General features: G+C 37.9%; 1 protein-coding gene and 2 long non-coding RNA genes across 3 annotated transcripts; 2 read left to right on the plus strand and 1 right to left on the minus strand.

Moving 5' to 3' along the window:
- The first annotated feature begins 37178 nt into the window (after nucleotides 1–37178).
- LOC141628618 (uncharacterized) lies at nucleotides 37179–37973 on the plus strand. Its single transcript, XR_012537160.1, has 3 exons — nucleotides 37179–37333; nucleotides 37507–37632; nucleotides 37878–37973. It is a non-coding gene; the product is annotated as an uncharacterized LOC141628618 (long non-coding RNA).
- A 6488-nt stretch (nucleotides 37974–44461) lies between these two features.
- On the minus strand, nucleotides 44462–46162 carry LOC141635660 (F-box/FBD/LRR-repeat protein At3g26920-like). The gene is made up of 2 exons (XM_074446718.1): nucleotides 45206–46162; nucleotides 44462–45094 (listed from the first exon to the last, which is right to left on the minus strand). Exons 1-2 carry the CDS (start codon nucleotides 46160–46162, stop codon nucleotides 44648–44650), a joined length of 1404 nt encoding a protein of 467 aa, XP_074302819.1. The 3' UTR covers nucleotides 44462–44647.
- A 22936-nt stretch (nucleotides 46163–69098) lies between these two features.
- On the plus strand, nucleotides 69099–71313 carry LOC141628620 (uncharacterized). The gene is made up of 3 exons (XR_012537161.1): nucleotides 69099–69204; nucleotides 69304–69412; nucleotides 71131–71313. It is a non-coding gene; the product is annotated as an uncharacterized LOC141628620 (long non-coding RNA).
- Nucleotides 71314–72089: the final 776 nt, after the last annotated feature.

Raw genomic sequence — 72089 nt, forward strand, 5'->3', positions numbered from 1 at the left:
ACTAAAAGACACAAACTTTAACATATGAAACTCAAAGATTCAATCTTTAACACAAGAAAATAAAAGACTCAATCTTTGGGTGCAACAACAATGGTGGACAAAGAGAAAATGAACAAGAGAGAGAAAACAACAATCAAACAACAAAGATTGAAATTCTAACATAAACAACTAAACAAAACTTAAGAGAAAAGCAAGTGTAAACAAATGAAATTAGGAAGAGAAATTATACCCACTCAATAGCAAAGAAAGGAACTTGGATTGAAATAAGAAAGGAGAAATCTTCAATCTTCTTAGAACCCAATTTCTAGCACTAATAATAATATAATTATTGAAGAACTTGCTCTAATTAGGGAGAGATTAGTAAACTAGTTATCAAAATTCAAACTTTGAGAATGGAAGATGTTGAATGTAGGTCTAAGGTTGTTCTATTTATACAAAGGCCTCAAAAAGAACAAATGCAAGAGTGAAAAGACTGATGAAAGCCCAATTCACGGGTCCATCTGGTGTATTGAACGCCGGCCGCTCCAAGTTACGCCGGATGGGGGGCACTTACACCCGGACTGTGAGATATGCCCATGAAAGCCATATTTTTACACCCTACGACCTTGAGTTACACCTTGACTGAAGTCTTTACACCTAGGCTCATTCTAATACACCCACCATAGTGAAAAAGATGCATCCTACGCCCTTGAGTTGCACCTTGACTGAAGTGGATACACCCAAGTGGCTTCATAGAGGCTTCAAGGCTTCAACTCTTCGCTTGCAATTGGCTCCACCCTTTACTCGATATCCCGTGTCGCCTAGAAATGCGTGAAATACCTAGCAAATACCTAGCAAATGCAAACATGATAGAATAAAGAGAATTTTGCATATAATTAGATCAATATTAGGATAACGAGAAGGGTTTTAGGTACAAAAATGAGGTAGATAACGGATTTATCAGCTATATATTAAAGTTTTCGAGTTTTGTTTTAAAGAAGTCGAGCTATACCCTAAAATTTCTGAGCTATTCACTTAAACAAAAAAAAATTAACTTTAAGAAAGCTCAAAAAAATTACACATAAGCTCGATAAGATATAACTTGGTTGTATGATGTTATTATACCACTGGAGGTATAATGTTATTTGTGGTGAATGTGACATTACCTTTATTAGTAAAGGAACTAGTTTTGTCACCCGTGAAATTCACGGGTTCGGTTTAAGGATCGTTCATGCATTTTCCCCTTTAGTTTTTTTTGATAAATTTTCTATTTTTTATTTGTGGTTTATCTCTATTATTATTTTAGTCGTTCATATTTTAGGTATGTTTTACTGAGCAAGAAAATAAGTCGTTTCTATGAATCGATAACAAAAATAAAGTTGACACATGAGACCCTCCATGATATCTCATACTAATATACTCATATTTTATGAAAGTAAAAGATTAGGCGTTAAAGAGGATGATAAATTTGAATTTACGGCAAATTAATGATAGAATTAAAAGTTAGAAAAGATGGGAAGACACACAAGCATTTGTGTAGGGTTCTAATTATTACAATATTATGATAGGGAAATTGAAAGGATGGGGTGTGATTTATTCAATAGGAAATAACCTATTGTGAAAGTGTAAGAGTTAAGCTCTAACTTTTCATTAATTTGTTGGCGTAAATTTTTTTTTTACTACTTTTTGTAGTATGTTGATATTCAGTTATTTACGATTTTACATTTTTACGTTATTCTTTAGTATTTTTTTTTGTAACCTATTATTTGGTTATTCTCATTCTCATTACTTTTGTAACCAAATGATATAATTTTTGTTCAACGTCAAATTTGATATTTTTGTTAATCAACTTTATTAAAATGATGATACTCCGTATTAATTAAAAAAGTAATAAAAGTAATATTAAATATAGTTTATATACCTTTTTTTTTAGTTTGGAAATAAAGATGATATTTAAGGCTTAAAATATTCTTCATTCATTTTCTCTTAACTATTGCAACGTTTAATCAAATAAAAATAATTTAAATAAGGTCGGTAAATAGATAAAATATCCATTCTCACACTAAAAATTAAAAGTAAAAAAGATATTTTACTCATTAGTATTATGTTGTTTCGGGATAAAATGTAAATAATTATACTAAGAGAATTAATATAAACAGATTATTGCAAATCGATATATACAATTTTTTTTTTTTGCCATACTTATCATCAAAGCAACACTAAGACAACAAAATTAAATTTATCGTATCTCATTTCATCTATACAATATAATTAAAAGGGTAATTAAAATGACACCTCTAAATATGACATGGCAAATTTAATGTGACATGGATTATAAATTTATAATTACATGACATTAATTTTAAGGCTAGATAAACCATTAAAATTTATTACATAATATATTTTCTGAATCCATTAATTTTTAATACCAAGGAACGAGCAATAATCTAACCAAGGTTTTCGAAAAGAAATTAAACAAAAGTTTAAAATCATTTTAATTTTGAAATAGGGTTAAGATCAAATATTAGCATGCAAGAACAATCACTCTAACAAATCCAACAAAATATCATGTAATGTGTACAAGTGACTATTCAATCTTACCACCAACCGTCTAGACAAGTGACAAACCGTTGGACCCTCACTTTCGGGAATGTAAACGCGGAAGAATCACTCACTCTCATGTGTCCAAGTGATGAGGACACGGGTTACGCTCAAACTGAACCTAACTTGCCAAGTAATACATGTCAAGAGGACTTTTAAGGGTTATAACGGGGCTAGAGGTTAAAGAGAAGAAGGTGGATTAACTTAGGAATGTGATGTTAAAGAGTGAGAGCTAGAAAAGAACATGTCAAATCTCGGCCGAAGACAAAAATACAAAAACCTACAACAATTACTCCTCATATGAAATCTAACTCAAACACCATTTTACCTTGACATCTTCTCGTCAGGTGTTCTCATAATTTGTATCGTCTCCATTTATTCCTAAACACAAATTAAACACGCATAAATAATAAATGTAAGACTAATATAAAATATCATAAACATAGCTAATCTCGGGGTTGCCTCCCGCAAGCGCTTGTTTATAGTCATGAGCTGGACTCTACGTTCTCAAGAGCGGAAGCACTCAACGCTCTTAGAAGTCGATCAAAAATTCAAATAGATGACAATAGAAAACATTAGAAAGATATCTAATATGTTATGGCATAAACAATAGAGACATAAGCATGAAACAAATATTTCTTCGAGTCTCTATGTTCAAATGTAGCTTCTTCGTCATCTTCAGCCTTATTACTTGACAACTGACAAGTGAGTAATGAATGGGGACAATGGAAGATCGAGAGTACTCTTAGTCCTCGGAATTAAAGGTGGATGCTCATTTAAGGAAATCATAAGAGGTACATCATTTAGCGGGAAAATATCTCAGTCTTTTTCTACCTCTGTCTTATGAAGGATCACCCTTACTCCTGCATTACCCATAAGGCCATAATCGTGGTCAGAGAATCTCCAAATAACGAATCATTAACATTAATAGCCATACAAGTAGTGTCCTTAGCAACATGATTAGTCTCAATATTAGTGGAAAGGTGAACAATAAGCTCATTCGAGTCAAAACAAGCATCATTGTCATAAAAAAGGTCACCACCCTCTTTCATAGGAGTAATTAACTCACTCAAATCATGTTTATAGGTGGAAGAGTCATCAAGCATACTCACCACATCAAGCAAAGAACCGTCACCATTAGAAACAAGCTCATTTAACCCCACAAAATCATCATCGTCATCGAAGACTATTTTCCTCGCTCTTTTGACTCCCGAGAGTTTTCCACCATTCTCAAATTTTCAGTTATGTCATCTAAATTGTTCTGAATGGTACGATGTGTCGATGTGAGGAACTTAGTTGGGCAATAGAATTTTCAATGTCATCATTTATTTGACTTTGTTGGGCAAAGAACTGGTTTTGGTTATCTAAAATTTGCTCCAACATAATCTCCAAATTAGACTTAGGGGGTGGGGTGTGCGCTTCTAAGGACTGAGATGCCATGAACCTCAAGAAACACAGGTACTTGTACAAATCCATACTTTCTAATCTTCCTCTAGCCATGTAATTGGCCAACTCACGAGTCTCAAAATTCATACCGTCACTAACAATATGGCCTAAATCCCAATTAGAATAGTAATAACCACATGAACCAATATATTCGACATAGGCATCAAACCTAGAAAGATATACTCATGGAATGGTTCATTATCAAACTGAGGGAATTCAGATACAACCATGGATTAAGTAATAAAAAGTAACAAGTAACAAATGCGTAGTCTAACAAATCAAAGACGAAAACTAATATCAATCCGTTACCTCCCCGGCAACGGCGCCAAAAACTTGTTCAGTTAAATATTACCGCAAGCGAACGGGTCAGTTGTAGTGCTTACGGGTCGATCTCAGGGAGGTCAGGGATTAAGTACCAGTCTGTCTTAAATTACGAGTCAGCTATGCGGAACAAATAAAAGGTGGTGATTAACTAAACTAATAAACTATTAAAACAATTATAAAACTAGCAAAAACGAAATCAATAATAATAAAAGGCCTAGAGTTCATATCATCGCTAGACAAGCTTATAATTAAAGACACGATTGCTTAATTGCTATTCAAGTGAAACTACTACACCTCTAGCATATTAACGATCTCTTCCGAGTAACGATAATTCTTCCTAGTATGTCTAATCCCGTTCCCGCATGTAAATCAGACACATAGAAGCAGTAAGACCGTAGATACATCTCAACTATAGAAACTAACATTCCCATGAAAAGCCGTATAATTATGATTAGACTTATGTTCTTAATTGAATCTCCGCTTCCACATGTAAATTCAACTATAACAATAATTAAGCAACACATAAGACGGATTAAGCACTAAATAAAATATCGCCCAATTTCCGTTGATAGCTAAATGTTATTTAATGTAAATCATATCAAATTCGTTACCCAATCATATACTCCCTCCTATCCACCCTTTTTTTCCCCTTTGAAGTGGGCACGGAGATTAAGGGTGGGGAGTATAATATTGGTAAAAATATGAGTGGGTTTGGTAATTGGAGAGAGGTATGAATAATTATGATTAAATATTAATAAAGAAGATGGGTGGGGTTTGGTTATTGGAGAGAGGTAGGGATAATTAGAATTAAATATTAATAAAGTATATAGTGGGGTTTGATGAGTGGAAAGAGGTAAGAGTATAATATTAATAAAAACTTTCTCAAAAAGGAAAGGGGAAGAAAACCTGAATAATCCGTTTTAGGAAATAGGGAAGAAAAGAGTGGATAGGAGGGAGTATCATATTAAAGCAGAAACCATCTGCCACATGTCATCGGCGGATGGCTTCTGCCATGTGTCATCTCCTTATTTTTTTTGCCAAGTTTAATCTAATAAGCTAATATTAGTAACTAATCATATATTATATTAAAGAAGAAATCATCTACCACATGTCATCGGCAGATGACTTCTGCCACGTGTCATCTCCTTATTTCTTTTGCCAAGTTTAATCTAATAAGCTAATATCTATATCTATATCTATCTATCTATATCTATCTATATAAAAGTATAATAGAAGAATCACCATTCATACAATTATACACGTGTCTTTCCATTAGCTCTTCAAATTCCCGCCTAACTACAAGCTAAACCGTACTGCTTAAAAAAATTAGAAAAAAAGAAGGCAAAACCCTAAGGAGTATCATTTAAACAAATATTATTCTACAACTGGTTGTATAAAAGCTATGTACAACCGCGCCAAAGTTATCGAGCTTTCACACAAAGTTGTTGAGTTATTTTACAAGTTATTGAGCTATTTTCCGAAATTATTGAGCTTAATAATTATTCTGTTAAACTCAACAACTTTGTATCATAACTCGATAATTTTGTTAATAGAGCTCGACAACTTTGTAACAAAGCTCCACAACAATGAATAAGTTGTATATACAACCGGTTATATAATACATTAACTGTATCATTTATTCCCAATCTTCCCTGAATCCCTGCCGTCATTTATTCATTTATATCTTCCATTTGATATCATATTATTCATGATGTTTATGCTTTGTTCAACAAGTACGTGCTGAATATTTGAACAATTATCAAGGTAAAGACTCACTTATTAACATCATCTAATTTGTTTGATATTTGATCTCTAAAATTTGTTACTGGCTTTCAAACAATTGCTTTAGGTTGAATTTCATTTTGATATTTTTGGTCACACATTTGTTGGACTAAATTTTCAATTTTACTTCCGTTTCAATCTTCCATGTCGGTGTCTGATTTAATTCTTTTATAGGTGATACACTCATACCATCTAACTATGGATTTGCTGATTGATTTTCTGATGTTTGTGAGAAAATATGGAATTTCTTTTATGAGGTTGGTTATTATTGTTTGACATTAAAGTTGATAAATATGTTTATATTTATTCTCGATTTTGATTAATCTAAAGAAAGAATTCAAGGATTGGGAGTAACATGATTTTGTCGTTATTAGTTGTTCCCGACGATCTTACCAATGGCGTTGTGTAGTTTGTTAGTTATATTGATCTGGATTAGTGACATTGAAAATATATGATAACACAATCACTGTAACTTTCCAGTGTCGTGCTTATGACGGGCACTATCACATCTTGGTAATGAAGACCAAACTTTTGGCATTTTTTAGGTCACTTGCCATGTACTCCGTTTTAAGCTTAAGTCGGATTGTTTCCATCTTAAATGAGGATTTGTGAACTCTATAATATCTTTGATTATTTGTTTGCCAAAATAGCCATTTGGCCGAAACTATTTACCATAATGATCATATACCATTATATTTCCCAAAATAGCCATACAACATTGTAAATGACTATCTAAACTTAATTTTAAAAATTATTTAAGTTTATCATGATATAGGAATAATTTAAGTTAGAAAAAAGGAGGAAACTTTTATAATCTTTTTACAATTTCAAAATATCTATAAAATTTTCATTAAAAGCTATAAAATTAAAAATGTGCTTTCATTGTTGATAGGGCATTGACAATGATAAAGAAAATTGCATGTTCTTTTATTTTTTTAAAACTGCGTGTTCTTTCTTTTGAAAGTATTTGTAAATCTACGTGTTCATTTGAAACTTAAACAAAAATCATAGGTCTTCACTCAAAAGTTAAAAATAGATTCATAGGCCAATAGATTAAATATTTTTCTTAATTTTATGAAAATATTATTGAAATATTACTATTTTTCAATTTTGTTGATTTTTTTTCATAGTTTTTGTATATTTGTACTATTTTGGGGGAATATAATAAAATTGAAAAACCTTATAGTTTAGCTTTTTATGGCAACTTTATTAATTTACATGGTCATTTTGGTAATTAGATTTATAAAATGGTCACTTTGGTAATTAGATTTATGAAATAGTCATTTTGGAAAATAGTTTGAGTTAAATGGCTATTTGGGCAAAAAACCCTTTGAACTCCCGTAAACATATACTGTATTATTGTCATGAAGTTGTTTTCTATAATGGACCATCAGAGGAAGCGGTTGACAGAAATGAGCTTTTGAGGATTGTTTTGACATCTCCATATAATTATTTTGACATGTCAATAATTGTAATTTTGAATATTGGCTATTAAATTAAATTTTTGGGATATATAACAATTCCAAGTATTGAATTTTGAGATGTAAGAGTGGCTATTTGGCAGTAAATATTTTATACGGAGTATATGCTTAGAAATTGAGATGCTTTTCACGTCCACAGATGGTTTGAGTTTCAGTTGGAACTATAGTTTCTAATACTGTATAACTTACTCATATTCGGTAGGGACTAGGTGTTAATCATTAGAATACATATGAATATATTTTCCGAATATATGTTCCTTGGTCGTTACTTCTAGTATCTTTTCTGTAATTATTTAGGATATAGTTTAGGCAATTGTATTATTGTTTTTTCTATTTCTTCTACATGTAAATACTATAAATATTGTACTCATTGAATCAATACAATACATTCAAAACCCTATTCTTCTCTTCTCTAACATGGTATCAGAGCTTGTAAGATCCGACTCTCAAATTGCAATCAATTTTTTTGAACATGGATTATAACTTCATGGATTATAGCATAACACGGTAAAATCTCTGGTGCTTAGTGGTGACTCCTTTGAATTTAGCTTATGTTCCTCCGTAAAATAATGTATTTAACCTACAAAAATTACGAATAATTATTATTCCTCCATCCCATTCATTTATTTACCTTTGAATAAAATAACTCTCAGAAACAATAAAAAAAAGGTAAACAAATGAATGAGATAAAATGAGTATATATTTATGAGTGTTTACCGGTGCCTGTATGTTCTATTTATGTATAAGATGGCTTTAATCTCTTATAATGTTATCTGAAATTGGACTCTTTCTAATAGTGGTTTAGGAAAAGGCTACATATACACAATATGTATGGCAATTCCATACACAACCACTAAAAACACGACACGTGTCAAACTAAACTAGTTAATTTAGGGTTAGGATGGTAATTGTTGCATTAGTGGTTAAGTTGTTAACTACATGTAGTTAACATATTTATGGAATGTTTATTGTTTAATTTATTTCAATTATTCAATTTTATTTACTGAATAAAAAAGTTTGATCCAACGTTTTATGTATTAATTGCAATACTAAGTTTTTTTCAAAGGTTGATCAAACTTGATAAAACTCATCAAAAAATAATCAAGATCATAATTATTGATTAAAAGACGAACCCTAATTATATTTGTCAAAATCAATCATAAAATTACTCAAGATCAAAATCGACAATGATGTATCATAACATTAATGAAGATCATAAGTAGTGCTTAAAAGACGAACCCTAATTATATTTGTCAAGATCAAAATCGACAAATATTGAAGATCAAAATCGACAATGATCAATCAAAATTTTATCAAGATCATAAGTTATGGTTGATTGACGAACCCTAATTATAGTGATTAAAATCAATCATAACATTAATGAAGATGAAGATTTACAATGATTAATCTTAACATTAATCAAGATTATAGTTAAAATTGATGAACCCTAATTTGATTAATCGATTTTTTGAAAGAATTTGGTAAACCCTAATTGAATTATCAAAATTGTTCATTATGAAATTGATGAACCCTAAATTTGGGCGTAAAAGGAGAAACCAAAAAAAAAAAAATTGGTGCTACTGAGGTTCGAACACGGGAGGTTGTAGATGTACTATGATGTTTGCAACGTGAGTCGTAACCAAGTAAGCAAGGGGTATCAGCACGTCCATTAAGCAATTAAATTTCATTATATACTATAGTTAGATTTATTGTAGGAAACATATTTTCGGTTAGCTTTAGTGTATAATTCTTTTGCAATTTTAAAAATATTTCGAAATTATGTATATTTTGATGATGATTTACTTGCCTAAAAAATATTATCTTAAATGATTTTTGGAATCATATCTTTTCCATTTTAACAAATTCCCCATTTTAATATTTATTGTGTTCACACTTTATTTTATTCTTCAAAATCTCAATTTTTTTTTTAGGAAATGATTTTTATTTTATGCAAAAAAAATTGACATTGCACGTAATCTTTTTGGAGGGAAAAAAGGGCGGGAATAAAGGGAGGGAAAATATGGAGGGTAAACTAGGTTAGCATTCTTAGTTTTCATATAAATAGGGAATTAAGTTTTAAACCTAACACACTCAAAACAAAACTGATCAAAGTCACAAATCTCATACAAATTTATTTCGATTTCATTGCTATACAAATTCCCATGGCTAATCAAGCTAATGAGATTGCTAACCTAACAAGAGAGCTTGCCATTGAGCGAAAAATTCACACAACCGATACTATGGAAACACGGTTTTTCATTAGGGCAATGTTGGACTCGGTTGATCCTAAAGTCATAGAAAAATCTATGTCCCGTTCCCCTTACAATCTAAAGAACGTGTGGTACATCTATGAGGAAGAATTCAATGCAAAATATTCAAGGTCACTACCGGATGAACAATTGAAGTGGCGTCAAGTGGGTGATCGTGAATACCTCCCGATGCCTGTTACTGACTTTTCAATTGTTCGGGTTGAAGATGGAGATAACGTTGAAGTTCCTAGAACCCCTACTCCAACGCACCCGAATGGAGGTCTAGGGGACGTTATGCCCTATATGGAAATGTTATGAGGCGCATTAATTTCGGCAATTAGTATTCCAATTATTATTAAATTTAGATTGTTATGTTAGGGTTTCGAATTTCAATTTCAGTATTTCCACGTTTTGCATTTTCATTTTATTTTAGTTGTAATCTTTTTATTTTAATGAAATAATTTTGTTATTAATTTCATGGTTTTATTTCAATTATTGTATTTCATCTGCTGAAATTATAAATCAGGAAAACCGAATTGAGAATGGAAAAACAGACGGAAAAAATAAAATAATAGTATGAAATCAAAAAAAGTTGATGAACCCTAACTGATGAACGCTTTAGTAGACGTGGAATCAAACAATATATTATCAAACGTAAAAGGGAAAAAATAAAAGTGTTGCTACTGAGTCTCGAACTAGGGACCTCATGTAAAAGGGAAAGAAAACGTAAAAGGGAAAAAAAGGGTGTTGCTACTGTGGTTCGAACTAGGGCCATCTTAGTTGTGGTATTATGTTTGGAAAGTGACTCATAACCAAGTAAGCAAGGGGTATCAGCACGTCTATTATGCAATAACAATTCATTATATATTATAGTTAGATTTATTGTAGGAAATATTATAATTTCCTATCTCGTTTCCTTATCAATGGCCTAGATTTCGTCATTTTCCTAAAATATTTCATTTGTTTCCCATAATATAGAGTTTCAAATTTAAATCTTAAATTTTGGCTGATTTGATAATATATTGCCTTTTTTTAATTTAACACTATTTTTTAAAATTTAGGAAATATTGAAAATTGAATATAGGGTTTAGGGTTTGGAATATAGGGTGTAGGGTGTAGGGTTTAGGGTTTGGAATGTAGGGTTTAGGGTTTGGAATATAGGGTTTAGGGTTTGGAATATAGGGTTTTGAATATAGGGTTCATGTGTACTAAGCTAAGTAAATTGATATTTACTTAATTACGAATTAAGTTATTACGATTATAGGTTAAAAATGACATTTCATGTAAATAGTACTTAGCTAAGCTATATAGATCATATGTTATTCATAAATTGACATTTTATGAAATTACGAACTAAGTTATGACGATTATAGGTTATAAATGACATTTCATGTAAATAGTACTTAGCTAAGCTATATAGATCATATGTTATTCATAAATTGACATTTTATGAAATTACGAACTAAGTTATGACGATTATAGGTTAAAAATGACATTTCATGTAAATAGTACTTAGCTAAGCTATATAGATCATATGTTATTCATAAATTGACATTTTATGAAATTACGAACTAAGTTATGACGATTATAGGTTAAAAATGACATTTCATGTAAATAGTACTAAGCTAAGTTATATAGATCATATGTTATAAGTAAATTGATATTTTATGAAATTACGTACTAAGTTATGGCAATCGTAGCTTAATATCGACATTTTATGAAAATTATGTGAATTAGGGTTTCTAAAATGCTATTATACTTTAAAACTTATATTTTACGTAAACACGTACTAAAGTAACACTGGTCATAGCTTAATATCGACATTTTATGAAAATTATGTACTAAGTAGTTCCGATTAAAGCTTAATATCGAGTTTATATGAAAATTGTTTACTAAGTAGTTCCGATTAAAGCTTAATATCGAATTTACATGAAAATTGTGTACTAAGTCGTTCCAATTGTGTACTAAGTAGTTCCGATTATAGCTGTATATTGACATTTTATGAAAATTGCGTAGTAAGTAGTTCCTATTATAACTTAAATTCTTAAAGTATATACTCGTATAATAAAGTATAAAATACGTACTCGTATAAATCCTAAAATCTTAAAATACATACTCGGATAATAAATATGTATAAATTAAACAATAAAATCACTTTAAAAAAAAAAAAAATTATCACTATAAATAGTGATGGTCTGTCGACATTCCCCACCCTCATTTCATTTTCTTCCCCTTCCTCTCCTCAAACCGCCAATTAAATTAAAAAAAAAAAAAACACTCTCCTCTCTAACCCTAAAACAAATATGGTTTTAGTTGAAGATGACGACCTTGATTGGTCAATCTATGCGCCACCTAGAAGGGTGTACCCAGTCCCGAGTGTGATAGCGAAACTCGAAAAACTCGAAAAACCGCCAGAAATTGAAGGGACCGACGAAAATACATCCGCATTTAGGGTTGCTTCATGCAATGACATAATGTCATTCTACATCATACCTAGGTGTGGATCTTGGCAGAAAATCACTATGTCTCGGGTTTGTATGTCATGGGCCTACGGTTGGATGCAATGCAAGAAAATAGTGGAGGTGAAGGAGGAGGAAGCCGGTGGTAAATATTGTCCTTAAGTTTGTTTTTAGTTTTCAGTTCATGCATTTTAGGGTTAAGGATGTTTTATGTATATATTTGTATTTGGTTTGGTTGTATATGGGTTATATTAAGTTTGCATGGCGGGGCAATTTCGATCAGACGATGATGATGATTGTTTTTTGATGATGTTTTGTCTTTTGATGATGAACATGGTGCATGCAACAGGTAGATCGGGTTGGGTATTGTACCGGATTAGTGATGGTTTTGTGATCAGATTAGTGATGGTAAGTAGTGATCGGGTTGGGTATTGTAACATGTTTTCCGTCTCATTTTCAATTGCATGGTAAGTAGTTATTGTAATCGGATACTTATTGTAAATCGCTTGTTTATAATTAATGTAATCGGATAGTTTTCAGTTCATCAGTTGATAGCATCTTCAATTTCCGTCTTACAATCACTTTAATTTCCGTCATCTGATATTTTTAATTTCCGTCATTCACCCCCTTCAATTTCGATTAGGGCTTACACCATTCATCCCCTTTCAATTTCACGGATTGATAAGTATTAATCCGTATCATAATTATTTTAAGTTCTTTATTTTCCGTCTGGTAATCGATTTAATTTCAGTCTAGTAATAGTTTTATTTCCGTAACTCACCCCCTTCAATTCATCGTATCAGTATCGTATTTATTTTAAGTTCTTTAATTTCCGTCTGGTAATCGATTTTATTTCATTCGAAAATTAAGTCAACTTAGTGTATTATATATTTGACATGTGTTATAGGTTGAGTATGTAGATGAACTAAATGATTATGTCTCCATGAAATTTGTGTCAATGCACTCAAATGTTAAGAAATGAACTAGTTAATGAATTCAGTTTGCATGCAAATTTCCGCGACATTAATTCGTCCAACATTTGCATATGGAATTCCTTTGCATATCGTTTCAAATTCATGTCGGATGACGTTTTATTCAGTCGTTTGACGGATTAATAAGTACCATGCAAAAAAATGTCAAATCAGTGAATAATAATTACACTCAATTGCTTGTTCAACTAGATGGAGTACAAAGTTGTAAGTTGTACGTAAGTTGCATACAATCTATTATAGCTTACTGGAAAAGGCGTGTCAGCAGCATTCCCATTCTTCTCTTTAATTTTTTTTGCGCCAAACATACACAACTATGTACTCCATCTAGTTGAAAAAGGACTGCAGTCAATTGTAACTTTGCGCCAAACGTAACAGTATTGATAAAATCAGTATTGATAACAAAAGTAACAAACGAGCCAAACAGTCCAATAACAAACGTAAAAAAAACACACATTTAAAAGACTAATCAGTATCTAAAACATAAAGCTACTGAGTGTTTCGAGGTGTGTTCGAATTAACCCTTCTTCGACGCGGAGTTGGTTGGGAAGGACCTGCATCATCATCGACATTTAAAGGCCTCCTTACCGTCTTTTGCCTTGGCCGCGAACCTCTACCTGCCCCTCTTTTATCAACCGGGTCTCTCAAAGCGCCTTCTGTAGGAGGAGGTGCGTTCCTTATCATGTGGCGTTGGTTGTTCTCCTTAGATTGTAATCTCCTTTAACTCCAGACCTTTGTTACATCAGAGCCTACACCAATAGCGTTCAAATTTGCAATACCCACATATGCCTCTAAACCCTTCACAATCTTCGCTGATTCCGCCTCATATAAGGCGTACGCCTCATCGTCATGTAATGCCATCCTATAAATGTAGTCGTTCTTCAGCGTTATGGCAAGAGCTCGGCTAATTCGTTCATCGGCAGCGGGATTGTAGTACCCTACTTGAAGATGCTCATAACCCCGAACCAAATCCTTCCGCCATTGATTCAGAATGTACTTATCGGGAATAAATTGAACTTTCTTGATCTATAGTACACGAATAATATGCCTGCACAATATTCCTCTAAATTCGAAAAGCTTACAAGTACAAGTAAACTCACCGAAGTCCAATTGAGCCTGAACAACGTATTTTTTCTCTCTACGGTACCCAAATGGTGTTTTCACCTCATCCCTGACATTATAAAAACAGAATCCACCAATGTTAAAATCAGCCTCGGCATTTGTGTGTATAAGACCGTACACCTCAGCTTGCACCTCTCTGAACATGGAATTGGTATAAGCCCTTTGGAAGACCTCCTCAGCTACGACGGTTTGATTATATGAACATGGTTTTTCATGACTAGCATAGTTCAATTGTAGCTCATGCTCAACTTTCATACGTAGGGCATTATCATAACTCTGGAGGAAGTCGGTCAACGTAGTTTCAACGTTGACGTAGTTCTTGAAAAATCTGTTCGTCTGTTCACTTCTTTGCGTACTTGACATACCTGCACAAAAAGTGTCCCTCCAATACAATGGAGCCCATGAATGTCGGTTATCAAAAGCATACATGATCCAATTATTTTCTTTAAGATTATATTTAGTGACCATATGATGCCACGCCTCCTCAAAATCATCGCTATCTGCACTATCATCAATAATTTTCCGAAGGTCAGTATTAATTTCTTGATACCTTGTAAGCTTGCCCAGATTCTTTGTCGCGTTTCTCAAAATGTGCCAAAGACACAAACGGTGTTTACTATTAGAAAATACGTCTTTCACGGCCTTACCGATCCCCTTGCATTGATCAGATAGTATAACTGATGGTGCTCTACCCATACAGTCTAACCATCTCCGAAAAACCCAAGTAAAGCTCTCCGCATCTTCATGTGAAATCAAAGCGGAAGCAAGTAAAATTGAACTACCGTGATGATTTACGCCCACAAACGGAGTAAACGGCATTTTGTACCTGCAATTTAAACAAAAGTATTTCAATTTCATGCAAAAGCAGACCCTAACTCGATTAATACCAATTTTCAGTCCGTAATTAGCCGACCCCCTAACGCATGATTAATATACATTCTAATCAATCTTATATTGGGTCATTGTTGGAAAAGAATAAGTGAGCAGCTGATATACATTCTAATCAATCTTTTCAGTCCGTAATTTTTTTCAGTCATGCTTAAAAATCCTACATCCATTAAGTGCACAACTGATAGAAATCCTACATTCATTAACTAATAATGTTAGGGTTCGATGGTGTTACCTGTTAACACAAAACGTAGCATCGTATGAGAATACAGCACCAAATGACTTGGCCATTGCTCTACACCGTCCATCGGCCCAGAACACGTTCAGTAGTTTGCCCTCAATATCTGGTTCTATGGCATAATAAAAGTCGGGATCAAGTTCTTTAAGCTTAATAAATTTCGCTTCCAAAGGCGCAGCATCGCCGTTTATTCGACTTCGTCTTCGTTCAAGATTAATCAGGTTCCTTACATTACTCTGATTGACGCGTAAATTAGCGTAACCACCCGCTTCACTAACTAAGCTGTTAAAATTTTGCGCAATGGAAATACCCGCGGCATCATTCATTAAAGCTCGCCTTTTGAAATATTCGTCAAGCAGCCTGTAACTAACCATGTGACGCGTCATTTCAGGCTTCAGTTCATGATTGTGCGTCAATGTTGCGACATTGATGACGATGAAATCGTCTTTTAATGATGCATCAATGGCGAATTTACATTTTTCAAAGTTTACTATGTCTTTAAACCCGTTCTTTTTACTCGGCTCCGCCCCCCATGTGCAACACAACCTTATTCTACTCATCATGTAGAAACGAGGTTGGTTCTTCCCCGTTCCATGATGCTTCACACCCCTACCAACGTACTTCTTCAGTAGTTTATCAACCCTAATAAACAGTTGAAAGGCGTTCTTATACGCATATAAAAAACAATATGCGGCAAACTCGTCACCATTCTCGAATGACATTCCTTTAGCTGGTGGATTAACTTCAAAAGAATCAGCATTACCCCCACTGTTTAACATATTACCAACCTTTTGCACGAACCCCCCATCGATAATTGCAGGTTCATCGTCCAAAGCATCGTCATTGACAGCATCGTCATTAACAACATCGTCATTCACAAAATCGTCATTGATAGCTTCGTCATTGACAGCTTCGTCATTGACAGCATCGTCATTGACAGAATGGTCATTCACAGGATCGTCATTGACAAAATCGTCATTGACAAAATGGTCATTCACGGGATCGTCATTGACAAAATGGTCATTCACAGGATCTTCACTACCTGAACTACCACTTTCTTCGTCCCAAGGTTCATTGAGATCAAACACCATTATAATTCAATATAATTTCACTTTTTTTTTTCTAATTGAGTTTATGTTTTAAGATTAAAAGAAAATTTGAAAAAAAAGGAATATAATTAACAAAATTAGGGCATATTTTCGAAAAAAATAAAATCTTAACAATATTTTGGAATAAAATCTTAACAAAAACAAAATCAGAAATCAAGCAAATTTTTTTTTTAAAAAAGGAACGTTTTAATTATGGAATAAAATCTTAACAACTTTCACATTTTTTCGAAAAAAATATCCTTAACAATACTGATTAATATTTCACTATAATAAAATGAAATGTAGTAGAATAGACGTGCTGATACACCTGCTTACTTGGTTACGAGTCTCTTCGCAAAAACTATGTCGCTTCTATGTCAACCCGTGTTCGAACCTTAACAGCAACACATTTTTTTAAAAAACAATTTTGGCCATGAATTATACAATATCTAAGCTAATTCGAATTAGGGTTCTTAATTAATTGATTCTAATGGATTGATCAAGAATAGACAAATAAATTTGAATATAATTTTCATTAATTAATTGATTAAGTTTTGATTAAGATTTGATTGAACTTAATCGTATTGATGATAGATATTATTTTTTGATTCGATTTAATAAAGTTTTCGATTGAATTCATGAAGTTTGTCTATTGATCATGATCTACAATAATTTATGATTCGATTTAATCAAGTTTTTGATCAGAATGTTTGCCATCGAATTTAATCAATTGATAATGAACTTCTAACCATATAAAATTAGGGCTAATCAATTGATGATCAATCATGATCTTCATAAAGTTTGCGATCGAATTTAATCAACATTGATTGATCAACAATTAAAAACAAAAAAATATGGAATAAAAATGAAATAAAATTTCGAAAAATATATTTTCTTTATTGATTAAAATTTATTAAAACATTCCAAAAATAAACTAACTACATATAGTTAACAAGTTAACCATAATTGTTAAATTACTAACCTAACCTTAGTCTAACTAATCTAGGTTAATTATAGTTTGCCACGTGTCAAGCTGTGATTGGCTGTGTATGAAATTTGCCATACACATTGTGTATGTGTAGCATCTTCCAGTGGTTTATGTGGACATATCACAAGAATCTTAAATCTATTATGCTCACTTTATACATAACACTATTTGTTTTTGTACTAACTTTGTAATATTTGGAGTTCAGTTTGATCAATTGTCATTGATTTCTTGATTTATTGTTAAAATGTAGGTGGTTTATTGATTAACGGTATTGAAAAACAGAGGAGGTCCAGTAGGAAGATAATACAACGGTACTGAAAAATAGAGGAGGTCCGGACGAAAGATAATACAACTGAAGTCATCAAGGGTTTACTCAAACTACAACATTATTCAGTGAGGCACCACTAAGAGATCAGATGTAGAACAGGTCAAACTATTCAGGAGGAGTGAGGGGAGGTTTGAACTTAAGGGATTCAGCTAACTGTGAAATAACTGATGTTGTCCTTAATTAATGTGATTTCTTTTTTCTTTTGTTATTACCTCTTCTAAATAGAAGTTGACATGCTCTAACTAAGAAAGAACACTTACCCTCCGCATTCAGCTGCGAAATCATCAGACCACTGTTTTAATGTTCAACATTTAAATGCAATTCGAGAATTTGAGGATTCAACACAACCAGTGGCAGTTGGGTTTTACAAGGTTAGTGTCCGACTATCACTCCTATAATGATTGTGTTAGTGTGGGCAGCATCCGTGGTGTATGCACATCTCCTAACCGATGGGTTGCTCCAGCGAAGGGTATGCAAGATAAATACCGACGCAACTCTTTTTGAAGGAGTGAGTTAGGTTTGGGATAATTGGCAGAGATCGCGAAGGTGTTATTGTAGCTATGACGTGTTGCAGGCTGAAAGCGGATGTATTGAATTGTAGTTTTGTGATGAAATGTAAAAAATTGATCAGAAAATTGATGAACAACAAAGGTAAATAATGTTCTGATTTTATTGATCAAAAGCTTAAGTTACAATGTTGTACAGTATGCTATTTATATACAAATTTGAGTGTGTAAAATATCTTCAATGTAAGGAAATATCTGTAACAAACTCTTGTAACAAACTAATTCCAGTCGGTTATGATAACAAACTCCAAATGCTTAGTCAGTGCTGATGTGGAGCAGACATCCAGAACCTTCTGATGCAGTCCGTTAGCTCAACTGATCCAACTGATGACTGATACAGTATTCTCAACACCCCCCCCCCCCTTCAAGTTGGAGTCAGGTGGAGCATCCACAAGACCCAACTTGGCAATAAGATAATGATAAGTTCCCCAAGAGCTTTAGTAAGGACATCAGCCAACTGCTGAGAGGTAGATACATAGGATGTTTTGAGTAAACCTGATGTAATTTGTTCTCTGATGTAATGACAATCCAATCTGATGTGTTTAGTCCTTTCATGAAACACTGGATTTTCAGAAATTTGTTGAGCTGATTTATTATCACAGTACAAAGTAATAGGCGTGGGAACTTGAATAAGCAACTCCTTGAAGAGTTCATTAATCCAAACGATTTCACTGGCAGTCTGACTCATGCTTCTGTACTCAGATTCAGCTGAGGATTTACTTACAGTTGCTTGTTTTTTAGTTTTCCATGAGATGAGGTATTTGCCCAGGAAAACACAATACCCTGTGAGGGACCTGCCAGTGTAGACACAGGACCCCCAATCAGCATCACAATAACTATGCAAGGTGAGATCATTGCGTGTAGAGTAAAACAATCCAAAATGCAATGTGCCTTTCAGATAACGGATAAGATGCAGAGCTGCATTGAGATGAGGCTGGCGTGATGTACCCAGAAAATGACTCAGTTGTTGAACACTATAGCTGATGTCAGGTCTGGTCAAAGTAAGGTACAACAGTCTGCCTATGAGCCTGCGATAAAACTCTGGCTACTCAAGCAATTGTCCTTCATTCACTGAGAGCTTGAGACCAGTAGGAAGAGGAAATTTAGCAGTCTTAGCATCCATCATTTTAGAATCCTTAAGAATGTCAACTATATACTTTCTCTTATTTAATAAGATGCCTGATTCTGATCTGGCAACCTCAATACCAAGAAAGTACCTTAACTGACCTAAATCTTTGATTGTAAAAGCCTGGTGAAGCAGATCTTTAATGGCCTGAATCTCTATCTGATCACTGCCTGTGATTAATAGGTCGTCCACATAAACAATGATGAGCACAAAGGATGCAATAGACTACCCCTTGGTGAACATGGAATAATCAGATTTGGCTTGAGTATATCCATGTTTTAGGAGAAACTTAGACTGTTCAACATTCCACTGTCGTGAGGCTTGTTTAAGACCATACAAAGATCTTTTTAACAAAAAAACATCATCTGGACGACCTTTAGCATAACCCTCAGGCTTTTTCATGTAAACTTCTTCCTCCAAGAAACCATGGAGAAAAGCGTTGTTGATGTCAAGCTGATGCAATGGCCAAGCTCTGGTAGCAGCAATGGCAATGATACATCTAACGGTAGTGAACTTAGCCACTGGACTAAAAGTGTGCTTATAATCCTTGCCCTCAATTTGGCTATAACCTTTAGCCACCAATCTAGCCTTGTACCGTTCAATAGACCCATCTGGATTAAACTTGATCTTATAAACCCATTTAGCTCCTATAGCCCTCTTACCAGGTGGCAAAGAGGTCAGTTTCCAAGTGTGATTCTGTTCCAAAGCAGTAATCTCCTTGTTCATTGCATCCTGCCAGTGAGAACTATCTTTGGCCTGATGATATTTAGAGGGTTCATAATGTTGAAACACATTATAACAAGCTGTCTGGTAATGCTGAGAGTATCCAGCTAAGTTTAGAGTAGCAGTAAAGGCAGTAGGGGGCTCAGTATTGGTATAAAGAGAAGTGATGGATGGAGGCAAGGCTTTGCACACAAAATCATTCAACCTTGTAGACAATTGTCTTGTTCTGGTTGATTTTCTCATGGTAGCAGTGCCAGGAAGTGAAACACTGTCTGTATTAATACGTGGACTAATATTATTATCATTAGTATCTGTAATAGGATTTGTATGAATATGAGTTGTATTATCATCAGAAATATTGCCATTGGCAGGTGGATCAGCTTCTAAATGAGATAAATTTTGATAATTAGGAAAATGGATTTGTCTTTGATGTAGGGTGTTAGGTTGGAGAAAAGGGAAAATGCTTTCTCTGAAAACAACATCCCTACTGTAAATCACCTTATGACTATCCAAGGTGTACAATCTATAGCCTTTCTTGCCCATAGGATAAGCAAGAAAGATGCATCTAGTAGCTCTATCCTCAAATTTATCCCCATCATGTCTAGTAGCATAGCAAAGACAGCCAATTACCTTTAAATGGGTATAATCAGCAGGTGTACCAAAAATACATTCATGAGGGGTATGCCACTTAAGTACAGAAGTAGGTAAGAGATTGATGATATGAGTAGCTGCTAAGATCATGTCTCCCCAGAACTTCTTGGGTAACCCAGAATGATGCCTAAGAGCCCTGGCCACCTCCAAAAGTTGCCTATGCTTCCTCTAAACCCGCCCATTCTGCTGTGGGTTCCCAGGGATGGAGGTTTGATGTATAATCCCATGATCAGCAAAAAGCTTGGCACATCCTTGTTGAAGGATTTCAGTACCATTATCTGATCTAAGAATCTTTATGGTAGTATTGAACTGTGTCTTGACATAGGCTATGAAGTGGCTCATAGTCTGACAAACTAAATCCTTATGCTTAAGAAGCATAGTCCAAGTAACTCTACTATAGTCATCTACTATGGTAAAAAAAATAAGATGCACCATTCAATGCCAAAACCCTATATGCACCCCATAAATCAACATGAATAAGGTCAAAAGAAGCATGGGTGACATAAGTACTAAGGGGAAAAGGACTATTATGATGTTTGGCCATCAAACATGTATCACAATGAAAATTATTGACATTAAAATGTGTATAGTATTCAAACACTTTACATGTCGCATAGTTGATAAAGCACTATGTCTAAGTCTAGCATGAAGTAGATATACATCATTAGATGCCACATGATTAGACAAAAGAATATTGCTAGACAGTGAAGGAATACACTTATTCTTAGGAGTCTTAGGTATGCTATGAAGATGATAAATGCCAGCAAACTTTAGGCCTGAGCAAAGAGTCTCTTTAGTGATACTGTCCTGAATAAAACATCCATGAGGATGAAAGTTAGCACATAGACTAGGTGTGTTCAATAATTTACCTAGTGAAAGTAAATTGTGCCTAAAATCAGGAAGATAGAGCACATTATGCAAGATCAGTCTGTCAGATAGCTGAACATCACCAATGCAATGAACAGTTTTAACCTGTCCATCAGGTAAAGTGACAGACAAAGGTTTAACTAGGTGCTGAACATGATGCAAATTGGACAGCTTGTATGTCATATGGTCAGAAGCACCAGAATCAATGATCCAAGTAGTGTCAACTAAGGTAGTATGTGGAACATGTGCACTAGCAGCAAGAAGAGTACCTGAAGCAGAAGAAGAGGCACTGGTACTAGCAGTGTTCTGACATTATAACTTGAAAACCTCCTTAGCAATTGCTTGAACAAGAGCAGCATTGATCACTGGAGGTGCTGTATCATCCGATGGAGTGTCAAGCTCATACCCTGGCACTTCCTCAACATTTCCAGCAAACTTCTTCCCAATATCAGGAGTTGTTGGAACAGTCTTCTGTTGAGTAGGAAGTTTCTTGGCCTGCTCTCTCTTATGAACCCAGCAATACTCCAATGTGTGACCGTGCTTCTTGCATCGTGTATAGTAATAGATTGGTTTGTCAGGTTCTTCAGGTTGATCATCAGATTTATCATACCTGACTTTCTTATTGTCACGCCGCCAAACATTCTTAGCATAAGTCTGATTAACAGCCAAAGCAATGCTATCAGTGTTCATGACAGTATCAGCAGCAGTTGTAATACTGATCTGCACTTCAGCTTGATGAATTTTGGCATACACTTGATTAATATTAGGGAGAGGATCAAGTGCAAGAATTTGATTGTGAATTGAATCATACTTCTTATGTAATCCCATAAGAAAATCCAAAATGTGATGAGTGTTTTCTCTCTGAACAATCTTCTTGAGAATATTACACGTACATGTGGATATAGCACCACAATCACATTCAGGTAGGGGATCTAGAGACCTGATGTCCTCCCACCCTGAGCGAAGCTTGGCATAGTATTCTGCTACAGAGAGATCAACCTGCTTAATCTGAGCAACATCATGACGGAGCTGATAAAGATAAGGAGCATTTGACTGATTAAAACGCTCATTCAACTCCTCCCATAACTGCTTACTAGAGGTAACATAGGAGAAACTCTTAGCGATTTCTTCAGCTAAAGAGAACTGAATCCAGCGCATAACGGTATAATCAGTACGAATCCAATCATGATGACGAGCATCAGTTGCAGGTGGTTGAGGAAGAGTACCATTGATAAAACCAAGCTTATTCTTGGAAATCAAGGCAATGCGCAAATTGCGTGACCAATGCAGAAATCCTTTACCAGTGAAAACCTGCGGAAGTAACTGTAAAAGACTTTGATCACGGTTAGTGAGATGTAGCGGATCCTTGTAAACAGACGAAGGATTAGGTGTCGCCATTGTTGACATAGAAATATCAGCGGAAGCTCAATTTTGATGAAAATGTCGAAATTAGGCGAAGTAAAAGAAGAATAATAGAAATAAAACTGTAAACAATTGAATTTGTTGTAGAAATAACAAAAATTTAGATGAATCAAGCATCTAATCAGGATCGAGTGACGATGATACCATATTGAATTGTAGTTTTCTGATGAAATGTAAACAATTGATCAGAAAATTGATGAACAACAAAGGTAAATAATGTTCTGATTTTATTGATCAAAAGCTTAAGTTACAATGCTGTACAATATGCTATTTATATACAAATTTGAGTGTGTTAAATATCTTCAATGTAAGGAAATATCTGTAACAAACTCTTGTAACAAACTAATTCCAGTCGGTTATGATAACAAACTCCCAATGCTTAGTCAGTGCTGATGTGGAGGAGATATCCAGAACCTTCTGATGCAGTCCATTAGCTCAACTGAAGCTGAAGCTCAACTGATCCAACTGATGACTGATACAGTATTCTCAACAGGATGACCATCTGACATGGCAGAGTGTGCGGCAGCGAGATATATGGGGGTGAAATTGCTAAAAGACTAGGGATGCAAGAAGTTGTTTTAGAGAGTGACATGATGAAGATGGTAAGGGTGGTTCAAGGCAATTGCACAAACAAAGGGCCTTTTGGTCTGCTGCTTATTAAGGACGTTAAAGCTTTAGCACCATATTCAGAATGATTTGCCAAAATGGGGTTTTCTCACAAAATAATAAACAAAATAGGTGTCTTTTCAAAGTTATTACCCAAAATGGGTCCACGTCATCACCGAACCTAGCCTCGTATTCAAGTCGCTCCGGCGGTAAGCGACCTTAAAAAAAGTGACAATTTATGCTAACCAAACCTGTGGACCTCATTTTAAAGCAAGTCGCTCTCCCGGTGAGCGACTTTAGCTCAAGTCGCCTTCCCCCAAAGCGTTTATCTAGTCCAGTAACAACTTTTTTTGGCCAAAATTTTTCTTCTCACCCAGACTAAAGTCGCTCAGTGAGCGGGCGACTTGAGCTCAAGTCGCTTTCCCCCATGACGACTTTGCTCAGTCCAGAATGAGGTTTTTTTGGAAGCTATTTTGATCTTTTCCTCAGACAAAAGTCGCTCTCGGAACGAGAGTTTTAAGCTAAAATCGTCACCCTACTAAGCGACTTGAAGCTATTTACATACCAATCATAGAAACAAATGTTCTTGCCCGGAATTGTTCTCCATATTTTTCTTGTTCTCATTCTTTGACAACCAAGGAAATCATCCTCATCAAGAACAATAATGCACAAAACAAGACCAAAGGAAAGTTTTGAAAATAACTTAAATATTACCCAAACCAAATTGTTTTAACAATTGATACAAACCAAAGTAGCTTAAATGTTACACAAACTAAATTGTTTTAACATTTGATACAAACAAAAGGAGCTTAAATATTATACAAACCAAAGTGTTTTGCTTAACTAGAAACATGAAACTTCACTACTATCTTCTAACTTGGCGGCGACTCCTCTTTGATCTCCTTGGTTGAGACGATGATCCTTCCTTATTTTTCTCTTCTTGGATGGAAGTTTGATGAGTAATGTGGTCCACTTGTGTTGTAGCATGAGGTGGACTTGGGTGAGGAATGTTTGGTGGTTGGATGAAATGTCCAAAATGTGCACTTTCCAAACAATGAAGAGATGTATTTTGCATGTCAAGTAGCAAATTTCTATAGCTAGCATCCATTGCATGAAGAGATGTATTTTTCATGTAGTCGGTCACTTGATGTTAGATATGTGAATGACCACCCGCAAGAGTGTCCAAGTCGGCTGCACTAGGATTGTAGTGATGCTCATGGAGGTATTTGTCAGTTAAGATCCGATTTTGAGGACTAACAATCCGACGAGTGTGCTCCCGATACCATATCATGTATGGATCATGGTGTGACATGAAACCACTATAAGGAATTCCTTCACCCAACATTTTTTCCTTCCTATTATCTCACTCATTCACATAAATGGAGTACTCAGTTGCATAGTCCCTTGTCTTGCCTCGTTTATCAGTATTATGAAGTAAAGGTTCGGTGTTACAATTGGGAGGTATTGTTTGATGCCATCCAAATTGCCTAACAACCCTGTTAGGTAGGTGCATCTCAATAATCTCAAAGCATATCAAAGGGGCTTCAACAACCCACTCCTCCTCATCCTCATGGCAAATATCGGGAAGATATTGTAAGGTCTCTTGTGTATAAGGTTGCCAAGTGAATTGTGTTTCCGTCAATTTATCAAACATATCTCTATATGTCACAAGACCAAGCCTATGATCTTTATACTTACGATCCACCCTCAACCATTTACACCTTAAGGGATCCTTTCCCGCTACCATTTGGGAGCCTAGAGGATATAGTTGATCATTGGCATCAACACCCATAGCAATCATAAGCACACCTTTATACTTGCCATACAAATGAGTCCCATCAATTGTAATTATAGGGCGACAATGAGGGAATCCCTTGATTGATGCTCCAAAAGCCCAAAATACCCGGCCAAATATCACAACATTTGGATCATCAGTTGGATAATTTACAAATTGAAAACAGTACCGGGATTAGCTTCCTTCAGAGCTTCAAAGAATCGAGGAAGCAACTGGTATGATAACTCCCAATCACCAAATTAAATATGTCGGCAAGAGATTTTTGTTTAGCTTTCCATGCCTTCATATAAGTGATCTTGTAGTTATATTTATCAATTATTATTTCAATAATTGCATTTACCGTCAACCCCCAGTCTGCCTCCACAATATTCCTAATGGCATTACTAATTAAAGTTCTTCTCAAGTTTCGGTGGTCTATAGGCATGGTGTCTCCTACACATGATCTCTCATGACCACCATTGTATCTCACAATAGTAAATGCATCGGAAACCAATTTTTTTGGGTGGCTCTTAATGTCCAACTACATGATGTAGGTCTTCTCCCACATTTGTATGTCACAGTGTGAGGCTTTGACTCATGAATTTTGAAACTTTGATTCACCCTCAAATTATACGATGTAATTGCTTCCGTCAAAGATCTCTTATTAGGAAATGTTTGACCAACACAAAACTCTCCCCTAATATCATATGGGACAACATTTTTCCAATTAGCCCAATTATTCCCTTGTATTTCATCAAATTTAGAAATACTAGTGAATTCCGGATTTGGGGCAGTGGAAGACACATGATCAATGTCTTCCTCATCCTCATCATCCTCATCACTAGCATTCTCTATTCTTAAATCAACATCATCCTCAACTTCATCCCCTTGAATATTACCGTCACCTACCTCTACTCCGATATTATTTGTTAACAATGACACATACCAATCATCACTCCCTAAACCTTGTACATTATGCGTGGGTGACATAAAATTATTGAGAAAGAGATTATTGTCATTTAACATCCTAGTAAAAGACACATTCGGTACTACATTTGCATTACTCACTTGAGGTTGTTGAATTGGTACCAACTCAATATAAATGTCCATAGATCCTGCCTTTGAATGACATATACTAGCCCACATCGCTTGTAAAGAACGGTCATTATTGAGAGAAACATCCTTAAAACATCCAAGACAAGGAAACTTCATTTTCAACACTAATTTATACTTACTACTATCAACAGCAATGGTTGTGTATACCTCATTGTGGAGATCATTGAAACTCATGTTACTATTAGCAAAAATAAAAGACTCATTTCCACCTACATGGCTTACACACCCATCTCCTTCAACTATTTCACCATTCCAATAACACAATAAGGGAAAATGACTCCTCTCCATAACTATAACTAAAAAAAATCGAACTACAACACTAACAACCACCTAAATTCAACACAAACATGAAATATGGAATAATAATCAAAAACTAGAGTAAATAGCTACTCTAATCAAGTACTAATTAAGAAAGTAAGTAAGCTAATATATACCTTCAATATGTTTCGAATTTGCCCAAGAAATACCCAAATATTTGTTTGATATGGCTTAGAGATTAGTAAATTGTGTTTTAATCAAACCAATTGACTGATTTAGAGTTGATTTTGGAGGAAAAATCGAAGAAATTGAGTTAGGGTTTTGATTTGGTACTTTTTTTTTTATTGAGAATGAATACGGGGTAAGGGAAGGAAAGAAATGTGCGTTATAGGCAAAGGGTTAAGTCGCTCCCCCGGTGAGCGACTTGAGCTCTTCTCCAGCTTCGCAAAACCCGATCCTACGTGGACCCATTTTTTACAATAACTTTGAAAACGCACCTATTTCGTTTATTACTTTGTTAAAAAAGCCCATTTTAGAAAAAAAATTCCCATATTCATGTCAAACGGGGGTAACACGGTTTTGCTCATTTGACTACTAGATTATGTAGCTTAGCTGAGAAGAACTTGTATGTGTATTGGACTTTTCACCAAGCATTTCGACATTGGACGATTTGGATTTAATTTAATGTAATAATTTAATTTAATATACTATTCCCCACCCCGTCAAAAAAAAGGAAGTTAACATTTTTAACATTTACTTTCAATCGGCTGTGAAAGTCGTCTTAACTTTAAGATAGTTGTGAATAATAATTTGTGTATTTTTTTAAGCAAGAATATATGTACTTTTATGGTTCCATTTTACTTCTTAATGTATCCTAAATTAATTATACATTTTTACATTTAGGTGTCGTTTGGTTTGCTAGATGAATCGAAGTTCCAAGGGAGTAACAATTCACACGATTTTGTAATTCACATGAAATGGAAAAAACGTGTTTCGTTGGAATGTGGGAAGTGAATTCCATAGGAATTCCCACCTACCTAGGGGGCCTAGCCCCTAGGTTAGCAACTTCCTCCATTATAGAGGAATTAGAGTTCGTATGGAACTTCAATTCATGTGATTTGAGTCAAACTAACAACCCACCAATTTTACAAATCACATGAATTACAACTCTATGTATTTTATGTTGGGTAACCAAAGAAATTAAGAAATTTTAGTAAACCTCCACTATTACTTTATTGATGTTTACCCCGTCAATTTCGTACGTTTGATTAAAATATAGAGTATTTAACATAGTCTCTCAAAAAAAATATATCTAACATAGTAACATATTGAGAAACACACCTAGAAATTCCGTTACATTCTCAGTCTCAAAATTTTGTAATATGTGGTAGGTGTAGTCATCACGTACTTCATACAAAAAAATATGCCATGCTAATTTTTTTAATAAATTTATATAATAATGTCTACCCATAAAACTAGGTAATGCATTTATACATATCCGTGCAACCTTGCACGGGTTCTAAACTAGTTACTAACTAATAGTTAAACCATTAATAAATACATTACATAAATAACGTCAATAAAATGCAATATAAATGGTAGGAGATATGTAGAATGAAACAAATTTGTAAATTTTGAAAAACTTACCATAATCTCACTAGAATCACAGCAAGATATCGCAATAGTAGTATCAATTATATATTTAATATTTGAAGCGATAATATTATGAAAGGAAAGTGAAGATACGTGCTTTGATTTTTGATTTAGTTACCACAAATTTTGGTTCCTATATTACATGTGCTCATCCCAATTTACTACTCTGTATAACACTGATCATTTTTAAGAAGAAGATGAACTTTCATGGTAACCATACAAATTCCATGACAAACGAGATTGTTCTTAACTTATATTTCGGTTTTAACCGTATTGCTTTAAGCAGTAAGTTAATAACTTTATTAATTTTAATTTACGTTAATATAATATGTTCTAAAACTTTTCTTTTGTTATATTAACTGTTAATTTTACATAATAATTTATAAGTACATCTCATATCTTTTGCTGTTATTTTTCATTATTTTAGTAGATTTTTACATTTAAACATTTAGTTTGTTTCTTCTAGATGCTATGTTCATTATATCAAACATAATAATATTAAGATGAATTGAAATATTATTTATGTTCTCACATTAACTGCTACATCAATAGTATTGTATACGACTTTGTTATTTGTATAGAATTACGAAAATTTTCAAGTCTACTGCTTTTGAAGTATTGTATTATCGTCATCAAATTGTACAATGTGTGAGTTAATTCCTCTTATTGTAAAGTTCTTATTTGAAGGTTGGATGAAATTGAGCACTTTAATCCTTTTCAAATCATAATTATTGTTTTGGTACATTTAGATGATGATTATTAAAGTTGTTATTTCAATGATGTTTTTTTTTCTTTTTAATGCTATCATTTTTATTATGCATGATTCGTATTTATCTCTTAAATATAAGAAACATAAATTATTACAGTCGCAACTAGTAGAATAGACAAACCTCCTACTTGCTAATGTCTACTCTAGAGTTAGAGGCTAGGGACATCATTTCAGATATGGATAACCAAAGATTGTTATTTTAATTTTAATAATATAGGGCTTAGAGTTTACGAAGGGTTACTTTGTAATAATTTCACGAAAAAATAGTGTATTGTAAAGTCACATTATCTATAGGAAAGTATGTACTAATTTTCGTAAGAGTTACTTATTTTGATGTAGTCATAACTTAATATGCAAAAGTGAGTTTGACTTAAATTATTGTTTTAAGATATTTGAGTTATTAAAAGTAATTTCCAATTGTATAAGAGCAATAGTAATGGAGAGTTTTTTTATTGGGTTTGTCAAAATCAAACTCTAAAACAAAGTTTGTTCCATTGCAAAGAAAAATTTGTTCTTAAATTAACAAACGTGGTTTGAAAACAAAAACTAGGGCTGAGCAAAAATTTCCGAAATGGATTTTTAATACGGATACGATACGGTATACGGTTCTCATTATACGGTTTTCCGCATATACGCTTTTTTTTTCGGATACCCGATACAGTTTTTTAGAAACCGTTTCGTATCCGGGTCAGCAAAATTCGAAAAGCGTATACCCAGTTTGACCCGGTTTTAAGTTTTATTTAAAAAAAAACAACAACGCATAACTAAACTAAGTAACCCATCTAACCCTACGTAATTCATATTGCCTCCCTTAGCCTCACTCCTTCATTCATTCAACAAACAACAATCAACATTCAACACAACAAGGTTTATGCGTATACCTAATTCATATCGCCTCCTTCACTCCTTTACTCCTTCATTCATTCAAAACCTCAAATGACGATCAAACATCCCATTTAACCATTTTCCCCCAATTTTAAACCCTAATTTAAAACCCATATCCCCAATTAAATCATATTATTTCCCCAGATTCAGACCTGCCTCTCAAATCGTCACTTTATCAAGGTTTTTTAAGACTTGTAATATTTGAACTTTGAACTTCTAATTTCGGTGCATTCTGAAAAATGATGCATTCTGGAACTTTGAACTTTGAACTGTCTAGTTAATGGTAATGAGTAGCACCAGGAAAATACTTGTGCTGTTCTAGAAAAATGATGCAAAATATTTGCATTTTGCAGAATATTTGCATTTTGCAGTAGCACCTTTTTTTTTGGCGTTTAATGAAAATTCAGGAAACCGTATTCGGGTACCCGAATTTCGTATCACGGTTTAATCGGGTACCCGAAAACCGTATACCCGAAAAAACCGTAACGTATCTGGAAGCAAAAAAATGGTGTTCAAAAAACCGTATACCCGATACGGTTTTGAAAACCGTATCGGGTACCCGGTTTTGCTCATCCCTAACAAAAACCAAGTTCTTTCAAAAAACAAGAACAAATTGTGAGTTCCAATGAAAAATTAACCTATTAATTACATTATCAATTAATTATGGATTAAAGAAAAACTTTATTTAATAAAGTTTTTTAATTATGACAAAAAAATTGAGATTATTGAGATTGTCAAAATATGATGTGGCAAAGGAAGAACTTTATATAAAGTTCTTCCATTGCACTTGCTCTAAAGTGCAAATCGATCGTATTGGGTTATTTATTAAACAATTAAACAAATAAAGTTCATATTAGCCGGATCGAGGCCGAGTTGGGCCAACGTGTCTTTTAAACCAATTTTTAGCATACACAATTTTGTTTTTTTGTCCATCCTTATTGATTAGGGCCACTACTAACTAGATTATTACAGTAAAAAAGTGTAAATTCTCACTTAAAAAGAAGGTTATTTATTAACTTGGATATAGTATACTATTTCAACTTAACTACCAAATTGACGTAAAACCTGTTAATGTATATATTTTGCAATTGTATTCAAAGTAAATTGAAACACTAGCAAGTAAATGTGTAATGTTACAAACTATTGTCGTACTCCATAGTAAATTATAAAGAATATTAAGAAGAAGAGATGGTGGAGTGCCGTGTTTAGAAAATTTAGAGTGAAGTGGGTCGATTGGATGAAATGACATAACGAAACGTTTAGATCGAGTGCGTCATTGTCAAAATCGAATATTCGTATTTCATAAATTACTATAATGAATAAGTTTGCTACTAATCATAATTACTAATTGGCGACTTGAAAGGCGAATGATTGAACGGTGTTAGCGAGAGATCGTGATATGGGAGGGGTCGTGATATCGTGATCGGGTTGATGGTGAGGCTGGGGGTACGAGAGGTAGAAGATGATGGAGGCAAGACGAGGTAGGATAGTTGGAAGACGTAGGATATATATACATTCTTGGGGAGTGGTTAGTTGTGTAGGGGTTGTTGAGACAGTGGCTGGGATGAAAGCCAAGTCGTGGTCCGAGTTGCACGTTGGGTGCGGTCACCGCTATGGTGGAGGGTCTGCAGGTGGATCTCGAGGTAGTTGGTAAGTGATGGCAAACGTTGTCTCCAGACGTCCAGACTCCAGACAATGTGGTGGGAGAGAAAATGGGAAAGAAGGTAAAGAATTTAGAGAACAAACAAGTGGAATAATATGATTAAAAAAAAAGCGTATAACAATGAGTAAAATTAATTGTATATTGTGTAAATAAACATGTTATGAAATTTACAATAATTTTATATTTACTTTTCGGATTTCACCGCTTATAAATTAAAAAGTCGAGAAAAAAATTTAAATAGAGTACTTCGAATAAAAGGATGCAACATAAACTTATCAAAAGTGTATAGGTAAACAAAGTTAAGTTTTCTAAAATTTAGTTATTCACTATATCAAAAAATACATAAGTTTGTACTTTTAATAATATTTTTCGCTACCACCCGTGCAGTACACGGGTTCAAAAACTAGTTCATGATAAATTCTAATCAAACCCGAACAAACAATTTCGCAATCGATTATAATTAAAACATGCTTGTATGGATTAGCGACGATATAAACCCTAAAATTGACTACTCACTAATTAATCTAAAACTAATCATAATAATATAATCAAACATAATTAAATTAAATAAGAATAAAATGGAAGAAGAAACTTAGTCTTAAATCTTTACTCTTTAAAAAGAGAGAAGTTGAGGAACTGTAGCGATGAATAGTAGATGCCAAATTTACACCGTCGATTTCTCATCCTCCATCTCATCCTTTCATTCTAATTTAACCTATCCTTCATTCATAGATTTCTCTGCCCAAATTCACTTCTCCTTCGACACTCATCTGCTTCTTTCATAAAATACTACTCTCTTAATCCTTCCCAAATTCACTTCTCCTTTAATAAACCTTCACAAATCTCACACAAATTGCTTCAAATAATCGATTCCCATCCCAACTTCATCACTTGAATCAACCTAATTTCCCAGATCACTTAAATATCAAGAATTAGGGTTATGGACTATGATTCACAATTAAATTGGGGATTTCGATTGTTTTGGATTGCTAATTAGATTATAAGGTTGTTGCGGATCAATCGGAGTTTCTGGTGTTGTAGGGTTTTGTTGCGGACCAATCGGAGCTGCTGGCTGGCGTTTGTCTTATGTTGAAACTCAAAGGTGTTTACTATTTCGTATCTTTGGCTCTTCTTCACTATTCTGTTTTGTTGGTTGCGAGTAGGGTATTGTATTTTATTAGACATTAGTTTTATGCTTTCTTAATTTTCGTGGATTTGTTGCTGTGTGTTTCCGATGGTTCCTATTGTATTTGTGTTCTTATTTATGTGATGCTCTCTGAACTTGTAGGGGGTTTATTGCGGAGCAATCCGAAGTGCTGGATGCCGCCTGTCTTATGAGTACGGTTCGTGGCTGCTCTTGATGGCTGATTGTTGATGGTGGTTTGATTGGCCATTAAACAGGTGTTTAATTGCCTTTCAAATTCCTATGCTTAATTAGTTTTTTCATTTTTTTCATGTTTTGGTGGTTTCCTTATTTAGGGTATTGGTCCAGCATAGGTACTGGTTTTGAGTAAAGGTAATTCGTGGTCTCTTCAAACTGCCACTTACTTGCTTGTGTCGCTTTCAGGCTTCTTGGTGATTGTACAATTTGATCTACGTGTTCGTTCTATGGTTAATTACGTTCTTCTTGTACTCGTGTCTTGTTTATTGTAACTGAGTTTGGTTCTTTGTGTTTTCAAGCTTGCTTACTATTGTCGGATCTTAGGCTCTGTCTCACTGGTCTTCTTTCAACTGGTTTGGTCAAGGTGGGTTTTGGGTTTGTGATTTACGTTGCTTTGTTTCTTCTTTCCTTTCAGAGTTCTTCGCTGGGTAACCTTATTCGTGTGCCATTCTTGAATGCCCTGGGGCTGGATTTCTGACTTCAAGGTTTCTAGGACCCGAGTTTATGATTCAATAGCTATTGTCTGGATCTCGGACTCTGCCTCGCCGGTCTGCTTTCAAGTCTGCCTTTAATTCATTTTACCTTTTTTTTTATAACTTCGAGATTAGACCTGATCTTCATCATTGTAGGTACGGATCTACCCTCGCTCCTAAATGCGTCGATTACTCGGTTTTGTAAGGAAACTGGTGGGAGATTTTCGGTAATATATCTTCATTTTTTTGCCTTTCTCTTTTTTTAAATTTAGTGTGCTTACTGGTTGATTTGGTAATTTATTTGATCAATTAGCTTGTCCATAGTTTATGATGTTTGAGGCTTTGAGCTGTTTCCAGTTTGAGATTATCCATAGTTATTTGATTTTCTTGTTTTTGATTGATTGTTGATCTAATTCTGATGATTAGGTGTTGTCTATCTTATTAAATATAGATTATGATGAGACCGTCACATATAAGAATTAATGAGCAAATAGATGGGGAGCACTTGGGAGTAATGAACTCTATCAAGAATTTTATGGTTATTGTTGTTTTTTTGGTAATGAAGCTTCCATATTTTTGTCTTTCTGTTACTATTGGGTATTACTGTGAGTGTTATTGTCGGAAGATTATTAAAGCTTCATTCGTTATATGTGAGCTGTACTATTGGTTTTTCAGTCTTTTGCTCACCCTGGTGACACAATTTAGCGCTTGAGGTTTAGTGTGTCATTTGTTTTGCTCGCGGTACATGTAAGGTTCTTGTAGCGTGGAATTAGTGGCTATGAATTTTGGAATGTTGTGGACTGGGACTGAAATATTATAGTTGTTGCATTGGGGTGTCTCTTGCTAACAATGGTTTATAATCTCAGCATCAACGAGTCTTATTTGAGGTGGCTTTAAAATAACGGCATATGTTATTAGAGTTAGAGGCAACGAATCCGTTGTTAGGAACAACATCCGTTGTTAGGGTCAATAAGTTAGGTCTTGTATTATACCTTGGTGACAGGACTCCGCTTATATTATACTTTGCTGACATAGTTGAGCCCCAACAGTTTAGTGAGGCCTTTTTGTAGTTGACGATATATGTGAGGTTGTTGGAACATGGATTGAGTTACTATGCATTATGTGCGCTGCCCGCGGATTGGCTCTGGGGATTTGCAAGCGTTGCATTTGGGTGTGTTTGAATGCTAATAGTTGATAGTCTCCGCATTTATGCTAGGTACTTCAGTTGTGTTTAGAGTGCTGTATGTTCACATGGTGGGCCAATCAATCTCCAAAAAAATAACCCCCTTACCTCCTAAATTGTTCCATGAAATCCGGCTTTCCTCTTGCCTAAGCGTTGCAATAGTTGAGCGATGCAGGTCAAATGCTTGTTCACTGTGGCGTTTCTTGGTGTTCTTATTAAAAGTGACTTTGACATGTCACGACGTATGTAATGGACAAAGGCAAGGGGTTGCCGTTGGTGAGGGTGATAATCAGGTGGCCGTATAACGGGTGCCAATTTCCTTATCTCTGTTGCTTTTTTGTTCCTTTAAAAACATTTGCTTGCCTGTGTTATATTGGGTTTCTTGCGTTTCCAGGTATTTGCCCTTTCCAATATTTGGTGTTATTTGTGTGCTGCAGTACCGGTATTCTCTGTGTGTGGCCCGAAGATTGCCAGTTACTCGCCGGTTCAGGTAATTGCATTAGTGGTATACCGTTAATTGTGACCATTATGATGGGTGTGCATTGGCTTTTGGAGTGGTTAGATTTGTTTCATGCTTTTTGTGTGATTTTTTTTTATTCTTAATAATTGGGTTGTTACTATTTTAATGCTTTGTTTATATTTTTACATCAGTTCAGCGCTATAGCGCGGTCCCTGATTTGAGCTGATAATCCCAATTTTCCTTGTTGGGTTGTGGTGAGTGCTCTGATTTATCCTTTCCTCCTTTTTTTCACTTGTGTCCAGTCAAGTACCCTATTGAATTTTGTTCTTTTGATGGTGGCCATTTCATGTTTTGTTTGTTCTTTAGCTTATTTTTATTGCGTTATTTAGTGACTTTCAATTTATTTTGTTGAGCTTCGTTGTCCTGTGCAAATCATATTGTATACAGTTTTATAAAGTAGAGTATTGCTACACTTGATTACCTTGTAAATGTTTGTTTACAATATCTATAAAAAACGGTTATCGTTACATTTTTTACCTTTGGGCACTTATTATCATGGGTCCGACTATTTTCCTGCAATGTGTACTGTGTTTATTGGGTATTACTGCTATTGTTATTGTTGCAAGATTATGGAAGCGTCGTTATATGTGAGTTGTACTATTGGTTTCTCAGTCTTTTGTTCACTACACTGTCGTCTTTTCATTGAGTTGGTGTATTTCTAATAACTGAGTTAGAGTGCGTTTAGTTGACGGTACATGTGAGGCTGTTGGAACGTGGACTGAGTGACTATGAATTATGTGATGGTTATAGATTGGGTCTGGAAACTTTTGTGTGTTTATTGGTGATAACAGATTATATTACCAGCATCAAGGGGCTTATTAGAGGTGGTTGTCAAACATCGACGAGTGTTATTAGAGATAGAGGCAACTGATCCGCCGTTGGGATTACTAAGGTCGGTCTCTAGATCATACAACTTAAACCTCTCGCCTATATTATACTTTGGTGACACAATTTAGCACTCGCGGCTTAGTGTGCCCTTTGCTTAGTTGGCAGTACATGTGAGGTTATTGGAACGTGGATTGAGTGACCATGAGTTCTGTGATTGTTATGGATTGGGTTTGAAAGCTGTAGGTGTTGCGGTTGGGTGTCTCTTGATGATAATGGTTTATAATATGAACATCAACGAGTCTTATTAGAGGTGTCTTTCAAATATCGGCGAGTGTTATTTAGAGCTAGAAGTAACTAACCCGTTCTTAGGATCAATAACCGAATCCTATCGCTTATATTATACCTTGGTGGCAGGACTCTCACTTATATTATACTTTGGCGACATAATTTACCCCCGATAGTTTAGTTGAGCCTTTGTTTAGTTGACGATAATACATGTGAGGTTTTTGGAAGATAGATTGAGTGACTATGAATGATGTGATGGCTATGGATTGGCTCTGGAAATTTGCAGGTGTTGCATTTGGGTGTATCTGAATGCTAATAATTTACAAGCAAGGGGTTGCCGTTGGTGAGGGTGATAATTAGGTTGTCGTCTAACGCCAGCCAATTTACTTATCTCTGCTGCGTTTTTATACCTTTCAAAGCATTTTTTTGCCTGTGTTATATTGAGTTTCTTGCATTTCTATGTATTTGCCCTTTCCAGGATTTGGTGTTCTTTGTTTGCGGCAGAGACGGTATTCTTATTCGGATGTCTCTGGTTTAATTATTGGGTTTGCTTGATCAAGCTTGTAGTTGTTCTACATGATGTGTGTGTGGGGCGAAGATTGCTGATGGCTCGATAGTTTAGGTAATTGCATTAATGGTATACCATTTATTGTGAGCCCTTTGTGCGTACATAGCGCCTTCCTCCTCTTCTTATACTTGATAGCGTGTTATAATAGTCTTAAAATTAATTAATTCTACTCTGATGGTACAAGGTAACTTATTGGTTCATTGATTTGGCTTGGTTACCATTTGCAGGTCCACCTTTCACTGTGCATGCGTATTTGCATACCGCCTAACTAATTAATCTTCTTGGTCTCACTCTCATCTACTCCTTGTCTCTCATGCCTTCTCCAGTGCCCCTTTGTTGTTGCTTATTTTGCGGTTAGTCGCTGCTGCTCTTACTGGCTGCATTCTGTGTTAGTTGTTATCGTCCTTTGTTGTTGCCTATTTTGTTGTTAGTTGTCGCTGCTCCTTTTGATCACATTCTGAATTATTTGTTTTTTTACGATACTTTTGATGTTTAGAATGTGCAACTGTTTTTTTTTTTTTTAAAAAAAAATTTAGGGTTTTTGAATTAGGGTTGGGTGCTGAATTGCTAGGCCTAATTGTTGCAAATTGTTTGTCAGGTGTTCTATGCTCGTTGGTGGCAGTCGTAGCTGGACGTAGTTCAGGTTGGTTGTGGCTTGATTGTTGAAGATAGGGGTTGTTGGATGTCACCTTTGAAACACTCTTGGCCACTCATCTTGTCTACCATACCCACAAACTCCATAGCTAGCTAATTCCTTCAGTACCTCCGTCTCAACATTCCTCAAGTCATTCTCTCATCGTAACTGCTTTTAATAAATTTTATCTGTTTTTTTTTTCGAGATTAGACCTGATCTTCATCATTGTAGGTACGGATCTACCCTCTCTCCCAAAGGCGTCGGTTTTGCACGGGTACTGGCGGGATATTTTCTCTTAGCTATCTTCATTTTTTCCTTTTCTCATTTTTAAATTTAATATGATTACTGGTTGATTTGGTAAATTGTTTGATTAATTAGATTGTCCATAGTTTGCGATGTTTGAGCTGTTTTCAGTTTGAAAATATCCATGGTTATTTGATTTTCTTGTTTTTGCTTTTTATTGTAATTCCGATGATTAGGTGTTGTCTATCGTAATACCTATAGATTATGTGGAGATTGTCGCATATAAGAATTAGTGAGCAGAGACGGGGGACTTCTTTTGTTCTCGATGGAGGTGCGAATTTGACTATTCTGAAACTTGGAGACACTTGAGTAGATGATAGTGAATGAAGGTGTTCCATATTGTTTGTTGTACATACAGGCTCGAGTAGGAGGCCCCAGTTGTTAACAACGGCCTAATTTTGTGAATTAACATGGTGGGAATGTTAGAATAGGTCTTAGAGTACATAATTCTTTGTCTCATAGAATTGTACGGTGGATATCTTTCTGGTTTAGATCTTTGTGGCAGAACTAGGAGTAGCCATTGGCTCATTACTGTATTTTAGGATGGCAAGAAATTCCTTTCTATCTATTCCAAATTTCTTTTGTGTGACAATAAACTGGACTCTAAAGAAGTGCATTTCTAAGATTAATCTCTTAAAAATTAAACAGAATATATGTTGCTTGAATGTAGACTCGTTTATCGGCCTTATGAAACCATTATGTATAATCAATTAAGCCAGTGACTATTGAGAGTGAAATTAATGTTCAATGACCAAACATATTCGGTCAACTTTATCTTTTACTAAAGGTCAGGATGATTGGTGGCCTGACTTACAAGTTCGAAATGTGACTTTTCTGTTTTAATGTGGCTAGATTGTGTTCTGTGTTCAATTGATTCACCTACATTGAAGTAAAGAATCACATCATCACAAATAATAGTGTCTTTTAAGATCATTGTTTTGCGTATAATGGTCTTATAATATTTATGCGGCTCATTAATTGTAATTATTAAATGAGGTGTAGAAGCTATTTCTTATGCGTCGTACAACGTGGTAACATATATATCCTTTGAGTTTAGGCTGCATCATCGCAATCGGAGAGTAAAAGCATGTATTCATGGTGGTGATATAGCCCTATATTGAGTTTAGTAAAGGGATAAAGGAGACGTGTGTAAGAAGTTGGGATGTATTGTTGCTTTTTGGGCAACTCATTTCCTTTTTTATAAGAAAAAAAAGCTGGTTGGAGTTCTGAATTTTAGAGTTGGCTTTTTAATGAGATGAGCTTATCGTACCAGTTGGTATTAACAACGAGGTTATCTTTTGAAGAGGGCTATTTTGGTGCTTGTGAGGTGTTGTGTTGTAGCTGAGAATAATAGTAACAAGCTTGAACTTGGCAAGTGATTCGTGGAGATAATAGCTTAGACATGTCTTATACATGGGGATTGTTAGGGAGAAAGGAGAAATATAAATAAGGTTTCTGGAATAGTTTCTTACTTTCTTGGCATGATCACAATTCTCTGTTGTGTTTTTCATGATCAGCCTTTGGGGGAGATTTGAAGTTAGCAGGTGCTTTTCTTTTAGGATATCTAAAACTAGCAGGTGTATTTTTTCCCTGTTCAATCTTTAAAATAGATGGTGTCATCGACATAAGTCGGTGGCACAAGTGACAATGGCATTGGTGAAATGGCGGAATCAGGGAGTGTGATTGTTGAGTTGAGGGAGGGTTGGCAGGGATGCGAGGTGCAGGGAATTGATCACATTAGTAAACATGAGACTGGCGATTGAATCGTAGAGATAGTGGCTTACACTTTTCTTAGGTCTTTGTCTCATACATGGGGATTGTTGGGCAAGAAGGAGAAATAAAAATTGGGCTTCTTGGTAAATTCTTGTTTTCTGAGTATGATCACCTTTATGTTTTGTTTTTGGCTGTTCCATACTACCTCAATACTGTTTTCCTTACAATAAGCTTAATCATTTTAGCTTTTATATTGTGTTCTCTGCTTTCACTAAGAACTCTGTTCTATTGCTTGTGTACAATAGAATTAAGCTTCTGGCATCAGCTGTTACACTTAGACTTTGCGGCTGCAAAGCAGTTTTAGCAGCCTGGTACCACAGCCTTGATAAACCAACATTAATTTTCATGACCACCGACTATGGATAACACTTTACCCCAGATAACCTTCTCTATTTCCTTGCTTTTATTCCCTCAATCCTCTTAATTTCCCATGTAAGATAAATACGAGTCAGAATTTTGTGTACTACTGATTGCGGGACCCCAGATTTTCTTTCGTGACTGCGTATCATACGGTTAGAGTAGGAGCGACGAACACGGTACGGTGGTTGCGAGTGTTTTCTGGAAGTAGTGTGACGGCTGGTGTTTTTGTTTTCCTTTTTTTTTGCAGGCTTATCGTTATTATTGGGTTTGCTTAATTGTTATCATTCTCTTAGTTTTTGAGTTGTTTTTTAGATTTAGTGCGGTGCTTGGGTTTTAAATGAATGGCTTCTTTAACCTATGTTTGGGTTTTCCGTGGGTTAGAGTTAGAAATGTGTGATCGGATTTCCGAGGTTTCAGATTTACTGGGTTGCTTGTTAATTTGTTTTTGTATTGATTTGTCTTGGCAATTGACTTTTGAACGATTCATTTTGATTTAATTGGGCGGCGTTGTTAATTATTATTGCCTTCCCAAATGATGTGATCAGAAATCTTCCTAATGGTTGGAATGTCGGGCATACTCATTGTTTATTATTACGGTTCACTTTTGTGATGCAAGAAGAGGGCAATAGCCCTTAACTAGACAGGAGTAGTTATTTTTACTTTTTTCTTCCTTTTTGAGGTTTTTAAATTTAGATTTGGAAGAAATTTTGGAAGATTGTTATAGGTTTATGGATTCATCGCATTGATGTTGTGGCTTGGTTCTCTTGCTTGGGTTTGTTGAGAATATCTAAAACAAAAGAAGTTATGAACCTTTTTAAGCTCAAAAGTTATAATGACTTGTATTGGTTAAACATGAGATTTAGTTGGTAATCTCAAACTTGGAGTAGCAATTAGGAGATAAGTAGTGTATACTTGATAATATGTTGCTCGTCTCCTGATCATAATTTTGCTCTCGAAATTATTATTATTGTTAGTCGGACTCTAAATATGTACTCTCTTCGTTCCGGTCATTTATTTGCCTTTACTTTTGGGCACAAAAACCGAGGAGATAGGAGGGGACCATTTGCGGTTGTGTCTAATGAATGACAAGTGGACAATGGTTTTATTGGATGAGCAAATTACTTTTTACAAAACCACCCGAATATTAAAAGGTAGACAAATGAAAGAGAGACCATAAAACGGAATAGGTGTACAAATGACCGGGACAGAGAGAGTATACAGCCAGTATTATATGATTATCTAACTATCTGAACATCATTGGTTATACTCTTAAAAAGTTGTCCTTGGTGACTTGGTGAAATTTCATTTCGTATTGCTCAGGGTAGCAAAACTAGCAATAGTACTTCGTAGTTTGTAATATTGAACTCTTGCCACATGGAACAGTTGGGAGTTTGGCCATTTGCTACTTTATTCATTTTCCGAGTGATTTTGACTTGTTAGTTACGTACTCGCAATCCTTTGTGCTTGTTTATGAATTGCATTCAGCGGGGACCGACTCACATTGTTTTTGACTCGTCATGCTCTTGGTAATTAATTACTTAATTTTTAAGGAGTGTTCACACCTCTTTTCCGAAAGATGAACATGAAAAATGATGTGGATGCGAGTCTCAATCGAAGTTATCCAATGTGACCGTTTTCATGTGGGTTCTTCAAAAAGAAAATGTAGCAAACACTCGAGAATATAATATGGCTGACATCTCTCATTTTGTAACTTTTGCAATTTACTGACCTCTCTGTGAGAGGTTGGTGGCTTATAGATTGCAAATGTTCATAAGCGAGAAATTTTCCCATTTACTCAACGCTCATTTTATTCCCTCATCTTGATGCGCAAATTTTGTTCTAATTTGAACTGCTTTTGCCTTGGGCACTGTGAAAATATCTTGTTGGTTAGTACTTTAGCAAATTTTGTGTTTTGGGTCAAACAAACCTAAAATAATTGCATGTCACTGTTTGGCCAGTATAGTGCTGAGAAATGCGGATGGTCTAACCAAAAAAGCTAAGTGCGCATGACCAGATATTAAACAGGTAATGCTAAGTCTTATTAACATTATTAAATGTGTTTATTAAGGAATACTTATTACTAAGTAATGAGCATACTTCACTTATACAAAATTAGGCTATCTGTTTATTATCAAGATTCACGTCCTCGCCTAAAAGTTGTAGCAAATGTTGGTGAGCCTATTTTTAGATCAGTGTCCGAATCACAAGAATATTTAAAATTTTCAATGGAAGATTGTAGTTTTAGCTTCACCTGGGGTTGCGAAAAGCATGTTGTTTAAGGACCCCAAATTTTTTTTTCAAATAGATTGGAATTACATTGTTTTAGATGAGAGAGAACTTGTCCTCTCATGCTCGCATAATTTTGATGGAACTTTTTTTTTATAGAAAAAGTATTAGCCCATAATTGGAGTTTGTCTGAGTATGTTCTAAGAGCTATTTTTCTTACAATACACTACTTTATTGATTGATATAGGATTCTACTAGAATTTTCATGATTAGGAGACTTGAAAAAGGAATAATCAGAAATCAACTTGTATAAGTTGATAATATCTCATAGAAATCATACATATATTCCTATAGGTCATTTTCTCGTGAATTCTAGAACGAAAAAATTTATTAGGGAGTAATTGGTTCTCAATGTTAGTCTTGATATTAGTAAAAGTCTTTTAGTTGTGAATTCTAAAACGAAAAAGTTTCCCTAGGGATTAATGAGTGGTTATAGTTTGCCTTGTTTTGGCCTTATTGTTATATTATTAAATTTAGATACGCACTAGCTAATATGAACAGGCTTACAGCTTTCCGCTGCGTCATTCGTGAATGGGTCGGAATGAGCAACGGGCGACAACTTTCTGGCTTCAAAAATGCAAACAAGTGTGGCGGTCCTTGCAAATGAAGGTTGGTGATTGCTATCCGGGAGTCGTTGCCTTGTAATGTGTGATAATGACCTTTAATATTAGATATGTGATACGCTCAAGACCTCTTACAACCAACATGTACTACGTATCTTGTAACTTTCAACGATTTAAGCAAAGTGACTAATTGAATCCTTCACTTGTGCTCCTTATACTATACCGTATTAAGTTTATCGGTTGTCGGTGTAAGCTCTTGTATTGTTGTTTAAGTGATACTAATTTCAACTGAAAAGATAGGGTTACGAGTGATTTGTATTCCGTGTTTATGAATAGTATGCAAAAATGCAACCAATGTAAATGGTTCACTTTTCATTCTCCTTCTCAAACATAGCCTTGAGTTATAAGCTTTTTGACAGTTTGTTGATCATTTAATATAAATGGAGCATATTTCACATGCACGAATAACTCTGCTCGTCAAGGTTTTCAGTAATTGAGCTTGGATCCGTGATCCGGATCTTAAATGATTTAGAAGTTTTAAGCCCATTATTACATAATTATTTTGCACCAAACATCGTGTTAGGCATTTTCACCAGTTAGGTGATCATGTGTGGTTCACAATTTCTAAATACCTGAAGAACCACTTCCCTTTCTTTTTCCATAGTTCCAACTTATTTCCTCTTAGCATTTCACCAATTTGGGACGCCGCACCCGGTCATTTTACTCAACTTAATAAGCATATCACGTTATAGTCCGGCTTTTGCATTGTTACCTTGTCTTATATTTCCATTTGAGTGTTTTTCTTTTCTTTACATAGAAAAACTTATTGGCAGTGACATTTTGATTTATATTATACTCAAGATGTACTTTTAAGTATTTTACATAGATATCTTCTTTTACGCTACTCCGTTCTACAAACTTTTTTTGCGGCATTTTTATTTATATTATACTCAAGCTGTACTTTAAGTATTTTACATAGATTTCTTCTATTACGCTATTCCGTTCCACAAACGTTTTTTTGACCAGCTGAAAGGCAGTTTGCGTTTTTATTTCGATGTCTACTAATGAGGCTCACTAAACGATTAGCCAAATTGGGGCACCGCGCCCGGTAGGACGCGGAGCAACAACTAGTTAAATTAAAAAAAAAAGAACATAGAAAAATCCAGTTGAATGGCCGAAGCCGTTTTTACGTGATACCAAACGAAAGACATGATGCAATGGCCTTGTACAGTAGAAAAAACAACTTCTGTAATCGTTTGCAAAATTAAATTGTTTATTTACGGGATATAGGTCTTACTAATTAACCACTGTACGTATGATGCAATGGCCTTGTACAGTAGAAAATTTTCTGGTCGCATCAAGAAACCATTGTATTTATTTGCGTTCATTTCCTCCTTAAATCTCCTCAAAAAGAAGTATCGTAATCCGCAAGTAAATCAAGCATACCACTCAAAGAAAGAGTACCCTAGCACTTGGTGAAAACCTCTGGAAGCTCGACACATGTATAACAAAATCGAGCTTCTCCTCTGCTGTTAATCGACATTTGTTTGGAACAATTACTAGTTTCTCCAAGACAGTGGCGCTTTTGAGCAGGAATTCTACCAGTTGAAGCTGATGTTCCCAAGGTTTTGCATATCCATGAAGGGTAACCGTCTTCAGTTTTGGCATCACACAAGGATACAAAAGCTCTCCAGAAAATAAATTGGGGGTATCGCATACACTCCTAGAAGTCAAAGTTGTGTTTGTATGTACATCGAGTTCTTCCAAATCTTTTGAACTTCTTATCAATTGATAGACGCCCAAGACGCACCTTTGACAGATTATCCGCAATGGCAAAACTACACGCTTCCATCTGATTTGTAAAAGATCCAAATCATTTAGCAAGTGGAGGAAGTGCTGCAATTGAAGGGCATCAACATTAGCATTAGTATTTATCTATTCTCATACGCAATAGGTACAATATTGGTAAAAAGCAACATAATCAAAGAAAGACCAACAATAACTTACCTCAGAATCAAGATTAAGTGGTAAGCGGAAAACTTCACTCTGTGACAACTTCTCCCAAAATAATTTAAACCTTCTAAGTTCAATCTCACTATCCCCCAATCGACGGAAAGACACTGAAAGGCAGACATCTCGAACACATGAAAACTCCATGTGAATGATATCTGGTATCCCATAAAGGTTCAAATCCAGACTTTTAAGGTTGGGGAAATCTAACCTCCAAGGCTCTTCATCTGGCTCTTCGTCTGGATACTCTTCTTCAAGACGGAGAAATAACTTACGAATGTTTGGCGCACTGAAACTTAGATTCCTTATATAAGAAGGAGAGTCAATATGCAATACTTGCAAGGAAGGGCATCCACTTATAAACTTTTGGAATTCCTTTTCAGTCATAGTCACATTGTCCAATATAAGCTCCTTTAGAGATCCCAAGTCAACTTCAAGTTTGGGATAGATAATGAAGGAAGTGAGTTCAAGTGTAACAAGTGACTCACTTATGAAATTTGGATAATCTGAACTTTTAGAAAAGTATTGATTACCAACTTCATCGAAATAAATTGCCCTTGCTTGTTTATCCAAAGCTAACTTCAAACACATTCTTATTTCATCACCTAACTCACTTCTTCTTATGCCATTAGTCTGGTAATGTAAATAAAGACGAAATTTATCAATGAAGGGTCTTTTGTGAAGCATCAGTACATTGCAGACGAAAATGAAGGACCGCCTAACATCATCGGTTGTCCAATAACAATCGGCTGGAACCAACTCAGCTAGTACTTCCTCAAGGTCAAAGTCAAGAGTAGGAACCCAGGTCCAAAGGGTTCCAAATGGACGAATCAACATAGTTCTAACAGCATCGACAATCGGCAAATAAGAAAGAATGTGGACAATTACTTCATCTGGCATTTCACTCAACCTATCTCGGTTCTTTGAAGAACGCTTGTGATTTTGGGGTTTCATACTTCTCAAGTGATTACCTAACAATAATATAAAAACCTGATTCAGTTTCCAAAAAACCAAACTATATTAACTAAAAATCGAATAAGAGTAAGAAGCACCAACACTGTCAGCCGCTTAAACAAAGGCAGGCTACAATTTAATGTGGATTAAATAGCATAATCGTAAATAGTGTGACTAATATACTTGACCCGTTTTAACCCTAACACAAATATATCCTTCTTAAGAGACTAATTGTGTATGTAAACATAAGTAAAATAAATAAGGCACAAATTACCTGAACAAGATGAAAAGAAGAAGGAGAAAAAGTAGTAGTAGTAGTGAAGGGGGATGGTTTTCTTTGATAGAAATTATTAGATATTTATAGCCACCAAATGTAAAATTCCTTGGTTTTTCACAGCGACGGTCCATCTTCTTTTGAGTTTGGGAATTGCCAAACTTAAATGACGTACTGATGACAATCTCCCCTACTACTAAGAGAATAAAATTCTCAAGTAGTTTTCCCGCCTAACTTACACTACTCTTTGATGGGCCAATCTAAGTTGGGCCGTCGACTTTTAATAAATCAAATTTGCTTTTGCGTCAAGTCTAACATATGATTTGAATCAATTGAAAGCCTATACATGAAAACAAATGTATGCTTTGACTTTTCGAATAAATGCAATCCTATACATGGAAACAACCTCTCAAATTATGAAATCTTTACAATATTATCCCGAAAAAAATGCAATCACAATCAATTACCCCCTAATATATTATGCAATTTTACAACATATCAATTGCACTCTCGAATTATGAAATCTTTATTTTAGTAATATGGAGTATATGGAGTATGGAGTATTTTTTAAATAATGTATAACAATTTTTATGTATTTTCTTATAGGAAATAGAAAGTGAAAATATTAGTTTTAATAATTTGTAAATTGTCTTTTTAGACGCGTAGTATATTATTTTTACCAATTTTCTTAATAAGGCTAATAGGTTTTTTAACTAGATTTTACATCTAACTTAATTTCGTAAATTAGTTCCCCTTATCGATTTAACATTATAATGTTATTATTAATAGTAAACTTTCTTTTCTATCTACTTACTATTATTATATTTAGTATATTATAACATTAAATTAAAAGTAGCTTTAATTTATGCAAATAATTTTATTAAAAGTTCCTCTTTATAAATTTCATCTTAAAAATACCGTGCTATAGCACGGGAACTACACTAGTTTTTGTGTTAATTCGATAACCAAATTATATTCATATAATTAACTTTCTTTGTTTCTTGTCATTGTAATTAAAAACTTTAGTAAGTGGATTATACTATCGATGAATTGCCATCAATTATGTAATTTTTAAGCATTACAATAAATTTTTCGAGTTTGGTTTTAAGGTTTTGAGTGTTACTATAAAGTTTCTAAGTTCATTCAATTAGATATCCAGCTCAAAATTACAATATAATTCAAACATTACATATAAGCTCGGATAAATTTGATTTTGATGGCAAAAATTGAAATATAACTTATAAACTTTTAAAAAACTCAGAAAAAATACACATAAGCTCAAAACCAAATGATATCTGAGGTAGTACATCCGATGTATGATCCTATTTCTCTAAAAACTTCATTAAAATCGGATGATAAATAATTGATTTAAATAAACAACACTTGTCAAGTGTTTACCTAAAATAATTTCAAAATAAAACTAATTAGCTAATCATTATGAGCCCTAATAAGCAATAATGACAAGCATAATCATTATGTTAATCAGAAAGGCGACAATTATTTTAGAACTCAACAAAATGAAAAAGGGAACGAGCAAGGCGCAACGTAATGAAAAACTGAGTATAGTAAAATTGTGGCATACTACAGACTACCGACGATTAAATACAATAATCGTAAATTGTGTGACTAATATACCCATTTTAAGCCTAGCTAAGACAGAAATATTCGTCTTAAAAGAGACTAATTGTGTAGGTAAACATAAGAAAAATGAGTAAGGCACAAATTACCTGAAGAAGAAGAAGAAGAAGAAGAAGAAGAAGAAGAAGAAGAAGAAGAAGAAGGACGAAAAGGGGATGGTTTTCCTTTCATTTTCATCAGTACATCAGAAATTAGGTATTTATGAAAGGAAAATCTCTTCGTTTTTCACTGCACTAAAACTTAGGAGAGACGGTCTCTCACTAAGTTATTGAGAGACCAATCTTTCGTACCTTTTTATTTGTATTTCGTACCCATTTTATTGTTGATCGTGACATAGTAATTTCGTACCTATTTACTTAATAAATGTACCCATTTTATCATTAATAATGATTTGTACCTATTTTATAACCTTTAGTACCACTTTTTCTTAAAATTATACAATGGTCTTTCAATAAAGCTTATTAAGAGACCGTCTCTCAGGAGACCTACTCATATTTGCGTGAGACGACTATCTTATTATCATCATGTTTATCATCGTAACCAAAACCATATGATAATTCCCCGCTACTCAAACGTTTCAACTCCGAGAAAGGGAATTTTGGTTTGACTTTGAATGTATGAGTTGAAGGGTTGCATATGAGGAAGCACAACACCTTCGACTTCGCATCTGAGTGGGGCCGTTACCAACGCATAAGCAAACCAAGCCATTGCACGACCCTACAGTATGTAGATAGTCACGGTTTCTTACGATATTTTTAGGCCAATATATTTTCATCGGTTTAAAGGGGCGATAAATATCATCAACAACACAAAGGGAATCGTTGTTGGTATAGAAAAGGGTATGATTATGTCCAAAGTTGAATACGAGGGATTTGTTAAGATGGAGTTGAATAAAGAGGGAACTATTGATGAGAGTGCACCAATTTTTGCATACGCTTTTGAACCGTAATAGTGATTTCACCGGAAGACAAACCAGTATTTCGATGATCACATCCGATGGGATTCGATAAGCTGCCATGCCAAGAGTAGAACAGTAAATCAACGAAATTTTGTTGACCTTGGAATCCTAACGAGTATCTATCTATATTAATAAAGGAAGCTTTTTTTGAGCGATTATAGAGTCTCTGACTTTTGCGAACTAACTAGAAAAAAAGATAATATATAAAATTCTCTTATAAAAATAGATAAAAGAAATACAAATAATACAAGATAGAGTTTATGAGCAAATAAACGTCTAATAATAGACCATGATGATACAGAAGTCTAATATAGTTAAATATCTATCTATATAAATTACACAAATTTCCGATGTATATATATACAATTCATCAATGCCTTTGGTTCACCATTAGAATTTCTTTTTATTCTATTGTTTTCACTTAATTAATTGTTTATCGCTCCTGCATGCTCATGCTATTGATTGATCCTGATTGAATTTTTTGCAGCACAATTACGTTGTCATTATTCAAGTGAGATCGATGTCGCTTGAAGGATTCGGAAGGTAGTGTGAACTGATTGGATGTATGCAAAGCGGGAGTATAGATGGTAGGAAAAGTATTATGCTTCTGAAAGAAAGTAGTTCCAGAAATGACATTAAAGTTGCTAATTTGAATGGCCATGGTGTTTAAATATACTGAAAGGCATGTACAAGCAATTAATCTGACATAAAATCCAATCTGCCATGAGATGTTATGAAGTTGATATTAATGAAGAAGGATTGATCAAGTCTATCTTATAATTCAAAGGGATGGACGCTAATATTGATGGTCTTATTTACATGGTCGAAAAAAAATCATTATATCTATAAGTTTATGAGAATGAAATCTGACTACATACATGTGGATTTTGTTTAGTATCTTAATGTGAACATGAATATTGGCATTCTATTAATCCAACTTATCAACTTAGCCCGTAAACTATAGTAGCTTCGTCAAATTGAAGACTATTAGATTAAAAAATGTAAACGTAATAAATAATTTTAATATATTCACAACGGATATTTGTGGAGCTAGAGTCTAGAGTTACATACGAAAAATCAGTGTTAGTTTTTATTTGATTATAAGCTATTAGATTAGATATTACTCTCTCCGTCTCGGTCAATTGATTTTCGACACAAAGATAAAGACAAAGGAATGAGAAGGGGCTAATTACTAAGTGGATCAAATTGAGTGTGAATGGTCAAATTGTTCATCAAGTTCATTCTTAAAACAAAAAGGGATAGCAATTGATTAAGACACCCCATGCCAAAATAAAATTGGACAACAAATGACCGGAACAGAAGGAGTACATTATAGAGTTCAACTTTTTTGAATGATTTTCGAATAATATCAAGAGTCCGGATTTTGTGACATAATAAGGACTCTCGGTGTAGTGTTTGTGAGCTAAAAAATAGAACATGTAAAATACTCCTTAACATCAATTTTTTTTACCAACTATTGTTGTGTCAACAAATGCTTTTAAGAAACACATACAATAATAAATAGCTTGAATTTGGGTCAGTATAAGTATTTTAATATGTAATTTAATAATAAAAAAAATCTAATTTGCATGAATTTGGTGAGTGATGGGATTGTTTATAATACTACGGAGTATTATCTATAAAAATGAATTTAATTAATGTCTAAATACAGTCGTGAGTCCAAAAACTACGTAACATGCAACTATACTTTTTTTTATTACTATTTGAAGTTGTAATTGTTAGATTGAATGTCATCCCCTCAAAGGGTATGAGTATATTATGAAAGTATATATAGAGTTTACAAGATACAGAAGATATGATACGATATCTACAAGATACGCTAAATAAATATTTACATATTTACATACTAATACACCCCCGCAGTTGGAGCGGGAGGAGACCGAACACTCAAACTGGAACGAAAGCGCGTAAAGAGGTAGCGCGGCAGACCCTTAGTGAAAATGTCAGCGTATTGATACTCAGCAGGGACATGAAGGACTCGAACTGTTCCAATTTGAACCTTTTCGCGAACAAAATGAATATCCAACTCAATGTGTTTAGTTCGCTGGTGTTGGACCGGGTTCTTTGGAAAGATAGACAAATGGAAACATTATCACAATAGACAAGACTGGCACGTTTAATGGGAACTTTGAGCTCAAACAACAAATTTCGGAGCCAGCAAGTCTCAGCAACGGCATTGGCAACACCTCGATATTCGGCCTCGGCACTAGAGCGAGAAACAGTGGCCTGACGCTTGGAGGACCAAGAAACAAGGTTGTCACCCAAGAATACACAATAACCCGAAGTTGAACGACGGAAGTCAGGACACCCACCCCAATCAGCATCAGAATACGCAGTAATAGATAGAGAGCGAGATGCAGTGAGGGTAAGACCACAAGTAAGTGTACCTTTAAGATAGCGGAGGATGCGCTTCAAAAAATGAAGATGTGGTTCGCGTGGCGCATGCATAAAGAGGCACACTTGCTGCACAGCATAAGAAATATCCGGCCGGGTAATAGTAAGATACTGTAAGGCACCAGGAAGGCTGCGATATAAAGATGGATCAGTGATTAGGGGACCGGCATCCGCGCTTAATTTGGAGCCGACATCAACAGGAGTCGATGTAGGATTACAAGAAGACATAGAGGCGCGGCTGAGTATATTTTCGGCATATTTCTGCTGCGATAAAAATAACCCAGAGGAATTTCGAGTAACACTAATTCCCAAGAAATGATGTAGTGCGCCCAAATCAGTCATAGCAAATTCCTGCGAGAGTGAATCAATAATACGGCGCAAGAGAACAGTGCTAGAAGCAGTAAGCACAATGTCATCCACATACAGTAATAAATAAGCAGTGTCAGCACCGGACTGATATATAAATAGAGAAGTGTCACAAATACTGCTGCGAAATCCCTGTGAAATAATGAATGTCGCAAACCTCTGAAACCAAGCACGGGGGGCTTGCTTAAGCCCATATAAGGATTTACGGAGTCGACAAACATAATCAGGAACGGTACTATCAAAAAAGCCAGGCGGCTGATGCATGTAGACAGTCTCAACTAAGTCACCATGAAAGAAAGCATTTTTGACGTCCAGTTGGTGAATAGGCCAAGAACGAGAGACTGCTAAACTGAGGACCGTTCGGATAGTGGTAGGCTTGACAACAGGACTAAAGGTTTCATTGCAATCAATACCAACTTGTTGAGTTTTACCATTAACAACCAATCGAGCTTTATACCGCTGTAAAGTGCCGTTACTGTTAAATTTATGACGATATAGCCACAAGCAACGGATAATAGGAGCATTAGACGGTCGCGGTACCAAGTCCCAAGTGTGGTTATCCTGTAATGCGCGAAATTCATCTTTCATGGCGGCATTCCAATTCGGGTCGAGAAGGGCTTGGCGTGGGGATTTGGGTAAGGGTGATAGATCGGTTGTGGAGGACGTGGCAAGAAGGTTGGGGTCACGAGGTTTGAATATGCCATTCATTCCTCGGGTAGTCATGGTGTGGGAACGGTTGGGAGGAGGGGGAGGTGGTGGTGGTGGTGGGGGAGTTGGTGTTCGTGGGGATACCGTGGGCACCGAGGTGGGGGAGGCTAAGGGGTTAACGGGTTGGTTAGGCGTTAAAGGTGTGGTGGGTTCAGGTGGGATGGGGGGAGGGGTTTCAGGTTGGGGTTGGTTAGGTGAGGTGGCGGGTTGTTGGGTTTGCCGTGAGGGGGCTGGGGTCTGGGTGAGGTGGTCATAAAGGAGCGGGTTAGATGGGGTAAAGTCGGGGTCAAGGAAGGTGTAGGAAGTCGGGTTTAAATGTGAATTTTCAGCAAACGGGAACACCGATTCATCAAAAGTGACATGACGCGAAATGTGAACTTTACCACTGACGGGATCGAGACAACGATACCCACGTTGCTGAGACGGGTATCCTAAGAAGACACACCTAAGAGACCTAGGAGCTAATTTGTGTGGGCGTTTGGCATTTAAATTGGGATAGCAAGCGCAGCCAAAGGTGCGTAGGTGATCATAGGACGGATCTTTGCGAAAGAGGGCGGAAGTGGGGGCCCGAAGGTGAAGAATTTTGGAGGGAAGAATGTTGTGAAGATAGACAGAAGCATTGAGGGCTTCAACCCAAAACGAAGGGGGCATTGACGCGTGAGACAATAAGGTTAAGGTAATTTCATTTAAGCGACGAATCATGCGTTCAGCCTTGCCATTTTGGGGTGACGTTTGAGGGCATGAGAAACGAAAAACAAGGCCATGTTTTTGGGCAAAGTTTTGAAGTGACAAATTATCAAATTCTCGGCCTAAATCACACTGAAATGCTTTAATTTTGCTTTGGAATTGAGTGTGAATATAATTGGTAGAATCATAAAAGGGCAATCGTTTGTGTTTTCCGACCTGACAAGAATGACATAAATGTGACGAAGGATTTTTATTACAGCTGATAAAATTATGACTCCTAAGATGTTGCATAATATTTGAGCCAGGATGCCCGAGACGGCCGTGCCATACATCGGACGAGATAGAAATTAGGTCGTGACCGAAGCGGAGAGAAGACGCAGACTTGGAAGACACGGGGTAAAGTTCACCATTACTATCACTCCTCAGAATCGTCGTCCCAGTCTGAAGGTCCTTCACAGAAAAACCAAAGGGGTCAAATTCCACAGACACATTATTATCTTTAGTGAATTGTCTGACGGATATTAAATTTTTAATTATGCGAGGAGTATAAAGGACATTGGTTAAGTGGAGGGTACGGTCAGGGGTATTAATTTTCAAATTTCCCGAGCCCCGAACCGGAATGCTATTACCATTACCAACTAAAATAGAGTGAATATTATGCGCATTAGTCGAATTAACCAACATACCTGGATCAGCTGAGAGATGTGATGACGCTCCCGTATCCATAAACCACGGCCCGTCCGTGGGAGCATGAAGGTTCATGGCCTGAAACGCTTGTCCAAGGTCAGTTGGCTGCAATGGCTCGGTGTCAGTTAAGTGAGCTTGACCGTAGGACCTGGCAGAATTGTTGGAGCGTTGCGATGAGGCACGCTGTGAGGAGGCAGCAGGCCAAGCCTGCCAGGGATTGACCCAACCCGGGTAGGTGGGAAAGGGACACGGTGGAGGAGTCCATGGGTAGGGCTATGAACCAGGCCACGGGGTGGCGTTGGGAACGGCAGATGCCGTCGAGGAAGCCTGCTTCTTTTGTGAGCCACGGTTATCACAGCGACGTCCATTCCCTCGATTCGAAGACCGAGGCTGAGTGGCAGGGGAGGCAGAGGTATCACCCCAACCTGCCGAGTCAGAGGAAGGAGGCGTGGTGTTAGCCACGAGCGCCGTGGAGGGTTCTTCTTGAGCGGCTTTGCGGTGTTGCTCTAATTCGAGCATACTTCTGGCGGTCTCGAAATTCGGGTTCGATTGATTGATGAAAGCTGCAACCGTATCATAACCAACAGGGAGACCACGAACCAATTGTAAAACTAACCTTTGTTCGGTGACGGCGGCTCCGACGTCCTTCAATTGTCCTGCAATGTCACGAAGTCGTTGACAATATGCGTCAAGAGACGGCATATTAGCAAGCTTGAGAGTCGAGAATTCCTGCTCGAGGGCCGCTGCACGAGCCCCTTTGTTGTTGAGAAAAATGTTCTCAACCCGTTTCCATGCCTCATACGCGGTCGATTCATCCTCTAACACGCGTGGAAGAAGATCGTCACTCATCGTTCCATAAATCCATTGAAGAACGTGAGCATCGACCTCGACCCACTCATCATAGCCCTCGGCAGTTTCTGACGGTGGAGGTGTGCCGTCGATGTGCGAGAGGACCTTGTAGCCACGAGCGTGAAGGGTAAAGAGACGGACCCAAGATGCGTACGTGACCTTCGTTCCGTCGAGGGTGCGGACCTTGTTTTGAATATTGGAGACGGTAAACACAGGGTGAAGGCTAGGTTTGGGTGGTGGAGTCGTGGTTGAGGCATCACCAGACATTTTTTGTGAGAGGTGGCGGCGGCGGGGATGAGCGGCCGGACACAGGAAAAAAGAAAACGGATCGGCTAGGGTTTAATTTTGACCTAGGCTTGATACCATGTTAGATTGAATGTCATCCCCTCAAAGGGTATGAGTATATTATGAAAGTATATATAGAGTTTACAAGATACAGAATATATGATACGATATCTACAAGATACGCTAAATAAATATTTACATATTTACATTCTAATAGTAATTATTGTAATTATAAAAAGATAAAGAAAAGATAAAAAAGAAAATTAAAAAACCTCATAATAAGATAAGATAATTTTCCCTATAACAAGAAGTTGAGTAGTAAACAAAAGGGTAATAACAACTACATATATATAATAGTAGAATAGGTCTTGGTATAGACGGGTGGGGCGAACAGACGGGTAAAGACCTCTAATAAAATGGGTAGGGGGACAAGGTGGGGCACCCCCATGTGCTTCCCACTTTATGGCAAATGAGTATTTTGTGAGAGAAAATGGTATCCGTCTATACGTATAGACGGATAGTGTCCGTCTATAACGAGAATTTGTGATAATACTAATCCACAACCTTTATTTTCATTCCAACCGTGTAATGGGTCCTAAAACATACGAGTAAGAGATTTGCAAATGAGTAGATTACCATCTTACTTACCTAATTTTTTATTAACAACTATAGTATTTTATCGGGTTTCGTTGTATATTTATGTTCCTTATCCATCACTAACTTTACATACTATTATCATTATGTATTATTTATATGCGAGATAGCATGTACAATGGCACTCTCATTTTGCTCACTTCATTCAATACAGTTCAACTCATCTTTTCATAAATTAGTATTTGTTCTTTCTGGTTTAATTTTAGTTTATTCCAGTACAGTTCAACTCTATTCAGTTCAACTCATTACTTCACAAATTAACTCTTATTTCAGCTGATGGGGCATATTCTGCACCCGCTGACCGAGTCAACATATTGAGCAAGGTCAAAGATATCCACAGCAAGTCAACGACTTAGACAGCCTAACCGACGCAGCCTGTCGGCCTGTCACTTGGGTCTCGGCCAGGCAACCAGCCAGCCGGGGCACATACCCGCGTACTCTTATCCATGACCCCTCGGCGGCGAGTCAACAGGGCCCGCCGGCCTGCTATGGGTCCCTCGACCGAGGGTAGATCAGTCTTTCCACCTGCTAGCCACTTGGCCACTTGGCCACTACGTGACAAAAGGTGAAAGTCTATAAATACTCCTCAACCCTCATTGAGGAAAGGATCCAAAAATATAACCTAAACACCTCATAATCTGGGAATATCTTCCTTATCTCTCTACAATATATACTTCGCCAAGTAACACATGACTTAATCCTTTTAAGTTTACTGACTTGAGCGTCGGAGTGAGTTCGCTCGGTACAAAGCCGAGCCCTCAGTTTGTTCATTGTTTCAGGAGACCGAGAGGAAGATTCAGTCAAAGACGTCATTTTACAAGCCACGAGTGGTAGCAAATAACTGCTTCGGAATTACACCCGGAACAATTGGCGCCGTCTGTGGGGAAGATACTAGAAGCTAGTCACATTCATTCCCAAACAAAAAAAAACACAAAAAAAAAACCCACCCGAAAAGCTAAGAAGATGTCGAAACAACAAGAAGTATTTGTGACTGACGAAACCGAATTCTGCCAAGATGATACCGTCCACAATTTGGGGTTGTGCAGCCCCCACCGCCGAGTAATTCAACCGGCGTACGGGATGCCAATAATACGAGATACACCGCGCCGCCGACCAAGTCACCATCATGGGACATGTGGTTGATGCAGCTAAACTGAAGCTACTCCTGGACCTAATGGGTAGCACGCCGACTCACACTGTCACTCCGACAAGAGCGGCGGCACCCGCACAGGAGACCAGGGCCCAAAATGTGACTCCGAGAGACTTGAACGGAGCATTGGAGGAAGCTGACCCTGTCAAGACGCCGGGGGAGCCCAGAGTGCTAGTGGTAGACCTGAGTCATTCCCGCACTCGCGGGAGGATAGCGTCGCCGCAAAGACCGACGAGGCCTCGCCCCAGAGGAGTGAAAGAAGTCCGACTCACCGAGTCGGAGAAGAAGCCCGACTCACCGAGTCGGAGAAGAAGCCCTTCCCGCCACGGGAGAGGAGCCGGACTAGGGATGCGAGGAGCCGATCGCCGCGTGTCGTTCGACACGTGGCGCAGCCCCTCGGCGCCACGTCCTAGAAGTCCCGGTGCCGACTAAACTAAAGTTGCCACCCATATCATACAAAGGAGAAAGCGACCCAACCGACCATGCCGAGGCTTTCGAGTCTTACATGTCGGTATGGGAGCGGCTGATGAGGTTTGGTGCCGTGTCTTCCCAACGACCCTGCATGGGATGGCACAAAGCTGGTACAAGGGGCTACCCAATGGGTCGATATACTGTTATGGCGACCTAAGGGACATATTTTTGGCCCAGTATTCTTGCAATAAGAGGAGGGCCGTCGAGACATCGGATCTCCTGACTATCAAAGAGGAGGGAGGCGAGTCTCTCCGAAGTTATGTCAAGAGGTTCGACGCCAAGGTTCAGCAGATTCGTGAGCTGAACAACGAACTGGCGGCTTTCGCACTGATGAAAGGCCTCCCAAGAGGGGACTTAAAAAATGAGCTCATCAAGTGCGGAGGCCTGAGCCTAGACTCCGCCAGGAAACTGGCCGACCAAGCCATAAAGGTGGAGGACTACCACAAAACCTGGGTAGGCCCCAGCGAGGCCGGGCACTCAGAGAGTAAGAGCCGCCGGGAGGACAACCCGGATGAAAGATGCCGTGACAATAATAGGTCGCGGTCTGACAAATCCGCCAGGAGACAGAACTCGGCGGGCGCCGGGGGGAGTTCGGGACCGTACTACCAAAAACGGTACAATGGTCACACCCCCCTGGTCGTATCTGCTGCCGAGGTCTTCGCCCTGAGCAAGAACGAGGGTCAGAAGTGGGAAAGGCCTCCCTGTGCCGAGGGGGACGGTGACACGAGCCGCGATCTTTTGAGTACCACGGCCACACCGGTCACTTAACTGACAACTGCCGGCATCTGAAGAATGCCATTGAAGAGCTGATCCGGAAGGGGAGCCTCAGTAAATATGTTGCCGGAGGCCAAAAGACTGATACCGGCGGCTCAAATAAAAAATCCGTCTTTGAACGGATAGGAGTAATTCATGTTGTCATTGGGGGCAACGAGAACGGTGGGTCCGCTCATGGGCACAAACGGCACCTGGACGAGCTGTATCAGGCCATCAACTTTGTGCTCAAAACAGCGATCCCCGCTTCCAACATCCCCGATATGACTATTGGAAAGAAGGACTACGAGGGAGTCATCGCCCCGCACAACGACCCCCTTGTAGTCCACTTGGACATAGCCAACCACCTGGTCAAGAGGTGCCTGATTGACACAGGCGCCTACACGAACATCATGTTCAGAGAGTGCTTTCTCAACCTCGGTTTGAAGGTCGAGGACTTGAGCCCCTGCACCAATCCGTTGTACAGTTTTTCCGGGGCCGGCCTGGTACCCCTGGGGTCAATCAGACTGCCGGTGATGTTCGGCGAGGGGAATGCGGCTAAGAATGTCCTAGCTAAGTTCGTTGTCATTGACGGCTCGTCCGCCTACAACGTTCTCATAGGCCGAGTCACTCTGAGCGAGGCCGATGCAGTAATGTCCATCCGGGCCCTGACACTGATGTATGTCTCGGACCAGGGGGAAGCGCACAAGCTCGTCTCAAAGGACGAGAAGGACGAGGTAGTCAACGTCCAGATATCTGCCAGAGGATGCAACATGCAATCCCTCAAAGTGGCCAAGAAGCCAGAGAAGGGGAATAGCCCATCCTTACAACAGGAGGGCGACCTCATGGATGCAACTGTCGGCATGGTCGAAGGAGCCGAGACCGAAGAAGTGGAAATTGACCCAGGGCGCACCGTAACTGTCGGTGTCAACCTGGAGCCGAAATTCAGGGCCGCTCTCCTAGACCTGCTGAGGAAGAACAAAGACGTCTTCGCTTACTCAGCAGTCGAGATGCCAGGCGTGAGCCGGGAGGTCATTGTTCACAAGCTGAACGTGCTCTCCACCGCTCGCCCTGTCAAGCAGAAGATGAGGAACTCCTCAGCCGAGAAGGATGAGGCCATCAAAGCCGAGGTAGATAAATTACTAGCGGCGGGCTTTATTATGCCTTGTACTTATCCTGAGTGGTTAGCTAATGTTGTAATGGTGAGGAAGTCATCGGGGGCGTGGAGGATGTGTGTAGATTTTACCAATCTTAATAAAGCGTGCCTCAAAGATTGCTATCCCTTGCCTCGAATAGATAGTTTAATCGACGCTACGGCAGGCTACACTATGCTGAGCCTGCTGGACGCCTTCTCAGGGTATCATCAGGTATTCATGGCCGAGGAAGACATGCCTAAATGCGCATTTATCACCAGTAACGGCACATACATGTATAAAATGATGCCGTTCGGTTTGAAGAACGCCGGCGCAACTTACACAAGGCTGGTGGACAAAGTGTTCCAAAATCAAAAAGGGCGAAACATTGAGGCTTACGTCGACGATGCTATTGTAAAAAGCAAGTCTGACAGCGAGCACTTAGCCGATTTACACGAGACATTTTGTTCACTAAGGAAATACAAGATGAAACTTAACCCAATGAAATGCAACTTCGGTGTCCGGGCAGGTAAGTTCCTCGGCGTACTTGTCAGCGCCAGGGGAATTGATGCCAATCCAGAGAAAGTCCAAGCAATCCTGGACCTGCCGGAGCCGCGGAATCGAAAAGAGGTTATGATGCTGACCGGGAGGATGGCGGCTCTAGCCCGTTTCATCTCTCGGTCAGCCGACAAGAGCACCCCATTCTTCAAAGTGTTAAAGGGGAATAAAGACTTCAGTTGGGGGGAGGAACAGAGCACAGCTTTCAGGCAACTGAAAGCTCATCTTCAAACTCTCCCAACCCCGTCTGTGCCAATCTTTCGGGGAGACGCTATATCTATACATAGCAGTTACCTCGGCCACGGTCAGTGCCGTGATCATCAGAGAAGAAGACAAACAGCAACACCCAATCTACTTTGTCAGCCATACATTGTTGCCCGCCGAAAGAAATTATCCGCTGATTGAAAAAGCAGCCTTTGCTGTCGTCGTTGCCGCAAGGAAACTGAAACCTTACTTCGACGCACATCCCGTGACGGTCTTAACCGACCAACTATTGGAGAAAGCATTGGAAAAATTTGAGCAATCCGGCAGGCTCATCAAATGGGCGGTAGAGCTATCCGGCTTCGGCATTCAATACAAGCCAAGACCCTCGATAAAGGGACAGGCACTTGCAGACTTCCTGGCCGAGTGCACATATCAAGAAGAGCCAAACCCCGGAGTATGGGAAGTATTCACCGATGGGTCCTCCACGATGAACAGCGCAGGCGCCGGCATCCTTATCATCAGCCCAAACGGGGACGAGTTTGAGTACGCCTTGAAATTCACCTTCTCGGCCTCAAACAACGAATCCGAATACTAGGCGGTGATAACTGGAGTCGAGCTAGCTAGAGCTGCCGGAGCAGAACACATTGTGTTGAAGACAGACTCACCGTTGGTTACTAACCAAATCGAGGAGAGTATGAAGCTCGGGGACGACGGGATGGTAAGATACCGGAAAGGGTAAAGCCGACACAAAGAAAATTGAAATCTTTCCAAATCCAATACGTTCCCAGATCTGAGAACAACCGAGCCGACGCTCTCTCAAAACTTGCCAGTTCAATCATCAAGAATGTCAGCCGAACCATACTAGTGGATATCAGGAATACTAAAAGCATCACTGACACACTCTGCATGGTAGGTGACATAGAGGCCGAGACGACGTGGATGACTCCGATAATGAAGTACAAACTGACAAGTGAGTTACCGTAGGATCGCAGTCTCTCGCAGAAGATAAAGAGGATCGCAGCAAGGTACTTGGTGTTTGAAGGGGAATTGTACAGGAGGTCCGTGATAAGGCCACTCTTGAAATGTGTCGGCCCAGCCGACGCGGAGCTAATACTGACAGAGATTCACGAAGGCATCTGTGGACATCATATAGGGGCGAGAACGTTAGCCCACAAAGCTCTCCGAGCCGGCTACTTCTGGCCCACCATGCTTGAGGATTCCAGAGCCAAAACCAAAAAGTGCAACAACTGTCAAATGCATGCTCCGGTGATACATGCACCTTCCCGAGACCTGCAACCGGTACTTAGTCCCCTTCCTTTTGCACAGTGGGGGATGGATCTACTAGGGCCATTTCCAACGGCATCCGGAGGAAGAAAGTACTTGATTGTCGCCATTGACTACTTCACCAAATGGATTGAAGCTGTGGCGGTGCCTGCGAAGACGACGGCGGCCGTAAGAAAGGTAATCTGGGAAAATGTCATAACTCGTTTTGGGTTACCCCAAGTCATGGTATCTGACCACGGCCGAGAGTTTTGGAGTGACACAATAATGAGCTGGTTGGAAGAACTTGGTATCAAATTTGCATACTCCTCCGTCTGCCACCCACAGAGCAACGGACAAAGCGAGGAGGCGACCAATAAAACAATCCTCAACGGTTTGAAGAAGAAAGTTGAAGACCTAAAGGGAAGATGGGCCGATGAACTACCCGGCGTCCTGTGGTCCCTTAGAACCACGGAGAAAGAAGCAACGGGGTACAGTCCATTCCACCTAGTCTACGGGTCCGAAGCAGTCCTGCCAATTGAAGCAACGGTGCCGACATTCAGAACGGCCACCTTTAACCCGGTTGAAAATGAGGAAGGTCTGAGAACCTCCCTAGACCTGGTCGAAGAAAGCCGAGATACAGCACGCCTCAACTTGGAAGTATATCAAAACCGAATGAGAAGAGCCTACAACCGACGAGTCCACAAAAGGGACTTAAAAGTAGGGGATCTAGTCCTAAGAAAGTCGGCCGCCACCAACAAAGGAAACATTCATGGTAAATTGACGGCCAACTGGGAGGGTCCCTACAAAGTGGTTGAAGAAATGAGGCCGGGTACATACCGGCTGACAGACATGGAGGGTATGCCTTTGATGAGCCATTGGAACACTGACAATCTCAGGAAATACTTTGTATAGCGGCGGAGGTGTCCAAAACAGTTGTTGGCACCCCAACGCGTGTTTATATCTAATTAAGAATCATCCAAGTTTTCCATCAAAGTGTTTATCCCCTCCGTAGTCATATCGAGGTAGAGACGCCACGCCCAAGCCGGCAAAGTCACCCCAAGAAGTAGACGCCACGGCGATCACTACAAACATAGCGATTGATACTCGCGAAAGCGACCAACATGCTATAGGAACGTATAAGTACAGTTGAGACGCAATTCTAGCCGCCTCGGCCAACCGAAGGCCTGGCAGAGGAAGCGATCAATATGTCTACAGATACGAATGCTGTCGCGCCGTAACTTCTAGTCGCCTCGGCCAACCGAAGGCCTGGTAGGGGACACAACGGTCGATACGCTAACATGTTCACAGCGGCGGTTGGGAAGCGCAAATCGGACGCCTCGGCCAGACCGAGAGTGAAAGAGGAAGCGACCAACATGCCAACATGTTTAAAAAAGACGTTAAACACAGTTGAGATACGCATTATAACTGCCTCGGCCAGGCCGAAGGTAAAAACGAAAAAGCGCTCAATTAATAACGCAAGAAGACAAGTGAAGGATTGTGATCAAAGCCCCGACCAAGCCGAGGGCCAATAAACAAGCTTTATTAAAAAAATGATTACAAGTAAAGAGAATACAGACGACGGCCGTCCCCATAGGGATAAGCCAGAACACAACCTACCAAAGTTTTACAAAAAAGCAAGGAAAAGAAGAGCAAAAGGTTACAGACATATCATATGAAGCGCCAAAAGATGGCAGGGAGGAAAGGCTTAATAATTGGCCCCGAACACAGTGAAGCTATCCGAGATGCCGTGTGAACCGGTGACGACCGCCCGTCTCCCTATACTGTTCTTTGCTCGCCACCGGCGACATCAGCAGCATCATCTTTGGTGGGCGACCCAGAAGGTGACTTGGCAGCTTCAGCTTCAGCTGCCTTTAGCCTCTCAGCTTCCTCCTTGGCCGCCTTCACCTTTTCAGCGTGGGCCGCCTTCTCCGTAGCCTCCTCTTTCTCCTTCTTCACCGCTGCCTCCTCCGCAGCCTTCGCCTCCGCGGCCTTCTCCTTAGCTTCGAGCTTATCATCCAACAGCTCGTCAAATTTTTGCCACGGAAAGGAGCCATCAAGAAAGAGCTCCCCTATCACCTCCCTGGCGGCCTCTTCGGCCAGGTCCCGGTACTGGGCGCATATTTTAGGAAGGACAACGCTTTGGAGCGTCTCAATGTCCTCCTCCCTCTGGGCGATGATAGCCTCCTTATTCCGAACCACCTTCCCCTGGGCCTGAAACATGGACCTCCATTCCTCCCTCTTCTTAGAATTGAAGTCGGCGACGGCCCGAAGCTCGTTACGCTCCTCCAGCAGCTTAGCGGCTTCAGCCGCCGAAACCTCAGCCTTGGCTTTCTCAGCAAGGACTGCCTTTTCGGCATCCTCCCTAAGTTTTCGCTCAGCAAGGACCGCCTTTTTAGCCTCAGCCTTGGCTCCCTCAGCTTCCTTCTTCGCAACAGCGACCTCGAGCCTGAGCCGCTCGAGCTGTGGGGCAACTTCGGCCATAACCTTCTCCTGCTCCACAATGTGAGCACCGGCCACCTCAGTCCACTTCGACAGCATCCTGGACAAACTCAGACCCTCCGACCTAATCTGGGCGGGGGTAGGCTTCGGGAAGGAGGAAACGACGGTGGCATCTTTGCCACCCATCTGCGCAGGCCACTTCTCAGCACGCCGTTCAGAAGGACCGGTAGACGGCGGCGGCGGATCTACAAAAAATTCAATCAAGGTATCTGTGTCAACATATGTGGACATACCAGAGAAATTGTCATCAGGAACGCCTAATGAACCGGCTAAGTCTGAGCTACAGGATAGATCTGTACCAGGCTTGGCCTTCTTGGCCGGAGGACCCATTTCTTTGCCGGCCTCGGTAGAAGTAGCAACAGCAGCAGCGGCAGCAACAGTCTCTTTCCTCTTGCGTAAGAGAGGAGATTCCATTGCCACAGTGACCTCATCCTCGGCGGTGATATCGACGATCTCCACAGTCTCCTTTTGGACTGAAGGGAGTGGAGGTGGAACTAATGTCGACGCCGTCGCCGCCGAAGACTTTGTTTTTCGAGTTCGGCGCGGTATGTTACTAGCAACCTTCGTCTGGGCCGCCGTCGTATCTAGGCCCTTCAACTCCTGGTCCATAAGGTCGGTTGGCGCCGGTCTGCGATCACTTTTATCGGCCTTCGGATGCTTCTCAAGAACGTTCTTGCCTTTGTCAAGCCCAATCTTCAAGAGAAATTCCTCAGACAGATCTGGGCCAAAACGGTCTGCAAAGGAAACGAAGCAAGAGTTAAGTAAAAGAAATAAATCAAAGTTCAAGAAACAGAAACATTAAAAGCAGAGATAGGCCTCACACCGACCCCACTCACCCTGTGCTAGGGCCGGTATGAGGCCGACGTGGCAGAGTGGCTCGTCTTGAAGAATGATCTGAGTCGGGGGCATCCATCCCTTCGGCGACCCATCCTTCTCAGTCTCAAACAGCCTCATCGCCCGCTTCTCATCTGCATTAAGAGGGACCATGCTGGCGTCCATCTTAAGCTTACTCCAGGAGACCCATTTGTCATGCTCCCCCTTACTCTCGCACCGCAAATTGACTTGGTGCTGGAAGGACCGGGGCAGTGGATAATCATCCGGCACCTCGATGTATACCCACCGCGCCTTCCAGTCCTTGCAGGAAGAAAGCTTATCAACGGAGACGTAACCCGGTTCCGTCTGCACGCTATACCACTCCCTGCCACCGGCGACGTTCAGTCGAAGGTGATGAAGCCGACGGAATAGGTTCACCGTCGGAATCTCCCCCTTGAACTAGCATAGCCACACAAAACCAATGATCGTCCTAACGGCCAACGGATGCGGTGTGCCCACGCGCGTTCATGGCTTTAATAATGTTAGCAACGTATACATTGAGAGGAAACCAGAGCCCATACTCCAGGTGTCTCATGTACACGCCGATGCACCCCGGAGGAGAGCAACAGACAGCCTGACCCTCTTTGGGAATAACAATACTATACTCCCCGCCGAAGGAGAAGTGACGTTCGAAAAAGTCAGGACCAGAACAACTGGCAAACTTGTGGGTCCAAACACGGTCAGGGCCGATCTTACAGGCCTCGCCGTGATCCATGACGTACGGTCTCTCGTCATCAGAATGAGCCCTTTCCACATCATCACCGTCATCATCAACATCATCATCCTCATCCTCCCATTCCTCCAAAACGTTTGGATCAACCTCAGGAGAAGGAGACCTAGGACCCCCGGACCTTAGCGGGACGGCGGCTAGTGCCTCCTCTTCGTCAAGACGCGACGGGGAACCTCCCGGCGCAGTGTAACTAGGTCCGGCATCAGCAGAAGACATGTTCACAACAAAAAACTTAACTATTAAAAGTTGGAAAATTTGTTTGTTTACCTTGAAAAAAAGTGCTACGCCGAAGTAACAATTCTGAAGACTGGAGAGAAATTTCGTCAAAGTTAAGCAAGAAGAAGAAATTTTTTTGAGAAAATGAATTTGGAAGGCCAAATTCAGGGGCTAACTCTCCTATTTATAGGGCAAAGCCCACTCAATCTGACCAATCAGGGCAAGCTCATGAAGCGTCAACCAATCAGCAACGAGACACATGTCAAGCATGCAGCCATGGAATGTCAATCGACAAACAGTTACAAAGCTTCTTCAACACGCTGCTTGACAGAATACCAATCGACGTATCTTCTTCAACACGCTCCTTGGTATCTACTTGCCCAACGGCCCACTGATTCAACCAAGCTTGGCAGCACCGGCTGGGGGCAACCTCGGTCTCGGCCAGCGCCACTTTCTTTTCCACATCTGATGTCCATTACACATCCATGTGGAGGGGGGATATGATACGGTACGGCCTAAGCAGAACCAAGCCGAGGTAGAAAAAGCCGGGGCAGAAAAATTTCAACTTGCGCAGAATACGCTTAACACTCATCGAAGGTCCATACCACGGCATAGACTACGCTGGGGGCAAATTGATGGGGCATATTCTGCACCCGCTGACCGAGTCAACATATTGAGCAAGGTCAAAGATATCCACAGCAAGTCAACGACTTAGACAGCCTAACCGACGCAGCCTGTCGGCCTGTCACTTGGGTCTCGGCCAGGCAACCAGCCAGCCGGGGCACATACCCGCGTACTCATATCCAAGACCCCTCGGCGGCGAGTCAACAGGGCCCGCCGGCCTGCCATGGGTCCCTCGGCCGAGGGTAGATCAGTCTTTCCTCCTGCTAGCCACTTGGCCACTACGTGACAAAAGGTGAAAGTCTATAAATACTCCTCAACCCTCATTGAGGAAAGGATCCAAAAATATAACCTAAACACCTCATAATCTGGTAATATCTTCCTTATCTCTCTACAATATATACTTCGCCAAGTAACACACGACTTAATCCTTTTAAGTTTACTGACTTGAGCGTCGGAGTGAGTTCGCTCGGTACAAAGCCGAGCCCTCAGTTTGTTCATTGTTTCAGGAGACCGAGAGGAAGATTCAGTCAAAGACGTCATTCTACAAGCCACGAGTGGTAGCAAATAACTGCTTCGGAATTACACCCGGAACATCAGCTAAATTCAGTTCAGCTCAGTTTCATTTAGTTCTGTTCAGTTCAGCTTTATTCAGTTCAACTCAGTTTCATTCAATTCAGCTCAGCTTTATTCAACCAAGGAAGAAAAAGGCCTAACTCTTATTTCAGCTACATTCAGTTCAGTTCAACTCATGTTTCAAAAATTAACTTTTACTTCAGCTACCTTCAGATCAGTTCAGCTTTTTTTAGCCGAAAAGAACAAAACCTAAAAGCCTTTATATCGTACACTTATTATGAATATAATATAAGTATAAAGAGTTACTTTGCCCCCACGATAACAATAAGATGATAAAAAAACGAGTTAGAGTGATCACTCAATAACTTACTGAGATATCATCTCTGCTAAGTATTTGTGCTTCATCTTAACCATTATGGACAAGACATCGTCATAGTTGATTTTGAAGATGTAACAATTAATTGTAAAGACTTTACCAAATGGCCCGGGCATTGCCCGGGCATTAAATCTAGTATAAATATATAATCAGCTATGTTTTCACGGTTGGAGGTTTTAGGCGGTATTTTGGAAATCTAAATTTATTTACAATCCCCCTTAAACTAAAAGAATAAGAAACCTCCAATATTTTCCCGCCTAAATGAAAATTACTCTATAATTGGGCTTAAATTATGTCATATCTACAATTGGGCCTAACTGTTTAGTTTAGTAAATTTATAATTCTAACCTATTCTAGCCTATTTTTTTCCTTACACTTTAACTTATTATCTATCTTTACTTAATACTATGTGAAACGTTTAAATTTCAGTTAATTTTTTTATTTAACATACATACATAAGTATATACTCCATATTATAACACATATCTTATCTGATTGTATTATTAAAGACATTAATTAACAGTTATATTACGTTTTTGGTGGATATAAATTCATATAATGCTATAATAATAATATTTTTTTAAACAAAGTTAACAAAGTTGTTTCAAGAAACCAGAAATCTTATATGAATTAGAAGTGTTGAACCATTTTTTTATACCTCTTAATACAAAACATCACTAATAGTAAATTGCATAATAAAATGTCAAATGGAGTTAAATAATATTAGTATAATTATTATTTTCTCTAATATACCTATCTACAAAATCGCGCATTCGCGCGGGATCTATACTAGTTATAAAGATAAGGAAACCTAATTGTACCAAAGGAAAAATAAATAATTAAGGAAATACTCCGTATAACATGCTTATATCACAAGAGTCCTTTTTGAGCTTTGACTTTTGAGTATAAGAAATTAATTGTTTGCTATGATTTGGTTTCCTAGCAGCACCTTCTAATAATTGATAAGGCCTAGACTACTTGAGTACCTGTCAAACGGGTTGGGTCCAGGGACGGGTTGTACTAATCGGGTTGAATGAGAATCGAGTTATACGAGGCTCGGGTCAGGTTAGGGTTAGTAATCTAAGATACGGATCAGAGAAAGGTTTATGACGTCTTTTATTCTATCGTTTTTTTTAGCCGAAAAACCACACATTTTAAAATTAAGTCATATTTAATATTAATAATAATATTATATTCATTATTTTATGTGGAATATAAGAGTCTGGGAAGAATTAAGATGATTTTCTCATTGCCAAAACATGCGTACAATATACAACATATATACTCCTAGCTACATCCTACTAATTAGGCAAAAGAATATTGACTATTACTAATAAGGTAACCAAAATAACAAACTATGCCTAATATATACAAGGAAGATAGTATACGTATTAATTGGTTAGTGCATCATATCTCAGCATAATATGGATATCTCGTATCCATATTCTAACACTTCCCCTCAAGTTGGAGCTCTTGGTAAACCGAGTGTAACGCCCCGTAATTTCGGACCGTTAATATATTTCGAAAATAATTTATTAATCAAATAAAATTTGATATTTAAAGTAATTAAAGTAAAAATAATTCAAAGAAATATAATTTTATTATATTTTGAAGAAAAGTATTTATTTTGATAGTTTCGAAATGTTTAAAAATAGTTTAAACCGTGTAAAACTTTTTATTTCGAAATAAGGGCGTATCGGGGGGAAAATGACAATTCTTTTGAACGTTGGGTAAACGAAATTGGAAGTGGGTCGTATGAATACTCAATTTTCTTGTAATCTCGTGTTTAAAAACTTTGGTCTTGACGGAATTTGCGTTTGACTTACGGATTTAATTATTATTGAAACGAGTCAAAACCGACTCGTAAAAATCCCGACTAAAAATCCCGCACCTTCCTTTCCTCCTTTCCTTTCTCCCTTCACGCGCACCACCCCTTCCTTTCTTCATTTTTCTGGTTTTTTTCTTTGTTCATCAACATTCAAACTCAACCAAAAACATTTCAACAAAAATTCAAGCTGTTTTGGCCATAATTTGTTCGTTTCTTATCGGTTTTTCACGAAATTTACCTTTCCGGAATCCTCTCGTCGCGATCTACAACTTGGTATAATTTAATTTCAGTTTTCTTGAAGTTGTGTTAAGACCAATTTTCGGAAATTTCGGTTTATATATACTTATCTTTGTGTTTTAATTGTTTATTTAGGTGAAGAATTGGAGGACGAGTTCGGGGACTCGTATATTGTAGAGGATAGCGGCTAGTTGTTGTTAGGGTTTCGGTTTTGAGGTGCTAATTGCTCATTTTCTAGCTTAAGGTAACATATTTCGAGTTACTCGACGAATTATCGTCACAATCTTTGTTGTTTTTGTATGTTTGGTGATTTTTGTTTGAATAGTAGTTTTCACATGTAAAATTTGTTGCATGCATGTTTAATTTACGCCTTTTGTTAGTTTAAATTAACAAAGTTTAATTGGGAACGATTAATTAATGTTCAGACGGTCTTTTACTAAACAAAAATGGAAAAAAAGGGTGGTGTAGGGGGACGGGCAAAGCAGAGGCGGCAGCTGTCGTGGCGTGCCCACGGCTAGCCACGGCTGGCCCGGGTCGGTCCGTTGCTTGTTTCGCGGTTTTCCTTGCAAAATTTGTCATTTCAGGTTTATTAATGACATAGTTAGTATGAGTACACTTTAGGAATTGAATCATATAAGTAATAAAAGTTATGTTAATGGTAAAACTATGCTTATGTTAATAGTTATCACATGTTAGGATAGTTTACAAAATGAATTTGTAAATAATAGGCTCAAAATGAATTGTATAGGGATAATTGTAATGTTTTGTTGATTGATAAAAGCGAGCCTTAGTCCCTTTGACCGATGCGATGTCAGTTAATTGAGTGATTGGTCAGCCACAATTTGACCCGTACCTGTCGCAGGGCTGGGGTTGCGGGTAAAAATTCGGTTGAATGATTTAGATAATCGGCCTTTTTCTTGTTTTAGGCCATTTATTATATCTTTATTCCACATGTGTAGTTAGTTGAATTTAAGTAGCTTCTTATATTGTAGAAACGGCCCTAGATTCCCTGAAGCCTTTAATTTGGATAATATTGTTAGAATTGGAAATTTGTATTGAGGATTCTGTTGGTTTATCTGCTGAATAGACATTTATATAGCCTTTCACATGATAGAATGTTAGAATTTATGTTGGTAAGTAGGACTTTTTGCCCTCTTAAGTTTAAGTGGGTGTCTTACTTGACTTGTGTGGTGAGTTTTGTGTGGTGTGGGCTAAAGTATTCAAGCTGGGACTAGCTGGGACTAGGTCCTAGGTGAGTATTTCGGCCTTCATCATAGATAGGTCTTTATAGTCTTTGACGAGTATATGTTCACTGCTTGATAGCCTTTGTGTTCCTGACTAGTGGATTTATATCCAATTTGGGGCATGACCTCAGGTACTTATTTTGATAGTATGGGGTCAGCTTAAGTACTAGCCAACCCTTTGGTGGACTCCTTAGGGTACTCACTTCACTTTGTTTTAAAAAAAAGTTGTGGGTCTTGGGTGCGGTGGTGTGTATCCGCATGTCTAGGTCTGCGCAGATTTTAGGCTAGGGTTGTGTTGTCTCTTGGCCATGTTTTATTAATATTAACCGCTGAGCCAAGATACCGGTTCGATTACCTTCCCTACCTCGTGGTATAGACTCGAGTTACAAAGTGACTATTGACCGTACTAAGAACTTATGCCTGTCTTTGATATATTGCCCTTTCTTGTTTGATGATTCTATGAATCATAGAAGGTGAGATGCAAGCCGGCTATGGTTGATAGAGTTTGGATTACTAATTGTTATATGATTCACATGATAGTTTAGTTTGGTCAGTTTAGGGGTCATAGGTTAGATTATATGATAATTACATGGTTTATCATATTGCTTACATGTTCCATTACATGTTACATTAATTTTGACGATTCGTGGCTGGGAGGACTCGAAGTTACTCCCCACTGAATTGTGGCTTTCGTGTTTGTATAAAATGCGATTGACAGGTCGTTGATGCTTTGTTGGGGTCACAGACGAGCTAGTGAGCAAGGAACCTTGGACCTAGCTTTTGGCTATTCTTTTAGTAAACCTTTTACCTTTTGGTTTTGTATATTATTTGAAGGGACATATGTCTCCCTTTTCTATTTTGGGTTTGTATCTTTACTTTTTCTTATCATTAGCTATGTATGTAAAGTAGCTCATTAGCAATGCAGGTTTTGGCTCCCGCCTCTTGGGAATGTTGGATATGTTGTGATTGGTTTAGAAAATTTTTGAAATTACAGGTTTTTGGCTAGTTGAACCAATTACAAACATATCCTACCAGTTTTTCTGTAGAATTTACGTAATTAATTAAGGCTAGATTTAAGGGTGTCACACCGAGGCCCAACTTGAACTGCAAATGATCAAACGATTCTCCGCCAAGCGCCTTTGTAAATAAGTCTGCTATTTGCTCCTTGCTCCGGACATGAAACGTGTTGATCGTGTTAGACACTAAATGTTGCCGTATAAAGTGACAATCAATCTCGATGTGTTTGGTTCGGTCATGAAAAACCGGATTTTTAGCAATGTGCAGAGCCGCCTGATTATCACAATATAGGTGCATGGGTTTGGTGTGAAAAATTCTGAAAGATGCTAAGAAGGACCGGAGCCATATAAGTTCACTTGTGGCAGCTCCCATCGCCCTATATTCGGCTTCTGCAGTCGATTTTGCAACCGTCACTTGTTTCTTTGCTCTCCATGATATAGGAGAATTTCCAATGGAAACGAAATATCCACTTAAGGACCTTCTAGTAATCGGGCAACTTGCGTAATCCGAGTCACAATAGCCTCTCAATTGGAAATCCACAATTTTCTGGAGAACTATTCCTTTGCTCGGACTCCTTTTAATATAACGAACGACTCTTAAGGCAGCGTCCCAATGATCCTTACGAGGTTCGTTGACGAATTGAGACAAGATGTGAACAGC

The sequence above is a fragment of the Silene latifolia genome, chromosome 2, assembly GCF_048544455.1.
Source record: "Silene latifolia isolate original U9 population chromosome 2, ASM4854445v1, whole genome shotgun sequence".
Classification (NCBI taxonomy): Eukaryota; Viridiplantae; Streptophyta; class Magnoliopsida; order Caryophyllales; family Caryophyllaceae; genus Silene; species Silene latifolia.

What these genes read in the sequence shown, in the direction of transcription:
- LOC141635660 (XM_074446718.1), bottom strand. Translation starts at nt 46,162, where the DNA reads ATGAAACCCCAAAATCACAAGCGTTCTTCAAAGAACCGAGATAGGTTG. An exon ending in CACTTAATCTTGATTCTGAG is followed by an intron (nt 45,095 to 45,205) that starts GTAAGTTATTGT and finishes CTTCAATTGCAG; the next exon opens with CACTTCCTCCACTTGCTAAA.